Source organism: Heterodontus francisci, chromosome 40, assembly GCF_036365525.1.
Source record: "Heterodontus francisci isolate sHetFra1 chromosome 40, sHetFra1.hap1, whole genome shotgun sequence".
Taxonomy (NCBI): domain Eukaryota; kingdom Metazoa; phylum Chordata; class Chondrichthyes; order Heterodontiformes; family Heterodontidae; genus Heterodontus; species Heterodontus francisci.
This window is the reverse complement of record NC_090410.1, coordinates 35,376,082-35,448,170: the sequence shown is the minus strand read 5'-3', so window position 1 is coordinate 35,448,170 and position 72,089 is coordinate 35,376,082. Positions and strand designations below refer to the sequence as shown.

The 72,089-nt window shown below is 45.3% G+C and overlaps 1 protein-coding gene across 1 annotated transcript; it reads right to left on the bottom strand.

Annotated features, from left to right (window-relative positions):
• Positions 1–13,816: 13,816 nt before the first annotated feature.
• LOC137353189 (probable G-protein coupled receptor 139) lies at positions 13,817–45,276 on the bottom strand. Its single transcript, XM_068019237.1, has 4 exons — positions 45,202–45,276; positions 27,493–27,941; positions 27,111–27,210; positions 13,817–13,845 (listed from the first exon to the last, which is right to left on the bottom strand). Exons 1-4 carry the CDS (start codon positions 45,221–45,223, stop codon positions 13,817–13,819), a joined length of 600 nt encoding a protein of 199 aa, XP_067875338.1. The 5' UTR covers positions 45,224–45,276.
• Between the last annotated feature and the right edge of the window lie 26,813 nt (positions 45,277–72,089).

The following is a 72,089-nucleotide window of genomic DNA, read 5'->3' as shown; positions in this document are numbered from 1 at the left end:
GTGAGGGTGGAGGAGACAGGGGTGGAAGATAAGATAAGATTTTAGGGGTTTAATGCCCCCTTCTAAGGCAGGAACAGACTTGGCAGCAAAGCTTTTGTTGTGATTTGTCTTTCGTGAGCTAAAGGTAAGCACTGCAGCTTCACAGCTCCAGTAACATGGGTTCAATTCTGGGTGCTACCTGTGCGGAGTTTGCAGGTTCTCCCTGTGATTGTGCGGGTTTTTGCTGGGTGCTCCCGTTTCCTCCCACAGCCAAAGACTTGACAGGTTGATAGGTAAATTAGCCGTTATAAATTGACCCGAGTATAGGTAGGTGGTCGGGGACTATAGGGGCAGGTAGGAATGTAGGATTAGTATAAATAGGTGGTCGATGTTGGCCACAGAGTCAGTGGGCCGAAGGGCCTGTTTCAGTGCTGTATCTCTAAATAAATAAATAAGGACAAGTTTATTCAATTTTCAGATTAACTAATAGTCACAAAGTCAGGCAGTGATTAACAGTTTAATGCAGATACCACCCCTATTAGAGACTGGATGGTGGTACAACTGGTTGGTCTTGCAGCTTCTAGTCTTCAAGTTACTTTGGTTTCTCTCTCTCTCTTTTCTCTTGCAGTTCAAAAATTGCCTGCTGCACAGGGACAGAGACAAGACATCTTTTATCCTGGCTGCTCTCCAATCAACCATCCCGACACCCAATCATCCTTAGCTTTGTGTTTCAGGATGCCTTCTTAACCAATCAAGGATCATTCTTTGCCTGTTGATAACCTTTCGGATTTACATAGGTCATACCTCTTTGTGTTGACTATCGTATTTCATGCTTTTACAGTCTGAGGTTCCTTATCTCATTCCGAGCCAGATCCACATTTGTTCTCAGAGGAGCTGTTTCACTGTCTGCTCTCTGAGCCTCATCATTTTACTGCAAGTCAGCATTTTAAAACATGACATAATCTCCCAGAATCCCACTACTATGACATCTACTCCATAATGTGTCCTTATTTCCTCAGTATCCCTAACTTATCATCCTAAACGAAGGGTTCTAATAAAGCAAAATGTTAGTTTATAATAAATCAGTTGTTAGTTTATAATAGCAAGATGACAACAATTGGTATTCTGGTTAGTAAACTTTTAGTAATCTAATAATCTTACAGTGGAGAGGGGTTGAAGAGGACAGTGTGTGGCAGAGAAAAGAAGCCGGTGTTATCTTTGCATTCCAGGCTGATCCTGCAACAAGGAGCAGTTTATGCAGATGGGAGCAGGACCCGATAGTATTTTACATGGTCCAGATCTGATGGTGACAATTGTCTGTCATATCCTCTCAAATCTGCGTCCCTTGGACTTAAGGGAGCAGAGATGAGGATTGTACTGGGGGAATGGCCAGAGTAAGAGACAGTAATGTAATTATTGGGGACTGGGGCATCAAAGGTGGAGGTGAGGGTGTGGGTGAGCAATCAGTAGCTGCAGAAATGTTGTGGCGAATGGAAGGCCAGAGGCAGAGAGTTGGTATTTTGAAAGTGCAGTTGTAAGTGAACTGGAGGATAGTTTTTCCCAGGGACAGTTACAGAAGGAGGTAGGGTTGGGGAGTGGAAGGGGGATGTGGATGGAGGGTGAGATAGGGAATTGATCAGAGCTGGCCTTATCTGTGATTGATCGGAAGGGATTAGCAAGATGACAAAATCAAGATGGTGGCTGTGAATATGGGTTGCGGAATTTACAAGGAGGGAAAGATTTAGGGAGGATAAGAAGGCAGTGAACTCAGAGGAGAGAGAGAATGACGAGTTGAGGTGGAGGTTGAAATGACCGAGGATGAGAAATCGTTCAGTGCAGAGGCTGAGGGAGAAAAGCCATGAAGATATCTCAGTGAGAAAATGTTCATTATATTTGGGAGGGCGGGAGAGAAGGAGGATTTTGAATGAGAGGTGAGAGGGGTGGAACAAGGAGAGATGCTCAAAGGAGGAGTAAGTGCCAGAGGAGTAGGGGGTCAGGCCATAATGTGATCTGGCGATAAGTGCCACATTGTCACCACGATAGTCTCAGTGGGACAGGTGGTAGAAGGTATAGCCAGGTGGGGAAGCCTCAGTTAGGGGGAAGGTGTCATCACCCCTCAGCCAGGTTTCTGTTCAGACCATTATGTTGATGCAATCATACACAATAAGTTTGTGGATGGAAAGGGTCTTGTTCACAACTGAATGGACGTTCTGGAGGGAGATGCGTACAGGGGCTGTGAGAACTGATCCCCTGGCAGAATCCACAGGGTGAGCAGTGGGAGGGGTGAGATGGTCAGGAAGAAGATTTGTCAGGATAAGCCCCCAGCGGGCACATTGGGTGGGAATTGGGGTGAAGGAATAAGATGGGGTAATTGGGGTTCATGCTCATAATGAGCCAGCACTGAGTGTCTTGATGATGTCTTCGGAGGAAGCCAAGAGAGGCACAGAGGGATGCTGCAGACTCATCCCAGAGGGAGCTCAGCCTGGGACAGTGACAGGAGAGCAGGATTATTGAGGAGTGCGGAAAGGTTTGAGTGGGAAATTGGGAGGGTAGAGTATCTGCGAGGGGAATAAGTGAAAGGAGGCTAGGAGGAGTAAAAAGAAAAGAAGTTAAAAAGAAAGAGCAGGGAGTGACGGGCTCGGGTCCAGAGCGGCAACTAAAATGCACCCACGAATGGACTCAGGGAAACCTCAAGTTACATAGATCTGGTTACATAACAATAGGGAACATAAAATCTGACAGTAGACGGGAAACAGGAGATAACAGGAAAGAGTCCAGAGTTAAAGACAGAGGTCCCGTGGTGGGATAACGATGATGGAGACAGGATGGAGTCAGCATGGAGCATCATGAACTGTTGTTCGAGTTCGGAGGCAGGTATAGCGAGTGAAATCCGGAAGTTATATGAAGGTCAGATTATTGCCTATATATGGATTACAGTCTAAATATGGACTGTATGGTCAGACTTCCAAATAACATTCGAGATATTGAATCAATATTGGAGCTTGTGATATTAAGTCAATTCTCAAGATTATTTTGAATACTGAAGCACTCCCCCAGACCTCGTAAAAGTCAGGACAATCACACTCTAAGAATTCCAGTTAATGTACACTCATTCATAAGAAATACAGAATAAATTTTGCTTTCCAAGAAAACTTTTTTTTTTGTTCATGGGATCATCAATGGAAAGGCCAGCAGTTATTGCCCATCTCTAATTGCCATTGGGAAGGCGGTGGTGAGCTGCTCTCTTGAACCGCTGCAGTCCATGGAGGGTTGGTGCACCCACAGTGCTGTTCGGAAGGGAGTTCCAGGATTTTGAACAGTGACAATGAATGAATTGCAATATAGTTCCAAGTCAGGATGGTGTGAGACTTGGAGGGGAACTTACAGGTGATGGTATTCCATGTGCCTGCTGCCCTTGTTCTTCAAGGTGGTAGAGGCTGTGTATTTGGAAAGTGCTGTCAAAGGAGTCTTGGCAAGTTGCTGCAGTGCATCTTTTAGAGGGTACACAATACTATTACTGTCTAATAGTGGTGGAGGGAATGAATGTTTAATGTGGTGGATGGGGTGTTGATCAACCTGATTGTTTTGTCTTGGATGGTATCAAACATCTTGAGTGTTGTTGCAGCTGTGCTCATGCAGGCAACACACTCCAGACATGTGCCTTGTCAATGGTGGACAGGCTTTGGGGAGTAAGGAGGTGAGTTACTCACCACAGAATTCCAGCCTCTGACTTGCTCTTGTAGCCACAGTATTCAGTTAAGTTTCTGATCAATGGTGACTGCTCCCCTCCCCCACCCCCAGGATGTTGATGGTGGGAAATTCAGCAATGGTAATGATATTAAATCTCAAGCTGAGATGATTTGATTCTCTTTTGTTGGAAATGGTCATTGCCTGGCATTTGTGTGACATGTATAAGCCAATGCATTATTTACCTAAATTGTATTAATCACTCTTTATCATGTAAACCGTGATTTTATTTCTTTCATTGTAATGAAAGCTGGCTGTGGTGAAGTCCTATGGGCAGAGTTTATCTCATGGTGGTTGGAAGATGGAGCTTCGAAGGGAGAATTCTGACTGAAGACATTATTACTGGGACAGTTTTAACTAAAACAGACATCTTGCACAACGTTCAGCACCATTCACAACTCCTCAGATACTGAAGCAGTCCGTGTAGAAATGCAACAAGACCTGGACAATATCCAGGCTTGGGCTGATAAGTGACAAGTAACATTCACGCCATACAAGTGCCAGACAATGATCATCTCCAAAAAGATAGAATCTAACCTGTGCCCCTTGTCATTCAATGGCATTATGATCACTGAATCCCCCACTATCAACATCCTGGGGGTTACCATTGACCAAAAACTTAAATGGAGTAGCAATATAAATATCATGGCTACAAAAGCAGGTCAGAAGCTAGGAATCCTGTGACGAGTAACTCACCTCCTGACTCCCCAAAGCCTGTCCACCATCTACAAGGCACAAGTCAGGAATATGATGGAATACTCTCCACTTGCCTGGATGGGTGCAGCTTCAATAATACTCAAGAAGCTTGACGCTATCCAGAACAAAGCAGCCCATTTGATTGGCACCCCATCCACAAACATTCAGTCCCTCCACCACCGACACACAGTGGCAACAGTGTGTACACCATCTACAAGATGCACTGCAGCAATGCACCAAGGATCCTCAGACAGCACCTTCCAAACCTGCAACCTCTACCACCTAGAAGGACAAGAATAGCAGATACATGGGAACATCACCATCTGAATGTTTCCCTCCAAGCCACACACCATCCTGACTTGGAATTATATTGCTGTTCCTTCACTGTCGCTGGAACTCCAAATCCTGGAACTCACCACCACCTTCTCAAGGGCAATTAGAGATGGACAATAATTGCGGCCTGGCCAGTGAATCCTACATCCCAGCAACAAATAAAAAAACACACACAGGCATATCAGGACATGTCCCTGAGGTGGTGAATTGCCACAGACACCTTGCCTACAGACAATGGCCACTCGGGAATGTGTGAATGGCCTTCTTCCTGCCCCAGGATACAGAAATCACACCCATTATTGGCATACAACCGGAGACACCCCCTTCCCCCCGCCCCTGCTGAGGTCAGGATATGACCACGTGGGGGTGGTCCTGGATGGCCAGGGTGGGATTATTAACCCAACTGGATGATCCGATTTCACGGATTACCTGATATACTAAGGGCTGGAGTCAGGAAGTTGTATAAAGTCACAGCCCTCAAAGACACTGTTACTGCAGTCGGTAGAGTGGCCTGGTCAGCCATTCTGAAGTCATGCCTGGAGATCTGTTGAAGGACTGACCTGAGACTGACCCGAGTTCGCGGGACTCGGAAGCAACCAGTGTCATTGTGAGTATGTACCATTGCTTTGAGTTTTAATAAAGGTGAATCACATTTACTGAAACAGTATCCAAGTCATTGCGTGACATTGATATGAGGAGTAAAGACAAGAACCATTAGACCAGAGGTGTTACAAGTGGCGAGCCAGCCAGGAGTCTTGAAGATAAAGAAATGGCAGAAAATAATATGGATGGGTTTGTCACAAAGTACTTGGCAGGGAAATTACCTCTTAAGCACTCGGTGTGTTCAGGTTATCCTGGAGGGTGATGATCCGGTAGATGAGGCAGAACAGTGGACACAGGGGTCCACTTGTAAGCGGATCTTGATGAAGGCCCACTTTGGCTGATGGCAGATCAGTGGCAGCACAGGAAAGATGAGGCTGCGAAAACAAAATTCAAGCAGGAGCTGGAGGAGAGAGATAAAGAAGCTCAGTGAATGGGATGTGGTTATTCATGGGTTAATGAAATAGCGAGAGGAAGAGAGAGAGATGAGGAAAAAGAACAGTGAACAATTTGAGCTGGAAAGGGAGCAGTGGTTAAACAGAACTCAATTTTTGGAAAGCCAGTGTGTTAACAATCAGCACCAGTGTGATGAATGGGCTGCACGGGAAGCAGAGCAGTGCCAGAGGGCAGACAGAGCAGAACAAGAGGCTGAGGACATGAAGGCTGCACCGTGTTATACACCAACAGCATAAAGAGAAAGGCATGAAAGCAGATCACACTGAGTGTCAGAGTGAGATAGAGAGACTGAGAGAGAAGTTGCAGGTGTACAGGGGTGTTGTGTGAGTGATGGGTGTTGGTGAGGTAAAGATTACAGAAGTAGAGGAGGAGGAGGATTCTGGTACCGATGAGGATGACCCGCCGGTACCGGACGGGCAGGACAACGCCCGACCGGAAAGTCTCCGGCCGCCCACGGCCCCTGTGAGATAACAGAGGTCTCTTCCTCTAGCCAACGACCATAATTGAACGCAACAAATAGTCACTCTTTAAAACGTGAAGATGTATTTCTTCTGGATGGAGAAAACCTATTGACTCCCTTTACATCCTCGCACTTTCACAAGCCTGTGCTTCAGGCTCCAACATTCAAACCCACCCCTTCTCTCAGCTTATTCCTTCCACCATTAATACTGACAAACTTCCATTTCATTTCTCTTCAGCTAAGCCTCCTGTAACATTCACTTTCATGTTTTTAGGCCTTTAACATTGCTCAGTCAGCACCGCTGTTCCTCAGGTGTTCATGTTCCATTCCATCATCCAAAAGCAGTGTCACTAATGACACCCAGCTCTCCCTCACCATCACCTCTCTCGACTCTTCCACCCTTGTTAAATTGTCAGACTCCTTTTCAGACAACCAGTACTGGATCAGCAGAAATTGGTCTTGCTGACATACATTGGCTCTCGGTCAAGCAGCGTCTTGATTTAAAATTTTCCTCCTTGTTTTCAGATCTCTCCATGGCCTCGACCCTCCCTATCTCTGTAATCTCCTCCAGTCCCACAAACCTCCGAGATATCTGCACTCCTCTAATTCTGGCCTCTTGAGCATCGTCGATTTTAATCGCTCCACCATCGGTGGCCGTGTCTTCAACTGCCTGGGCTCTAAGCTGTGGAATTCCCTCCCTAAACCTCTCCGCCTCTCGACCTCACTTTCATCCTTTTAAACATTCCTCAAAACCTGTCTCTTTGTTCAAGATTTTGGTCTTCTGCCCTAAAATCTCCTTATGTGGCTCAGTGTCAAATTTTGCTTCTTAACCCTCCTGTCAAGCTACTTGGGATATTTTATGTTAAAGGTGCTATATAAATATAAGTTGTTGTTGTTTGTGCTTTCACTATAACAGTTTCCTGACAACACACAGCTTGCCTCAAGGACAAAGCTTCAGACACAACTTTCCTGTTTTCTTCTCATATCCAAGATCACTCTTTACTTTCCTTCACACGTGTTTTAAATTCTGCTGTTTCTGATCACAGCACAAGGACATTTTAAAGACCTTTGACTCATGACCAATCTCCTGTAATTGCTCCTTTTCTGTCACTAGCATTCTGTTCATTTATTCTCCATTTTTTTCAATCACACCTTTCAACAGATCGATTAAGATGAAGACAGGATGTTTTGCATCTTGCTGCACTGACCGATCTTGACAAAATGGCACATTTGAGCCCTCATTGGCAGCTGTGTGGCACTGCCCGTCAATCATCTACCTCAACTGTTCAGAGAAAAGCACCAACTACCAGGGAAACAGAAGCCAGTTTTCAGTTAGTATCCCCCGTATCACAATATTCCCCAAGAAAGTATCATGAGCTGCCGGGCCGCTGTCCCTCTAAAGGCCGGCTCTGCTTTCACAGCTTGTTCAACAAGTGGTCCCATGGATAGAAATGTATCTGGATTCAAGACACAAATGAACATTGGTGTGAATGGGATCTGTGTCCCCAGGAACTGCAGTGGGAGCAGAGCAAAGCTAACGGCGTAATATTGAGAATGGATGTTCGATGAGGCAATGCTGCAGGAAAATGACAATGGAATGGAAGGAGGAAAGTAAAGGAGGGATATTGACTGTGAAAGGAGGAGAAGCTGGGAGAAGAGACGAGTTTGAATTATGGAGCATCAAGCACAGACATGTGAGAGCGCGAGGATTTGAAGGAGCAAATTGTTTTCCATGAACAACAATTTGTTTCCAGTTGGAATAGATTGATTTTTCACTGTGTTCTGTTAACATGTGCAGCAGAGAACAGACGTTGATGCAGCCACAACTCAGTGTACTGACCACTGTGTGATCACGGTGCTACACATCAGCTGTGGGAGTTGTGCACAAACCAAAGCAATATCGCAAATGGCATTACTGAGAAACACACATCTTTAAAGGCAACATAATGAAAGCCAAGAGCTGTTCAGGTGATGAATACTCAGTGAATATTCAGTGACTGATTAATACCATCCCACGGATCTGTCCAGATTTTTTTTTTATTCTTTCAGAATTTGTTGCTCATCTCTAATTTCCCTTGACAACTGAGTGTCTTACTAAACTATTTCAGAGCACAATGAAGAATCAACCCTATTGCTGTGGGTCTGGAGTTACATATCGGCCAGACCAGGTATGGATGGCAGATTTCCTTCCCTGAAGGATATTAGCGAATCAGATGGGTTTTACAAAAATCAATGATAACTTCATGGTATCATTCCTGAAACCAGCATTTACATTGTTTTTATTAATTTAATCAAATTCAATCAGCTGCAGCAGTGGGTTTTGAACCCATTTCCCCCGGTTATCATCCTGGAACACCAGGTTACTATCTACGTGACATTAAGACTCTGCCACTGTACATTACCACAACCAGATAAATGGCTGCAGCAAGCACAACATTTATTCTGAATTTCAATGAAGAGCTGGTTGACACTCTCTAACTTTTTTGAAATGTCTGTCCAATGATTTCAGTGACCTTTTTTCTGAAGGCTCTGATAGCAGCACTGTGCTAAAACAAAAATTAATGTTAAACTAACAGTACGTACCGACAGCCGAGACTTCACAAACTGAATAGCCACTTCATGCTTTTCCAAATTATTCAGCTATAATCTTGTTCAAAACTATATTTTTTTGATTTTATCAATGATAAGCTATTGTGCTGAGTCTGATAACCATGCTATTGATATCATATTGTTTTGCACTGTCTAGTGTTTAACTTTAGTCTGTTTACTTTCCAACTCCCTAAATAAAATCCAAAAACCTTAGAATTGCAGACAGTGCTGAGTTGTCATAGAAGCTTCTCAATAGAATCAACCCTTCATCTGAGTTGAGCAAGTTTGAATTATCTATTAATTCAAATTAAAATAATTTGAAAACCCATCCAATGCTGTTTCTTGAACATTTTTATGGAAGTAAACCAGCCCCCAGCTTAGTGTTGAAGTTGAAGATACTGAGACTCAGTGCCTTGATTCTAGTGTAATTTGTCCTCAATTGATTTTCTTCAGCAAGGGAAGTTGGGCAGCCTGTCTGTATTCCCCCCAGTTCCAGACAAAAAAAGTAGGAATGCCAGGCTCTGGTGGAGAAAAACAGACAGCTATCCCATAAATTAAACTACAGAGAATCATCCAACTCCTTGAGAAAAAATTATGACAGACAGGTATGAGCAAAAAAGCTCTTGCTTCAGTGTGTGAAGCAACGTCTACTCCGACTATGCTGGGCAAACAAATAAGGATAATTTTATGTCAGTGTAATTATATTGACCCATTACACAGGTTCCTTTGCAGTTGATTAATATTTAACTTTGTGCCAAACAGATTAAATAACAAGTTTCAAAAGGGAATTGGATAAATGCTTGAAAAAGAGAAATGTGCAGACTGATGGGGAAGGAGCTGCGGAGTGGGACTTATTGCATAGTTCTTTAAAAGAGCCAGCACAGACATGATGGGCAGAATGACCTCCTTCTGTGCTGTAAGACTCTATGGCACACTCAATCCCCTGTTGGGCTTCAAAATTTTGCCATCGGCACTTAAAATTCCCAACTGTCCTGCTCTGCATCCTTCCCCGACTCCAACACATTTATTGACCTATCAGATCCTGGTTTTCTGTGGTGACCCACCATTGGGACTCTTGTCTGTGAGAAATGATTTACGCAGCAAAATTCCAGGGGCTGTAATGAAAAGCTTTTGTTGCAATTGAAATTTAATTTCACATAAACTGACTGTTGTATAATCTTTTGGAGTTAGCATATTCTGTCTCCTTGTAAGATTTTTAACTGTCTTTGTCCTTTCAGGAGTTTCAGGAGTAGTGAGTGATGCAGACACAGTACCAACAAATCAGCTCGAAGCCTTGAAAGCTGTTATGGACAAGCTGATGGGTAGTGAATGTAGATTTTATTTCCCTTTTGGTCCAAACCTTTTCATTAAAAGGTCTGACGGTAGACAGGCAATGGCTAGCATTTAAATAATTAATATATGCTTTACAACAACTATACATTCCTTTGAACACAAAAACCCGACAGGAAAAATGATCCAAACCGTGGCTAACAAGTAAATTAAATATTGCATGAGGCCAAAGGAAGAGGCTTATAACATTGCCAAAAAAGTAGTAAGCGTGAGAATTGGAGGCATTTTAGAATTCATCAAAGGAGGACCAAGAAACTGATAAAGAAAGGGAAAATAGAATATGCAAGTAAACTAATGAGGAACATAAAAATGGACTGTAAAAGTTTTTATCGGTATGTAAAAAGGATAAGATGAACAAAGAAAAATGGGGGCCCATTACAGGGAGAGACAGGGAAATTTATAATGGGCAATAAGGAAATGGCAAAGAAACTAAACAAATACTTTGTGTCTGTCTTCATGGAGGAAAATATAAAAAGCCTCCCAGAAATTCTGCAGAGCCAAGGTACGAGTGAGAACAGGGAACTGAAAAAAAGCATATTCATAAAAAAAAGTACTGGAGAAACTAATGGGACCGAAAGTTGGTAAATCCTCTGGACTTGATGATCGACATCCCAGAGTGTTGAAAGAGGTGGCTGAATAGATAGTGGATGTGTTGGTGATCATCTTCCAAAATTCTGTAGATTTTGGAACAGTTCTTTCAGATTGGAAGGTAGCAAATGCAACGCCACTACTTAAGAAAGGAGGGAGAGAGAAAACCAGGAACTACAGACCTGTGAGCCTGACGTCAGTAGTAGGGAAAATGCTTGAATCTATTGTAAAGGATGTGGTAACAGGACACTTGGAAGATAATGGTCGGATTGAGCAGGGTCAACACGGATTTATAGATCAGGCAACCTGACATCTGTAGTGGGAAAATTCTAGAGTCCATTATCAAAGATTTTACAGCAGAGCACTTGGAGAACAGTGGCAGAATCGGGCAGAGTCAGCATGGATTTACGAAAGGGAAATCATGCTTGACAAATCTACTAGAATTCTTCGAGGATGTAACTAGTAGAGTTGATGAGGGGGAGCCAGTGGATGTGGTTTATTTGGATTTTCAAAAGGCATTCGACAAAGTCCCATATAAGAGATTAGCGTGTAATAGTAAAGCGCTTGGGATTGGGGGTAATGTATTGTGATGGATAGAAAATTGGTTGGCGGACAGGAAACAAAGAGTAGGGATAAATGGGTCTTTTTCCGAATGGCAGGCAGTGACTAGTGGGGTACCGCAGGGACCCCAGCTATTCACAATATACATTAATGATTTAGATGAGGGAACTAAATGTAATATCTCCACATTTGCATATGGCACAAAACTGGGTGGGAGGGTGAGTTGTGAGGATGATGCAGAGAGGCTTCAGGGTTATTTGGACAAGTTGAGTGAGTGGGCTAATGCATGGCAGATGCAGTATATTGTGGATAAATGTGAGGTTACCCACTTTAGTAGCAAAAACTGGAAGGCAGTAAGGGGTAATGGAGGAGTGGACCAGGGTGTCGCGGAGCGAATGATCCCTTCGGAATGCTGACAGGGGAAGGTGGCTGGAGGTGGTGGAAATTGTGGATGATGATCCTTTGGATATGGAGGCTGATGGGGTGGAAAGTGAGGACAAGGGGAACCCTGTCGCTGTTCTAGGAGGGAGGGGAAGGGGTGAGTGTAGAGGTGCGGGAAATGGTCTGGACACAGTTGATGGCACTGTCATACACAATGGGGGGAATCCTCGGTTGAGGAAAAAGAAAGACGTGTCAGAAGTGCTGTTGTGGAAGGTCGCATCATCAGAGCAGATGCGTCGGAGACGGAGAAAATGGAAGAATGGATTGGAGTGTTTACAGAAGGCAGGGTGTGAAGAAGTGTAGTCGAGGTAGCTGTGGGAGTCGGTGGGCTTATAATGGATATTAGTAGACAGCCTGTCCCCAGAGATGGAGACAGAGAAGTCGAGGAAGGGAGAGGAAGTGTCAGAGATGGACCAGGTAAAGGTGAGAGAATGGTGGAAATTAGAAGCAAAGTTTTCCAGTTTCAGACGGGAGCAGGAAACGGCACCGATACAGTCATCAATGTCCCGGAAGATGAGTTGGGGGAGGGGCCTGAGCAGGACTAGAACCAGGAATGTTCGACATATCCCACAAAACGACAGGCATAACTAGGACCCATGTGGGTACCTACAGCAACACCTTTCACTTGAAGGAAGGGAGCGGAGTTGAAGGAGAAGTTGTTCAATGAGAGAAAACGTTCAGCCAGGCGGAGGAGGTTGGTGGTGGATGGGGACTGGTTGGGCCACTGTTCAGGGAAGAATTGGAGAGCCCTCAAACCATCCTGGTCGGGGATGGAGGTGTAGAGAGATTGGACGTCTATGGTGAAGTAGAGGCGGTTGGAGCCAGGAAACTGGAAATTGTCAGAATGGCGTAGGGTGTCAGAAGAGTCATGGATGTTGGTGGGAGGAGACTGGACCAGTGGAGAAAAGATAGAATCAAGATAGGAAAAAATAAGCCCAGTGGGGCAGGAGCAGGCTGACACAATGGGTCTGCTGGGACAGTACTGTTTGTGGATTATTGGGAAGGAGGTAGAAGCAGTCTGACCGGGGTTGCAGGACTATGAGGTTGGAAGCTGCAGAGGGAAGATCACCAGAAGATATGAGGTCAGTGACAGTCCTGTGGACAGTCGCTTGATGTTTGGTGTTGGGGTCATGGTCCAGGGGGAGGTGGGAAGAAGGGTCTGAAAGTTGGCGTTGAGCCTCGACAAGGTAGAGGTCGGAACACCATACAATAACAACACAACCCTTGACTCTCAAAAATACTCCCTTTCAGGATCAATCTCATGAAGTGATCATTGTTGATGAATATACAGCAAGGAAACATGAATCTGGAGCCCCCTGAATGAAAATGACAATGATCTGAACAAGGTCAAAGTACCATCATGGAAGGGCAGTTTGTTAATGACGGACCAATTAGATGAACAGAAATGGGGTTTTACCTAATATGGCACAGAACCAAGCTGGGAAAGGTGTAGAAAGTAAGAACTTGGAAGTCCCCAAAAGCACGCATCATCATCCAAACGAAGACAGAAGACAGACTTCAATCAAGAGACAAGGCATCGCAGTTAACTGGAGGTTGAGGACCGGTGTTCAATCGTGAACACAACTGCTCACCACTGCCCTTTGCTCAGTATCATGATTTTGTGTTTATTGTAGAAAACGCAATAAAGTCTGTAAAGCTTGTGAAAAACTACTCGTACCCGTGTGGTTTTGTAGCTAGTCTGAGCGATAAGTCCCTTTTAGATCTTCTCTCCCAACTTAGACTGTAGTTGTAATTGACCAAGTCTTCCAATTAAATTAAAGCAAACTCCAGATCTTACAAGTGATGCTGAAACCCTGGACTTTGACGAGTCCATAAACCGAGGGAGTTAAAGCAAGTTTCACAAATGTAGGAACATTGTTTGGCCAGTGATAAATCTTACGGGGATAATCTCTTTGGAAGGGTGGTAGATTAAACTGACCCAGTGAGTACAAGCTATGTAGTGAAAGGCCAGTGTAAAGAAGGGTTTCTGGGAAACATATGAGGAAAAGTTGGTCATTAAATGTAATCCAGACAGTATCCAATCCCTGTGAGAAGAGTACACACAAAAACATGAGCGCATTCCGTTCAGAAGGCTTTTGTTAAAGTCCCCCACAGGAGGTTGGTTCGTAAAATTTAAGCACATGGGATAGGAGGTAATATACTGGCATGGATTAAGGATTGATTAACAGGCAGAAAGCAGAGTTTAGGAATAAACGGGTCATTCTCGCATTGGCAGTCTGTGACTAGTGGATACTGCAAGGATCAATACTTGGGCACCAGCTGTTCACAATATATATCAATGATTTGGATGTGGGCACCAAATGTAATATTTCTAAGTTCGCAGATGACACAAAACTAGATGGGAATGTGTGTTCTGAGGAAGATGCAAAGTGGCTTCAAGGGGATTTGAACAGACTCAGTGAGTGGCAAGAATGTGGCAGATGGAATATAATGTGGAAAAATGTGAGGTTATCCATTTTGGCAGGAAGAATAGAGGTGCAGAGTATTTCTTAAATAGGAAGAAATTAGAAAGTGTAGATGTACAAAGTGACTTGGGTGTCTTTGTCAATAAGTTACCGAAAGCCAGCATGCAGGTGCAGCGAGCAATGAAGAAGGCTAATGGGATGTTAGAACAAAGAACAGCACAGCAGTCTTGCTTCAATTGTATAAAACCTTGGTTAGACCGCACCTGTGTGCATTTTTGATCCCCTTACCTCAGGAAGGATATTATTGCCACAAAGCAAGTGCAACAAAGATTCATCAGATTTGTTACTGAGATAATGGGACTGTCCTATGAAAAGAGATTGGGGAAACTGGGCTTGTATTCTACAGAGTTTGCAAAAATGAGAGGTGATCTTATTGAAACCTTCAAAATACTTCTAAGGATAGACAGGGTAGATACAGCAAAGATGTTTCCCCTGGTTGGGGAGTCTAGAACCAGGGGACACAAATTTCAAAATAAGGGGGAAGCCACTTAGGACAGAGATGAGGAGTTGTAGTCCAGGGACCAGTGGGTCCACTCAGAAAGACAAAGAGTGTAGTGAGGTATTGGGGAAGGTAGCACTGTCGCAGAGGACAGATGGGCACGGAGAAGGGTTAAAGTGCGTATACTTCAACGCAAGAAGCATCAGGAATAAGGTGAGTGAATTGAAGGCGTGGATGGGCACTTGGGACTACGATGTTGTGGCCATCACTGAAACGTGGATAGGTGAGGGGGAGGAATGGTTCTTGGAGGTACCTGGTTATAGATGTTTTCATAAGATTAGGAATGGTGGTAAAAGAGGTGGGGGGGTGGCATTGTTAGTTAGAAATAGTGTAACAACTGCTGAAAGAATTTTCGAGGAGGATCTGCCGACTGAGGCACTGTGGGTTGAGGTCAGGAACAGGAAAGGAGCAGTCACCTTGATGGGAGTTTTCTATCGGCCCCCCAATAGCAGCAGGGAGGTGGAAGAGCAGATTGGGAAACAGATTTTGGAAAGGAGCAGAAGTCACAGGGTAGTAATTATGGGGGATTTCAACTTCCCAAATATTGATTGGCAACTCTTTAGATCGAATAGTTTGGATGGGGTAGTGTTTGTGCAGTATGTCCAGGAAGCTTTTCTGACTCAGTATGTAGACTGCCCGACCAGAGGGGAGGCAATATTGGATTTGGTACTAGGTAATGAACCAGGGCAAGTGATAGAGCTGTTGGTGGGCGAGCACTTTGGAGATAGTGATCACAATTCTGTAGCATTCACTGTGGTAATGGAGAGGGATAGGTATGTGCAACAGGGCAAGGTTTACAATTGGGGGAAGGGTAGATATGATGCTGTCAGGCAGGAACTGAGGAGCATAAGTTGGGAGCATATGCTGGCAGGGAAGGGCACGGTCGAAATGTGGAACTTTTTCAAGGAGCAGATAGTAGGGGCCATTGATAAGCATGTCCCTGTCAGACAGGGAAGGGATGGTCATGTGAGGGAACCGTGGTTGACAAGAGAGGTTGAGAGTCTTGTTAGGAAGAAGAAGGATGCGTATATAAGGTTGAGGAAAAAGGGCACAGGCATAGCTCTGGAGGGATACAAGATGGCCAGGAAGGATCTGAAGAAAGGGATTAGGAGAGCTAAGAGAGGGCATGAAAAATGCTTGGCGGGTAGGATAAAAGAAAACCCCAAGGCCTTTTACGCGTATGTCAGAAATATGAGGATGACTAGGGGGACCGTAGGTCCGGTCAAGGACAATAGCGGGAGACTGTGTGTTGAGCCGGAAGAGATAAGTGAGGTTTTGAATGAGTACTTCTCTTCGGTATTTACGAATGAGAAGGGGTGTATTACTGAAGAGGACGGTGTGAAACAGACTGGTAAGCTCGAGGAAGTGCTCGTTAGGAGGGAAGATGTGTTGGGGTTTTTGAATAACTTGAAGATAGACAAGTCTCCCGGGCCTGACGGGGTATATCCAAGGATGTTATGGGAAGCAAGGGATGAAATTGCAGAGCCGCTGGCAATGATCTTTTCATCTTCTCTGTTGACGGGGGTGGTACCAGGTGATTGGAGGGTGGCAAATGTTGTGCCCCTGTTCAAGAAAGGAAATAGGAACAACCCTGGGAATTACAGGCCAGTTAGTCTTACTTCGGTGGTAGGCAAGTTGATGGAAAAGGTGCTGAGGGATAGGATTTCTGAGCATCTGGAAAGACACTGCTTGATTCGGGACAGTCAGCACGGTTTTGTGAGGGGTAGGTCTTGCCTCACAAGCCTGATTGAATTCTTTGAGCAGGTGACCAAGCAAGTGGATGAGGGTAAACCAGTGGATGTGGTGTACATGGATTTTAGTAAGGCATTTGATAAGGTCCCCCATGGTAGACTTATGGAGAAAGTCAGGAGGCATGGGATAGTGGGGAATGTGGCCAGTTGGATTAAGAATTGGCTAACTGATAGAAGGCAGAGAGTGGTCTTAGATGGTAAATACTCAGCCTGGAGCCCAGTTACCAGTGGCGTGCCACAGGGATCAGTTCTGGGTCCTCTCCTGTTTGTGATTTTTATTAACGACTTGGATGAGGAAGTCGAAGGGTGGGTCAGTAAATTTGCAGATGATACAAAGGTTGGTGGAGTTGTGGATACCGAGGAGGGCTATTGTCGTCTGCAAAGGGACTTGGATAGGTTGCAGTGCTGGGCTGAAAAGTGGCAGATGGAGTTTAACCCTGAAAAGTGTGAGGTCGTCCATTTTGGAAGGACAAACACGAATGCAAAATACTGGGTTAACGGTAGGGTTCTTGGGCATGTGGAGGAGCAGAGAGACCTTGGGGTCTATGTGCATAGATCGTTGAAAGTTGCAACTCAAGTGGATAGGGCTGTGAAGAAGGCATATGGGGTGTTAGCGTTCATTAGCAGAGGGATTGAATTTAAGAGCCGTGAGGTGATGATGCAGCTGTACAGGACCTTGGTAAGGCCTCATTTGGAGTACTGTGTGCAGTTCTGGTCGCCTCATTTTAGGAAGGATGTGGAAGCCTTGGAGAGGGTGCAGAGGAGATTTACCAGGATGTTGCCTGGAATGGAGAATAAGTCTTACGAGGAAAGGCTGAACATTCTAGGCCTCTTCTCATTAGAACGGAGAAGGATGAGGGGTGACATGATAGAGGTTTATAAGATGATCAGGGGAATAGATAGGGTAGACAGTCAGAAACTTTTTCCCCGGGTGGAGCAAAGCGTTACAAGGGGTCATAAATTTAAGGTGAAGGGTGGGAGATATAAGGGGGATGTCAGGGGAAGGTTCTTTACCCAGAGAGTGGTCGGGGCATGGAATGCCTTGCCTGGGGAAGTTGTTGAGTCAGAAACTTTAGGGACTTTCAAACGGCTTTTAGATAGGTATATGGATAAAGGAGAATGATGGGGTATAGATTAAATTGTCCTTGACAGAGGACAAAGGATCGGCACAACATCGTGGGCCGAAGGGCCTGTTCTGTGCTGTATTTTTCTATGTTCTATGTTCTATAAATCTCTTCACTTAGAGGGTTGTGAATTTTTGGAATTCTCCACCCCAGAGGGCTGTGGAAGCTCAGTCATTGAGTATGTTTAAAGCAGAGATTGACAGATTTCTAAATACTAATGATATAAAGGGATATGGGTATCGTGTGGGAAAAAGGCATTGAAGTGGATGATCAGCCTTGATCATGTTGAATTGCGGAGCAGGCTCATTGGGCTGAATGGACTACTCCTGCTCCTACGTTCCTATATAAAGAAAGAGTAGCATTTATCCAGGTTCAGGTCTTGGCTAAATGTTGGAAGAGTGACAGGGTTTTAAATCTAATCACACTCGTACTGTGTGCAGTGCAATGAGGAAGTGGTTCAGTCACAGGTGAAACAGATGGTAGCTCAAAGTGAACCGATCCAGCAGCAGCAGAAACTGCTGGAAATGTTACAAAATCAGCTGGCATCCTCTACTGCCACTCTGAGGAACAGGGGCTTAATGCCGTACAGGCTGGGGCAGCTCAGCAGTGGTTAGGGTTGGCGGAGAGGCATATTGTCACTCTCATCAGGAAAACACCCAGTTAACCCAGAAGTTAGAGGAATCATGGGGAGTCTTTAGAGAGCTACAGGAGTGACCCCACTGAGAGACAGACCAATGCACAGTGCAGGTCCACCATTCAGTGACTGCGGAACCAGATGGGGAAGCAGCAGGCGGTTGTAGCAGCCGTCACGAAAGCAGAGTATCACATGGGATATACTGAGACAGGACAGGACTCCTCAGAGGAGGATGATGATGGGGAAGGAGAGCCTTTGCCTGTCTGTCCTGCTATGCTAACGACAACACGGAGGAGACGGGGTAGACCCGAGAGAAGGGGAGAAGGGGAACCAGGATCACCCGTCCCTCCTGAGGAGGAGGTTACTGAGGCCACTTCCATGTTATGGAGATTTCAAAGCATTAACTGGTCAATTGGCCCCAATCACAATTACAACTTTCCCCTTAGAATTAGCACAGCGTTTAATGTCCTTTAAAATTTATAATCCCTAGTTGACTGAAAATACCATGCTATTGACTGGAAAAGATTAGATCGATAAGAATGGAACCAGGTGAGTTCAGTCCCAACCAGCTGGACAACAGTGGAGAGACATTGGAGGAGTCCGGTGTGTTCAAAAGTGTCAAAGGGTGCAAGCAGATCGAGAAGGACGAGGAGGGATAGTTTACCATTGTCACAGTCACATGGGATGTTTTTGTGATGTTGATAAGTTCCATTTTGTTACTGTGCAAGAGGAGGAATCCTGATTGGTTGGATTCAAACATGGCGTTCCGAGAAAGACAGGCACGGATTTGGGAGGTGACAAAACTTTCAAAGACTTTGGAGAGGAAAGGGAGTTTGGAAATGGGGTGGCAGTTTGCAAAGAAGGAGGGGGCAAGACTTGTGTTTTTGAGGAGAGGGTTGACGATGGCAGATTTAGAGGAGAGACAGAGATAGAACCTGAAGAGAAGGAACTGTTAACAATGTCAGCTAACATGGGGAGTAGGAGGGGAAGTTGGGTGATCAGCAGCTTAGTGGGAATAGATTTGAAGGAAAACAGGTGGGCCCCATCTTCAAGATGAGCTCAGTGAGGGCATGACGGGAGCTAGGATAGACATGAGAGAAAGATGTGAGATCAGAGTTATGAGGGGGGAAGCTGCAGACCAAGTTTGGGCCAGTGGAATTGGTAGAGGCATCTGATCGGATCGTTTCATCTTAGTGACAAAGAAATCCATGAGCTCCTCACACTTTGTTCCAGTCCTACTCAGGCCCCCACCCCCAACTCTTTTTCCGGTACATTGATGACTGTATCGGTGCCGTTTCCTGCTCCCGCCCCGAACTAGAAAACTTTATCAACTTTGCTTCCAATTTCCACCCTTCTCTCACCTTTACATGGTCCATCTCTGACACTTCCCTTCCCTCCCTCGACTTCTCTGTCTCCATCTCTGGGGATAGGTTGTCTACCAATATCCATTATAATCCCACTGACTCCCACAGCTACCTCGACTACACTTCTTCACACCCTACCTCCTGTAAGGACTCCATTCCATTCTCCCAGTTTCTCCGTCTCCGACGCATCTGCTCTGATGATGCTACCTTCCATGACGGTGCTTCTGATATGACCTCCTTTTTCCTCAACCGTGGATTTCCCCCCACTGTGGTTGACAGGGCCCTCAACCGTGTCCGACCCATTCCCCGCACCTCTACCCTCACCCCTTCCCCTCCCTCCCAGAACCGTGACAGGGTTCCCCTTGTCCTCACTTTTCATCCCACCAGTCTCCATATCCAAAGGATCATCCTCCGCCATTTTCGCCACCTCCATCGTCTTCCCCTCCCTTCCCCTGTCAGCATTCCGAAGAGATCGTTCCCTCCGCGACACCCTGGTCCACTCCTCCATTACCCCCACCACCTCGTCCCCGTCCCAGGGCCCCTTCCCTTGCAATCGCAGGAGGTGTAATACCTGCCCATTTACCTCCTCTCTCCTCACTATCCCAGGCCCCAAACACTCCTTTCAGGTGAAGCAGCGATTTACTTGTACTTCTTTCAATGTAGTATACTGTATTCGCTGCTCACAGTGTGGTCTCCTCTACATTGGGGAGACCAAGCGCAGACTGGGTGACCGCTTTGCGGAACATCTCCGCTCAGTCCGCAAGCAGGACCCTGAGCTTCCGGTTGCTTGCCATTTCAACACTCCCCCCTGCTCTCATGCTCACATCTCTGTCCTGGGATTGCTGCAGTGTTCCAGTGAACATCAACGCAAGCTCGAGGAACAGCATCTCATCTACCGATTAGGCACACTACAGCCTGCCGGACTGAACATTGAGTTCAATAATTTCAGAGCATGACAGCCCCCCACTTTACTTTCATTTTTAGTCATTTTTTGTTATTTTTTTTTTCCTTTTTTTTGCATTCCTTTTTACATTTTTTACAATCTTTTTTTGCATTTATTTCATTTCATCTTAGTTTGTTCAGTTTGCTTACCCACTGTTTTTTTCAGGTTGTTTTTCTTCAGGTTTGCACTTGCTGATGTTCAATATTCAGTATATTCACACCTAATCTGTACTAATGCTTTGTCTTTCAACACACCATTAACATATTGTTTGCCTTTGCTCCGTGACCTTTTGGTCAGCTATGTGGCCTGGTCCAATCTGCACCTTCTCCTTTGTTATCTCTTGCCCAACCCCCACCTCACTTGTTTATAATCTGTGACTTTTCTAATATTTGTCAGTTCCGAAGAAGAGTCACTGACCCGAAACGTTAACTCTGCTTCTCTTTCCACAGATGCTGCCAGACCTGCTGAGTGAATCCAGCATTTCTTGTTTTAGCTCCTCACACTTACTGTTGGAGATGAGGGTGGAGAGACAGTGGTGTGAAGTTTAAGAAGCCGGTGTGCGGTAGAGAAAAGAAGACAGAGGTTATCTTCTCATTGCAGGATGATCCAGGAATAGTGAGCAGTTTCAGCAAATGAGAACAGTACCCAATAGAGCTTTATGTGACCTGGCCGTGTTGCTAAACAAGTTGTCTGTCATATCCTATCAATTCTGCATCCCTCGGAATTATGGGAGCTGAGATAAGGGCTATACCAGGGGAAATGACCAGAGTGAGTGAGAGCAATGGATTTATTTGGAGCGAGGTTTTCAAAGATTGATGTGAGGGTGCAGTTGAGCAAATCGGTAGCTGTGGAAATGTTATGGAAAATGAAGTGAATTTGGGATGGTCCTTTTTCCGGGGCAGATACAGAAGGAGGTAGGGTTGGGGTGTAGGAGGGGGATGTGGGTGGAGAATGATACAAGGAGGTGATCAGAGATGGCCTTATCTGTGATTGAATTGAGACCATGGAAGATGGTATGGTCAAGGTTGCAGCCATGAAGATGATTTGGGAAGTTTTTGGAGAGAGAGATTTAAGGAAGATTGGAGGGCAATGAACTCAGTGGAGGGAGAGAATGATGAGTTGAGATGGAGATTGAAATCACCGAGAATGAGATGTCATTCAATGCAGAGGCTGAGGGAGTAAAGCAATGAAGATATCTCAGTGAGAATGAGGATTTTGATTGAGAGGTGAGAGGGGTGGAGCAACGGGAGTTGGTGAAAGGAGAAGAAAGTGCAAGAGGAGGAGGGGGTCAGGCCAAGGTGTGATCTGGTGAAAAGTGCCACACTGCCACCACGTCAATCTCTATGGGGATTGTGGTGGAAGGTATAGCTAGGTGGGGAGGCTTCATTTAGAGTCATTGAGTTATACAGCACAGAAACAGGCCCATCGGCCCATTTTGTCTGTGCCAGCCATTAAGCACCTATCTATTCTAATCCCATTTTCCATCACGTGGCCCATAGACTGATATGCTTTTGCATTTCAAGTGATCTTTGTAAATATTTTAGTTTAGTTTTGTTTAGTTTAGGGATACAGCACTGAAACAGGCCCTTTGGCCCACCGAGTCTGTGCTGATCATCAACCACCCATTCATACTAATCCTACACTAATTCCATATTCCTACCACATCCCCACCTGTCCCTATATTTCCCTACCACCTACCTACACCAGGGGCAATTTATAATGGCCAATTAACCTATCAACCAGCAAGTCTTCTGGCCCGGAGGAAACCCACGCAGACGCAGGGAGAACTTGCAAACTCCACACAGGCAGTACCCAGTATTGAACCTGGGTCACTGGAGCTGTGAGGCTGCGGTGCTAACCACTGCGCCACTGTGAGGGTTCCTGCCTCTACCACCTCTTCAGGCAGTGTGTTCCAGATTCCAACCACCCTCTGGGTGAGAAAAGTTTTCCCCTCTAAACCTCCTGCTCCTAACTTAAATCTTTGCCTCTTGGTTATTGATCCCTCCGCTAAGGGAAGAAGTTTCTTTCCATCTATCCTTTCAATGCCCCTCATAATTTTGTATACCTCAATCAGGTCGCCCCTCAGCTTTCCCTGTTCTAAGGGAAACAACCCTAGCCTATCCAGTCACTCTTCATAGCTGAAATGCTCCAGCCCAAGCAACATCCTGCTCAATCTCCTCTGCAACCTCTCCAGTGCAACCACATCCTTCCTATAGTGTGGCAACCAGAAGTGTACCCAGTACTGCAGCTGTGGCCTAACTAACGCTTTATACAGCTCCATCATAACCTCCCTGCTCTGAACCTCTCTGCCTCAGCTAATAAAGAGAAGTATCCCATATGCCTTCCTCACCACCTTATCTACCTGTGCTGCTGCCTTCAGTGATCTATAGACAAGTGCACCAAGGTCCCTCTGACCCCTCTGTACTTCCTGGGGTCCTACCATCCGTTGTATGTTCCCTTGCCTTGTTAGTTCCCCAAAAATGCATCACCTCACACTTCTCAGGATTAAATTCCATTTGCCACTGTTCCAGCCATCTTACCAGCCCATCTATATCGTCCTGTAACCTAAGGCTTTCCTCCTTACTATTTACGACACCACCAATTTTCGTGTCATCTGCAAACTTACTGAACATACTTCCTATATTCATGGCTAAATCATTAATGTACACTGCAAACAGCAAGGGTCCCAGCACCGATTCCTGTGGTACACCACTGGTCACAGGCTTCCATTGCAAAAACAATCCTGGAACATTACCCTCTGCCTCCTGCCACGAAGCCAATTTTGGATCCAATTTGCCAAATTACCCTGGATCCCATGGGTTCTTACCTTCTTAACTAATCTCCCATGCGGAACTTATCAAATGCCTTACTGAAGTGCATGTAGACTACGGCCTTACCCTCATCTACACATCAAGTCACATCCTCAAAAAATGCAATTAAGTTTGTTAGACACAATTTCCCCTGACAAAGCCATGCTGACTAGCCCTGATTAATCCGTGCCTTTCCAAGTGGAGATTAATCCTGTCCCTCAGAATTTTTCCAATAGTTTCCCTACCACTGATGTTAGACTCACTGCCCTTTAATTACCTGGTTTGGCCCTGCTTCCCTCCTTGAATAATGGTACCACATTCGCTGTCCTCCAATCCTCTGGTACGTCTCTTATGGCCAGAGAGGATTTGAAAATTTGTGTCAGAGCCCCTGCTATCTCCTCCCTAGCTTCACATAACAGCCTGGGATACATCTTATCTGGGCCTGGGGATTTATCCAGTTTTAAGCCTGCTAAAACATCTCATACTTCCTCTCTTTCAATGCTGATTTGTTTAAGTATATCACAATCCCCCTCCCTGCTCTCTACACCTACATCATTCTTCTCCATAGTGAACACCAGGGGGTGTGTTTGGCCAGGATGTCAATGAAATCATCCACAATAACGTCATGGATGGAAAGGGCCTTGATATTTTGGTGGGAGATGTGTAGCGGGATGGTGAGAGCTTATCCACTGGCTGAGTCTATAGTGGGAGGGTTGAGTTGGATGATAAAGATATTGAATGATTAGCCCTCAGCGGGTGCACTGGGTGGGAAATTCAGTGAATGATTCGAATGGGTCAATTGGGATTGTTGCTAGACAGGGGCGAGAGTAACAGGGTAGTTGTTATGGGGGAATTTAACTTTCCAAATATCGACTGGAAATACTATAGTTCGAGTACTTTAGATGGGTCAGTTTTTGTCCAGTGTGTGCAGGAGGGTTATCTGACACAGTATGTGGACAGGCCAACCAGGGGCGATGCCACATTGGATTTGGTAATAGGTAATGAACCCGGCCAGGTGTTAGATTTAGATGTGGGTGAGCACTTTGGTGATAGTGATCACAATTCGGTTAGGTTTACCTTAGCGATGGGCAGGGACAGGTATATACCGCAGGGCAAAAATTATAGATGGGGGAAAGGAAATTATGATGCGATTAGGCAAGATTTAGGATGCGTAGGATGGGGAAGGAAACTGCAGGGGATGGGAACAATCGAAATGTGGAGCTTATTCAAGGAGCAGCTACTGCGTGTCCTTGATAAGTATGTACCTGTCAGGCAGGGAGGAAGTTGTCGAGCGAGGGAGCCGTGGTTTACTAAAGAAGTTGAAGCGCTTGTCAAGAGGAAGAAGAAGGCTTATGTTAGGATGAGACGTGAAGGCTCAGTTAGGGCGCTTGAGAGTTACAAGCTAGCCAGGAAGGATCTAAAGGGAGAGCTAAGACGAGCAAGGAGAGGACACGAGAAGTCATTGGCGGATAGAATCAGGGAAAACCCTAAGGCTTTCTATAGGTATATCAGGAATAAAAGAATGACTAGAGTTAGATTAGGGCCAATCAAGGATAGTAGTGGGAAGTTGTGTGTGGAATCAGAGGAGGTAGGGGAAGCGTTAAATGAATATTTTGCATCAGTATTTACAGTAGTGAAAGAAAATGTTGTCGAGGAGAATACTGAGATTCAGGCGACTGGGCTAGATGGGATTGAGGTTCACAAGGCGGAGGTGTTATCTATTTTGGAAAGTGTGAAAATAGATAAGTCCCCTGGGCCAGATGGGATTTATCCTAGGATTCTCTGGGAAGCTAGGGAGGAGATTGCAGAGCCTTTGTCCTTGATCTTTATGTTGTCATTGTTGACAGGACTAGTGCCGGAAGACTGGAGGATAGCAAATGTTGTCCTCTTGTTCAAGAAGGGGAGTAGAGACAGCCCTGGTAATTATAGACCTGTGAGCCTTACTTCGGTTGTGGGTAAAATGTTGGAAAAGGTTATAAGAGACAGGATTTATAATCATCTTGAAAAGAATAAGTTCATTAGCGATAGTCAGCACGGTTTTGTGAAGGGTAGGTCGTGCCTCACAAACCTTATTGAGTTTTTCGAGAAGGTGACCAAACAGGTGGATGAAGGTAAAGCAGTGGATGTGGTGTATATGGATTTCAGTAAGGCGCTTGATAAGGTTCCCCATGGGAGGCAATTGCAGAAAATACGGAAGTATGGGGTTGAAGGTGATTTAGAGCTTTGGATCAGAAATTGGCTAGCTGAAAGAAGACAGAGGGTGGTGGTTGATGGCAAATGTTCATCCTGGAGTTTAGTTACTAGTGGTGTACCGCAAGGATCTGTTTTGGGGCCACTGCTGTTTGTCATTTTTATAAATGACCTGGAAGAGGGTGTCGAAGGGTGGGTTAGTAAATTTGCGGATGACACTAAGGTCGGTGGAGTTGTGGATAGTGCCGAAGGATGTTGTAGGGGTACAGAGGGACATAGATAGGCTGCAGAGCTGGGCTGAGAGATGGCAAATGGAATTTAATGCGGAAAAGTGTGAGGTGATTCACTTTGGAAGGAGTAACAGGAATGCAGAGTACTGGGCTAATGGGAAGATTCTTGGTCGTGTAAATGAACAGAGAGATCTTGGTGTCCAGGTGCATAAATCCCTGAAGGTTGCTACCCAGGTTAATAGGGCTGTTAAGAAGGCATATGGTGTGTTAGCTTTTATCAGTAGGGGGATCGAGTTTCGGAGCCACGAGGTCATGCTGCAGCTGTACAAAACTCTGGTGAGACCGCACCTGGAGTATTGCGTGCAGTTCTGGTCACTGCATTATAAGAAGGATGTGGAAGCTATGGAAAGGGTGCAGAGGAGATTTACTAGGATGTTGCCTGGTATGCAGGGAAGGTCTTACGAGGAAAGGCTGAGGGACTTGAGGTTGTTTTCGTTGGAGAGAAGGAGGAGGAGAGGTGACTTAATAGAGACATATAAGATAATCAGAGGGTTAGATAGGGTGGATAGTGAAAGTCTTTTTCCTCGGATGGTGATGGCAAAAACAAGGGGACATCGCTTTAAGTTGAGGGGTGATAGATATAGGACAGATGTCAGCGGCAGTTTCTTTACTCAGAGAGTAGTAGGGGCGTGGAACGCCCTGCCTGCAACAGTAGTAGACTCGCCAACTTTAAGGGCATTTAAGTGGTCATTGGATAGACATATGGATGAAAATGGAATAGTGTAGGTCAGATGGTTTCACAGGTCGGCGCAACATCGAGGGCCGAAGGGCCTGTACTGCGCTGTAAGGTTCCAATTCTAATTCTAATTCTAATTCTAATGAGCGATCGCCGAGTACCTCGATGTCCACTGTGGAGGATGCTGAGAGAGATAAAGTGGGAAGCTGTAGGTTTATCCAATAAAACAGAGACATGGGGAGTGATCAGGGGACATGTTGCATATTAGTTTAATTTTATTCCATATGTATGATTAGCGTAAAGGAATTTCTGCATCTGGCAGTTGTTCTACTTTTACAAAAGGTACCTTAAATTAAATGCAAGCTCAATCAAATCATCTCAGTTTGTCTTTAAAACAATTTGATTACAGAGACTGAGTGGAGAGAGGCTGGGTTCACATGTGTTCTATATGCAAAAATGTTCCATTTTCCTCATTATTTGAAATCTTAGAAAGTACAGTGAAGGGATATTTCACCCCATTCTTCAGTTCCTCTCTAAACTTACTCGGGGTCACAGCGTAAATAAAAGTGTTTGTGCAGCAACTCAGGAGCTGAAGCATAACCGCAAGGTGATTGACAATGGGTGACATGTCTTTTGAAGCATTCTGGTACAGCAGATTAATTCTAACAGACATCATATTCACCAGTAGCAGAACCCATAGAAGGATAAAATTCCCCGATATCATAAAAAGTGAAGTGATTGATTTTCTTCTGTTAACTGTTTCTGGATCACTGTGACTCTCCTCACTGACCCGGTCCCGAAGTCTCTTGCGAATTCTGATGGTCACTAGAATGTGTCTGACAGTTAAAATATTGAGCATCAGAATCAGAATAAATGGTACACACGGGGTGAAAATATAATGTCGAAATTCAATTGCTGCCCATACTGGTGAAAGCAGAACACTCCAGGGAAGAATGCAGAACCAGGGGGCTCGAAAACGGGTATCGCTGCTTGAAAGCATAAAGTACCAGAAAATATTCTTTAAATAGAACAACACAGACATTGTTCCAATAATCACAGCTGCCGATTTCTCGGTACAATATTTAGTTTTCAGTTTCTGGCAGCAAATGGCCACAAATCGATCAAAGGTGAAAGCGACAGTGAACCAGACAGAACAGTCCATTGCTGCATAAAGTAGGACAGCGTGGATATTACACAATGGAATATCAAACAGAAATCGAAACATTCTACGATAACTAATGGGAATCTGCCTCAGTATCAGATCGAAGATAATGACCAGTAGATCTGCCGCTGCCATGGCCACCAAGTAACGAGTGACACATTTGGAGAGACCACACTTTCCCCGAGATAGGCTCACAATCATCACTAAGTTAACTGTAAGGAAGAGGAAAAACAGGAACATTATACATCAGGATGGGAGCAGGAATATCAATATGGTGGATCCACGGGTATAATAAATTGAAAGCTCACTATTTAACACGATGGAATACCATGTATTTGAAATTTATGATAAAAATAAGGCTTCGCACCAACTATCAGTAATGATTTGAGAAGTTCATATCTGAAGAGTTCAATAAATAAACACAAAAACAAAATGCTTATGTTCATTTATAAATGTGCATTGTTAAAATATGGTCTCCCTTGGTGCGCAGAGAGTAAACACACTGGTGCCTTGCAAAACCAAAGAGATCAATTCTCAGCCTGATCAGTCACAATAGGAATCAGTTCGCAGGGGATATGATGGGGCAATTACCAGGGTCCCTCTCCTGATCAGTGACCCTTGGACATGCTGAGGTTTTAATTCCCCCGGCATCTGCTGCTGATCCATGTCCGAGGGATATGATGCAGTTTGGGTTCCTGTTTCAGATCCTTCACATTTAATCTCTGGCACGACCCCAATCGACCTGATTTTGTGAATTAAGATTCAGCCTTTTGATGATTTGGTAAATTTGGATCTCAAATTCATTATTGTCTTAAGTTTTTAATATATATTGTGAATAGTTGAGGCCTCAGAACAGGTCATCTCGGCACATTGCTGGTCACTTCCTTCCAATACAAGTACATTCTGATTATCCAAACTCTCTATGTTCTACTGCAGAACCAATCTTCTAACCAGGTCAATCATTTGCCTTCAATTCCAGGAGCTTTATTTTTAACTGATAATCTCTGCCGTGGAATCATTTCGACTGCCTTCATTCATAGCTATTCCAAAAAAAAACTCAAGTGATAAGTTTAGCACTTCTAAAGTGTGCTTTTTGTAAAATTAGTGTAATTTATTAAGGGCTTTAGATTGGAGTGGGTCATTTTTGGAGTAGAACAAGGCCCCGAGTGTAATTAGTATTTTTTAAAGGGAGTAACTGATTAATCTAAAGTAAGTCATGGCAGGAGAGCTCACACCGGTGATATGTGGGAAATCAGGGACGATTCCAGTGTCCCTGACGACCATGTGTGCAGGAAGTGTATCCAGCTGCAGCTCCTGGCTACATGCATTACGGAGCTGGAGCTGCGAGTGGATTCACTGTGGAGCATCCGCAATGCCGAGGGCATCGTGGATTGCATGTTTAACGAGGTGGTCACACTGCAGGTAATGGCCGTACAAGCAGTAAAGGGATGGGTGATCACCAGATGGAGTAGTAGGTGCAGGCAGGTAGTGCAGGGGTCCCCTGTGGCCATCCCCCTCTCAAACAGATATATCACTTTGGATACTGCTCTGGTGGGGGTGGGTGCATGGCATCCCTGGGAAGGCAGCAACAGCCAAGCTCGTGGCACCATGGATGGCTGCTGCACAGGCGAGGTGGAAGAAGAGGGGCAGGGCTGTCGTGATAGGGGATTCAATCGTAAGGGGAACAGACAGGCATTTATGTGGCCGCAAATGAGACTCCAGGATGGCATGTTGCCTCCCTGGTGCTAGGGTCAAGGATGTCTCGGAGTGGCTGCAGGATATTCTGAAGGGGGAGGGTGAACAGCCAGTGGTGGTGGTACATATTGGCATCAACAACACAGGTAGTAACAGGGATGAGGTCTTGCAAGATGAATTTAGGGAGTTAGGAGCTAAATTAAAAAGCAGGACCTCAAAGGTAGTAATCTCAGAATTACTTCCTGTACCACATGCAGGTGAGTATAGGAACAGGAGAATAGACCAGATGAATGCATGGCTGGAGAAATGGTGCAGGAGGGAGGGATTTAGATTCCTGGGACATCGGGACCAGTTCTGGGGAAGGTGGGACTTGCACAAGTGGGATGTGTTACACCCAGGCAGGACCAGAACCAATGTCCTCGCGGTGGCGTTTGCTCGTGCTGTTGGGGAGGATTTAAACTAGAATGGCAGGGGGATGGAAACCTGAGTGCGGAGGCTGAGGAGGAAACAAGGATGGAAAGGAAAGACAGAAAACTAAAAAGCAGAAGTGGAAAACATAGAAATCAAGGGCAAGACACAAATAGGGCCACAGTGCAAAAAAATGCTCAGGTGACTAAGAATGTTAAAAGACAAGCCTAAAGGTATTGTGTCTCAATGCGCTGAGTATTTGCAATAATGTAGGTGAATTAAGTGCGCAAATAGATGTAAATGGATACAATATAGTTGCGAATACGGAGACATGGTTGCAGGGTGACCAAGGATAGGAACTGAACATCGAGGGATATTCAATATTTGGGAAGGTCAGGCAAAAAAGGAAAGGAGGTGGTGTAGCATAATTAGTAAAAGAGAAGATCAATACAATAGTGAGGAAGGATATTAGCTCAGAGAATCCTGATGTGGAATCTGGATGGGTGGAGCTAAGAAACACCAAGGGGCAGAAAACGTTGGTGGGGGTTGTTTTCAGACCACCAAACAGCAATGGTGATGTAGAGGATGGCATGAAACAGGAAATTAGAGGAGCATGCAACAAGGGTGCAACTGTATTTATGGATGACTTTCATTTCCAGACAGATTGGGCAAACCAAATGAACAATAATGCTGTAGAGGAGGAATTCCTGGAGTGTGTACGTGATGGTCACTTGGACCAAAGGTTGAGCAACCTACGAGAGAACAGGCCATCCTAGAGTGATATTGTGTATTGAGAAAGGATTAGTTAACAATCTTGTTGTGCGGGGTCCCTGGGGGAAGAGCGACTATAACATGAGAGAATTCTTCATTTAGATGGAGAGTGACAGAGTTGATTCTGAGACTAAGGTCCTGAATCTAAATAAAGGAAATTATGATGGTATGAGACACGACACGAGTTGGGTCTGATAGTTTGGGGAACGCTACTTAAAGGGTTGACAGTGGACAGGCAATGGCTAGCATTTAAAGAGCGCATGGATGAATTACAACAATTGTTCATTCCTGTTTGGCGCAAAAATAAAACAGGAAGGCACAGTGGCGCAGTGGTTAGCACCGCAGCCTCACAGCTCCAGGGACCCGGGTTCGATTCCGGGTACTGCCTGTGTGGAGTTTGCAAGTTCTCCCTGTGTCTACGTGGGTTTCCTCTGGGTGCTCTGGTTTCCTCCCACAAGCCAAAAGACTTGCAGGTTGATAGGTAAATTGGCCGTTATAAATTGTCACTAATATAGGTAGGTGGTAGGGAAATATAGGGACAGGTGGGGATGTTTGGTAGGAATATGGGATTAGTGTAGGATTAGTATAAATGGGTGGTTGATGTTCGGCATAGACTCGGTGGGCCGCAGGGCCTGTTTCAGTGCTGTATCTCTAAAAAAAAAAGAAGGGTGGCTCATCCGTGGCTTACAAAAGAAATTCGGGATAGTATTAGATCCAAGGAGGAGAAATATAAAATGGCCAGAACAAGCAGCAAACCTGAAGATTGGGAGCAGTTTCGAATTCAGCAAAGGCGACAAAGGGATTGATTAAAAAGGGGAAAATAGCATCAGAGAATAAGCTTGCAGAGAACATAAAAACTGACTGTAAAAGCTTCTATATGTGAAGAGAAAAATAGTGAAGACAAATGTGGGTCCCTGACAGTCAGAAACGGGGGAATTTATGACGGGCAACAAATAAACGGCAGAACAATTAAATACATTCTTTGGGTCTGTTTTCAAAAAGGACACAAATTACTTCCCAGAATTGTTGGGGAACATAGGGTCCAGTGAGAAGGAGGAACTATATGAAATCAGTATTAGTAGGGAAATGGTGTTAGGGAAATGAATGGGATTGAAGGCCGAAAAATCCCCAGGGCCTGATAATCTGCATTCCAGAGTACTTAGGGAAGTGACCCTTGAAATAGTAGAAGCATTGCTGGTCATTTTTCAAAATTCTGTAGACTCTGAAACAGTTCCAATGGATTGGACGGTACCTAATGTAACCTCACTATTTAAAAAAGGAGGCAGAGAGAAAACAGGGAATCATAGACCAGTTAGCCTGACATCAGTAGTGGGGGAAATGCCAAAGTCCATTATATAAGATGTAATAGCAGAGCACTTGGAAAGCAATGAAAGGATCGGACAAAGTCAACATGGATTTACGAAAGGGAAATCATGCTTCACAAATCTACTGGAATTTTTTAAGGATGTAACTAATAGAATAGATAAGGGAGAACCAGTGGATGTAGTGTATTTGGACTTTCAGAAGGCTTTCGATAAGGTCCCACATAGGAGATTAACATGCAAAATTAAATCACATGGGATTGGGGGTCGGGTACTGAAATGGAGAGAGAACTGTTTGGAAGACAGGAAACAAACGGTAGGAATAAATGGGTCTTTTTCCGAGTGGGAGGCAGTGACTAGTGGGGTAGCGCAGGGATCGGTGCTAGGCCCCCAGCTATTCACAATATATATTAATGAAATGGATGAGGGAATTAAATGTAATATATCCAAGTTTGCAGATGACACAAAGCTGGATGGGAGTGTGAGCTGTGAGGAGGATGCAGAGAAGCTCCAGTGTGATTTGGACAGGTTGAGTGAATGGGCAAATACATGGAAGATGCAGTATGATGTGGATAAATGTGAGGTTATCCACTTTGGTGGCAAAAGCAGAAAGGCAGATTATTATCTGGATGGCAATAGATTGGGAAAGCGGAAGGTGCAGCGAGACCTGGGTGTCCTTGTGCACCAGTCGCTGAAAGTAAGCATGCAGGTGCAGCAGGCAGTTAAGAAGGCAAATGATATGTTGGCCTTCACAGCGAAAGGATTCGAGTACAGGAGCAAGGATGTCTTGCTGCAATGATACAAGGTGTTGGTGACACCACATCTGGAGCATTGTGTGCAGTTTTGGTCTCCTTATCTGCGGAAGGACGTTCTTGCTATGGAGGGAGTGCAGCGAAGGTTCACCAGACTGATTCCTGGGATTGACGTATGAAGAGAGATTGGGTTGATTAGGCTTGTATCCGCTGGCGTTTAGAAGAATGAGGGAGGATCTCATAGAAACCTGCAAAATTTTAACAGGACTGGACAGACTAGATGCAGGAAGGATGTTCCCGATAGTGGGGGAGTTCAGGATGAGGGGTCACAATCTAAGGATAAGGGATAAGCCATTTCGGACTGGGATGACGGGGGATTTCTTCACCCAGAGAGTGGTGAACCTGTGGAATTCTCTACCACAGAAAGCAGAGGCCAAATCATGAAATATATTCAAGAAAGAGTTCGATATAGTTCTTCAGGCTAAAGGAATCAAGGGATAAGGGGAGAAAGCGGGAACAGAGTACTGAGTTTTGACAATCAGCCATCATTGCATTGAATGGCGCTGCAGGCTCGAAGGGCCCGAATGGCCTACTCCTGCTCGTAGTTTCTATGTTGTCACCATTTGAATTATCTCCTCAAAAAAATCAGTTAGATTTGTTAGATTTTACCTATTCGTTAAAAATTCCATGCCGTTTCTTCCCAATTTTCTCAAATTGCTCTTAATGCTCAGTTACTCTGTCCTTCATTTCTGTAGTGGCAAACGAGACTCCAGGATGGCATGTTGTCTCCCTGGTGCTCGGGTCAAGGATGTCTCAGAGCGGCTGCAGGGCATTCTGAAAGGGGAGGGTGAGCAGCCAGAGGTCGTGGTTCAGATTGGTACTAATGACATAGGCATGAAAAGAGATGAGGTCCTGCAAAGTGAATATAGGGAGTTAGGCAGAAGGTTAAAAAGCAGGAGATCTGGGGTTGTAATCTCGGGATTACTCACTGTGTCACGTGCTAATGAGGGTAGGAATAGGAGGATTAGGCAAATGAATGCATGCTGAAGAGCTGGTGTAGGCAGGAGAGCTTCAGCTACTTGGATCATTGGGATCACTTCTGGTGCCGTGTGACATGTACAAGAAGGACGAGTTGCATCTAAACTGGAGGGGGACCAATATCCTTGCGGGGAGGTTTGCGAGCACTACTCGGGAGGGTTTAAACTGGTCTTGCAGTGGGGTGGGACCCAAAGGAGTAGTCTCTCAGATGAGATAGTTGAGGCAAATGTAGAGGTTGAAGCAAGCAAGTCCAGTAGGCAGGCCGGGAAGAGGCAGGACAGGGAGCGTGGAAGGTCTGGTAGGCTGAACAGCATTTACTTTAATGCAAGAAGAATTCCAGGTAAGGCAGATGAACTCAGAGCATGGATTGATACATGGGATTGTGATATTATAGCTATTACAGAAACGTGGTTGAGGGATGGGCAGCTCAATGTTCCGGGGAACCGATCTTTCCGGTGTGACAGAGGTGGAGGTAAGAGAGGAGGGGGAGTTGCACTATTGATTAGGGAGGACATCACGGCAGTACGTAGAGAGGATATTCCGGGGGGAATGTCCAGCGAGGCCATATGGGTAGAACTTAGTAATAAGAAAGGGTTGATCACTTTGATGGGATTATACTATAGGCCCCCCAATAGTCAGAGGGAAGTGGAGGAGCATATATGGAGTGAAATCACAGGTAGGTGTAGGAATTATAGGGTTGTAATAGTAGGTGATTTTAACTTCCCTAATATTGACGGGGACTGCCTTAGTGCTAAGGGATCAGATGGGGAAGAATTTGTTAAGTGTGTCCAGGATAGTTTTCTGAAGCAGCGGCTAAAGAAGGGGCTATACTCGACCGCCTCTCAGGAAATGAGGATGGGCAGGTGGTTGATGTGTCAGTGGGGGAGCATTTTGAACCAGTGACCATAACTCTATTAGCTTCAAGATAGTTATGGAAAAGGATAGGACTGGTCCTCAGGTTGAAGTCCTAAATTGGGGGAAGGCTAATTTCGATGGCATCAGACAGGAACTCTCAAAAGTTGAATGGGAGAGGCTGTTTGCAGGTAAAGGGATGTCTGGCAAGTGGGAGGCTTTTAATCGTGAGATAGGAGGAGTTCAGGGCCGGCATATTCATGTTAGATAGAAGGGCAAGACTGGCAAGTTTAGGGAACCTTGTTTGACGAGAGATATTGAGGGTCTGGTCAGGGCAAAGAAGGAGGCATATGTCAGGTATAGGCAGCTGGGATCGAGCGAGTCCCTCGAGGAGTATCGGGGATGTAGGACTAAACTTAAGAAGGAAATTAGGAGGGCAAAAAGGGGCCATGAGGTTTTCCTGGCTGCAGAGATAAAGGAGAATCCTAAAAGATTCTGTAAGTATATTAAGAGTAAAAGGGTAGCTCGGGAGAGAGTAGGTCCCCTGAAGGACCAGTGTGGCAATTTATATGTGGAGCCACGGGAAATGGGCGAGTTCTCAAATGAATATTTCTCATGCGTATTTACCGTGGAGAAGGTCATGGAAGCTGATGCGTTCAAGGGAGGGAACACCAACATCCTGGAGCATATCAACATTACAAAGGAGGAGGTGTTGGAGGTTTTGAAGTGCATTAAGGTGGATAAATCCACAGGGCCTGACCAGGTGTATCCTAGGATGCCATGGGAAGCAAGTGAGGAGATTGCTGGGGTCCTGGCAGAGATTTTTGTATCATCGTTAGCTACGAGTGAGGTACCGGAAGACTGGAGGATAGCTAATGTTGTGCCTTTATTTAATAAGGGCAGCAGGGATAAGCCAGGGAACTGCAGGCCGGTGAGCCTTATATCAATGGTGAGAAAGTTATTGGAAGGGATTCTGAGAGACAGGATTTATATGCATCTGGAAAGGCATGGTCTGATTAGGGATAGTCAGCATGGCTTTGGTGCGTGGGAAATCATGTCTCATGAATTTGATTGAGTTTTTCGAGGAGGTGACCAAGAGGGTTGATGAGGGCAGGGCGATAGACGTTGTCTACATGGACATTAGCAAGGCCTTTGACAAGGTCCCGCATGGTAGGCTGGTCCAGAAGGTTCGAACACATGGGATCCAGGGTGAGCTGGCAAATTGGATAGAAAATTGGCTTGGTGATAGGAGGCAGAGGGTGGTAGTGGAGGGTTGTTTTTCAGATTGGAGGCGGGTGACCAGTGCTGTGCCGCAGGGACCGGTGCTGGGCCCTCTGTTGTTTGTCATATATATTAATGACTTGGATGTGAATGTAAGGGGCATGATTTGTAAGTTTGCAGATGACACCAAAATTGGTGGCATAGTAGACAGTGAAGAAGGTTGTCTCAGGTTACAACAGGATATTGATCGACTGGGAAAGTGGGCAAGGGAGTGGCAAATGGAATTTAATGCAGGCAAGTGTGAAGTGATGTATTTTGGGAAGTTAAACCAGGGCAGGATATATACAGTGAATGGCAGGTCCCGGGGGAGTGCTCTTGAGCAGAGAGACCTTGGGGTGCAAGTACATAGTTCCCTGAAAGTGGCAACAAGGGGAGACAGGGTGGTGAAGAAGGCATATGGCATGCTTGCCTTCATCGGCCGAGGCACTGAGTACAAGAGTTGGGATGTCATGTTACAGTTGTACATAACGCTGTTTCGGCTGCATTTGGAGTCCTGTGTGCAGTTCTGGTCGCCACAGTACAGGAAAGCTGTGATTAAGCGAGAGAGGGTGCAGAAAAGATTCACAAGGATGTTGCCTGGTTTGGAGGGCTTGAGTTATAAATTTAGATTGGATAGGCTGGGTTTGTTTTCCCAGGAGTGAAGGAGGCTCAGAGGGGACATGATGGAGGTATATAAAATTCTGAGAGGCATAGATAGGGCAGATAGCCAGAGTCTGTTTCTCATGGTAGGGGTGACTGAAACTAGAGGGCATAGATTTTAGGTGAGAGGGAGGAGCTTTAAAGGGGATCAAAGGGGTAAATGTTTGACACAAAGAATAGTGGGTATCTGGAATGAGCTGCCTGAGGAGGTGGTGAAGGCAGGAACAATAGCGACATTTAAGAGACATCTGGACAGGTACTTGAATGAGAAAGGCATAGAGGGATATGGAATTAATGCAGGCAGGTGGGATTAGTATAGATAGGTATTCTGGTCGGCATCGACGCGGTGGGCCGAAGGGCCTGTTTCTATGCTTTACGACTCTATGACTATTATTGTTTTCTATTATACTTCTCTTGCTTCTGTTAATGTTAGTGACTTCCAGTCCTTGATTCATTGTGGAATGTGAGCTCTTTTATCCATTTGCTCTACTGTGAAGACTGACACAAAGCAATTATGAAACAAGCCTGGAATTTCCTTCCTTTCATTGTCTTTCACATCAGCTTTTTTCAGCTTTTACTTATCTTTTTTTTTACCGTTTTTGTTGTTCTTCATCTTTCTGACTGTTTCCTCGACCTACTCTATTCTTTAAATTTTTGTGTGTTCTTTCCTTTAGCTTTATGTTGTCTGTGACCTCTTTTGTCGACCATTGTGACCCTGGCTCCTGCTCCTGATCAGTGACACTGGGATACAGGGCAAAATTTAGTGCAGCCATTTGGAGCGGGCATGGAGGTGGTGGTGGGGGAGTGGGGGGGTAGAATAGTATTGGACAAGTCTCCCCTGAAATCTGACATTGTGACATTGGTTCTGGATCTAGTCAGTGTGGGGAAAGCATCAAGGCAGCATCACCGCCCCGATGCAACAGGAATGTACAACATGTTGTTTCAATGCATTTGCCTGTAATTTTTATGATTCAATGTGTGGCTTGGGATTAAATGGACCATGGATGGCCCTGACTGGCCTTCAGGACACAGGCCAAGACGGGGACTCTGTGCCGCAATGGATAGGCAGCCATGATCAGCACTGCACAGGGGATGAAGGGGGAGTGGAGCCCATTGCTAACCTACAGTGCTGTGCACTCTGCATGGTGGGGCAGAGTCTCGGGTGTTGAGCATGGGTTGGCACGGTGTCAGGTGATCTGCAAGAGGGTGCTGGGTATTGGATGTTCAGCAAGTGGATGGTGGGTGTTGGTGGCCTGCAAGTGGGGCTTGGTTTTGGGTGGCAGTATAGGGTGCCCAAACTACTGGGTGAGAGGGTCGGCTACCATCAAGGGTGGGCACTGAGGCCCATTAGGCAGTCTGCCAGGAGAAGTAGCAAAGGGAAAACTGCCAAAGCAGCGGCGTCTCTGCAAGGACAGCGCTCTGGAGGTCTACATATCACCTGGCCTGGGTCTCATACACCCTGTCTTTTTGGACCCCTGTGTTATGATGAAGTGCCTCCGATGGAAGGAGGGCCAAGAAGCAGCTTCACCTGCCTGTGAAGCTCCACGAAGAGAGCAGGAGCAGCCGACGATGCCAAGAAGGACTAACCTGCGCTAGAGAGTGTACTGCAATCGAGTCAGCAACCTCCCAATGACCAAGCGGCATTGTCAGTGACGACTACGACTCTCCAGGGAGGCAGGCACCACCTTATGCACACTCTTGTCAGACGAGTTACGACCTGTGGGATTTGGTGGGCAGCTTTTGCATCTCGGATTGAAAATCACCGCCACACTTAACTTTTACTCATCTGGATCATTCTCCAAGGCTCCACTGGGGACATCTCCCAGGCAATATCCCACCACTACATCAAGGAGGGGACCAATGTCCTGTTCAAGAGAGCCAGTGACTGTGCGGGTTACTGAACCACCCTGACAGTCAGGCAGAGAGATCTATTGGATTCAAAGACATTGCTGGATTCCCTCAGGTACAAAGTGTGATCGACTGCACACATGTGGTCATTAAGGCTCCAACTGACCAGCCAGCCTCCTCCTTCAACAGGAAAAGCTTCCATTTGATCAACATTCAACTGGTCTGTGACCACCGAAAACAGATCTTTCAGGTGTGTGCCCACTTCCCGAAAAGCACCCACGATGCCTACATATTTCAACAGTCACAGGTACCACAGCTTTTCAGGCCCTTGCTCACCTTCAGGGATGGATTCTAGGGGACAAGAGCGACCCATTCAAGATATAGATTTTCAGCGCCTGTGAGGAAACCTCACACTGCAGCAGAGGAGAGGTACAACAGTTACCACCGCTCCACCCGAGTGACCACCGAGCAGCTCCTTGGGCTGCTGAAGATGAGATTCCTTTGCCTGGATCGATCTGGTGGAGCCCTGCAGTATGTCCCAGTGAGGGTCTCGTGTATCGTGGTGGTCTGCTGTGCTCTGCACATTCCAGCAGTGAGGAGGAGGGAGGCCTTGCATGACGAGGCCACGTGAACGCAATTCCTCCACTGACGAAGAGGAGGGTGATGGACAGGCAGCACTGGATGTTGAACCCCTTGCACTGGAGGCCAGGAACATTGAGCAACGCATCAAGGAGGCAAGAGACAATCTCATACTTACCCAGTTCCAGCCACCATGATGGTCACTCACAGAGAAAACAATAAAGACTGACCTCAATGCATGTAGTCTGTCACCTCCTTTCCATTGGTGTTCCGTGCCTTGTGCCCAGCTGAAACACACACTAGAGCCCATGGGAGATCATATTTAAATGAGGCTGTGCTTACATTGGCATTTCACTGAGGGGGAAGGGGGAAGTCAGCAGCTCACAATTAGGGAATGATAGAATAATCACTTTTACACAATGAATGTTCATGACTTGAACAAAAGAACTTTATCTGAAGCATCACATGTCAGATATCAAACACCCGTGAACTCCCATGTGAGTCGAGGTGCTTTGCTTGTTACGATTGCGAGTGCTTCGACGAGGCGGGAACCATCGCCAGCAGCTGGGCTGGAGACAGGCTGCTGATCAGGCTGCCCCTTGGCCTGTGATGACTTTAGTAGCCGTCCTCTGGTTACCTGAGGCCTGGAAGGTCCCGGCTGCTCCAATCCCGAGCTGACCTGAGCCCACCCCGACTCGACCCGACCCGAGCCTGACCCAACTTCTGTTTACTTACCTCCCAACATGGAACCACCACGAAGCTGCCGCGCATGCGTGATGATGTCTTGGTGACGTCACTCACTCACTGCGCAGACTCAGGTTCGTCCCAGATTTCCAGCTCAGGTAAGTTTTTTATTTTTAATACTTACCGGCACAGCACTGACCCTCCGTGTCTGGCCCGACCTGACTCGCCTTGGTCTCGGCCCAACCCGACCCGACCCGAACCCAAAAGCCAGAGCCTGAAGATGAGCCCTACCCGACCAGAACCCGACACATGTTGTCGGGTCCCGTCAGGTTCTGGTCGGGTCGCAGGCCTCTAACCCACAATACTCCGACTGTCAGAGATCACGACTGTCCCAGCCTCAGCCAGCTGCTCAGGCACCAGATTGTGACCCTGATTCTAAAATCGAGCAGAAACCCAATGAGGTGAAATTATCTGCACTGGTGGAAGGTGCCGGAGATTCATCGGACAGTGCATCCTGTGACTGTGGATCCTCCTCTGAAGTGGAATGATGTCCTCCTCCTAGTAGAATCTCCTGTGAACACCGACCTGCAAAACATGTGCGGTTCAGCATGAGCAGATCGTGTCATAGCAACCATGTGTGATGGGGTCTCTAGAAGTGATCTGTATGTTGATGGAAGACAATCCTCACTCTTTAGTGAGGAGACTCCAATCTAACCATCCGTTATTGAACGGCCGCCCTGGGACCCATTAGTTCAAGTGCCTCCTCCTCAGCCTTGGAGAGAGGTCTAATGTCTGGGATGCCTCCGCCAGTCAGTGATGTCTCCCTCCTATTATGGGCCCTCTTGTCCTGTAAGTGGAAAGAGGGAGGTAGTCATACTTCACAGAGAGATCGACATGACAGTTCTGCTCATGGCATCACCTCGCCCCCTCCTGGAGTATCCTGTATAGCTCACCCTCCCATCAGCTCTCGGGGGAGTTAATGGGGGTGAGCTGTGAAAGAGGGTGGTCTGTGGCCGACATTCAGCCATGCATCTGTCAGGATGAGGTGATGCTTAACCCCACTTGCCAGCGCTTCTGTGGTGCCTCCCTCCCTATGTCCCACTTTATAAGAACATAAGAGATGGGAGCAGGAGGAGGCCATTCGTCCCCTAAAACCTGCTCCGACATTTAACAAGATCTGATGGTCACATTCACTCCACTTTCCTGCTGCCCCCCCATAACTCCTGACTCCCTTGGAGATCAAAGATCTGTCTAACGCAGCCGTGAATATATTCAATGACCCAGCATCCACTGCTCTCTTGGGAAGAGAATTCCAAAAGATTAGTGACCCTCTGACAAATGAAATTCCTTCACATCTCTGTCTTATGAGAGAAACCCCTTATTTTTAAACTGTGCCTCCTAGTTCTAGATTTTCCCACAAGGGGAAATTTCCTTTCAGCATCTGACCTGACAAGCCTCCTCTGAATCTTGTATGTTTTAATAAGGTCAACTGTCAGTTGTCTAAACTCCAATGAGTATTTGCCCAACCTGCTCAACCTTTCCTCATAAGACAAGTCCTTCATCCCAGAAATCAGTGAGGTGAACCTTCTCTGAACTGCCTCCAGTGCAAGTATATCCCTCCTTATCTCGGGAGACCAATATTGTATGCAGTACTCTACCTGCTGTCTCATCAATGCCCTGTACAGTTGTAGTAAGAGTTTCATACTTTTATACTCAGCCCCCCTTGCAATAAATCCAACATACCATTTGCCTTCCTCATTACTTGCTGTACCTGCTTGTTACGTTCTTGTGATTCATGTACAAGGAACCCCATTTCCCTCTGCACTGCAGCATTCTGCAGTCTCTCTTCCGTTCAATAATATTCTGCTTTTCTATTCTTCCTGCCAAAGTGGACAACCTCACGATTTTCCACATTTCGTCAGTGGGTTCATAGATTCCAGCCCAAATACTTCACAATGATGACACTACAGTTATTGATTCTGTGTGTAATATTTGGACTAATATGAGTTCAGGCAAGGTATCACATCTCTGCTTATGGAGTCATAAATCAATTTGTGATTGTATAAAATACTTCACCATTGGTCCAAGAATGCAGAATACAATTGCCAGTCAGTTATACATGGTTGACAAATAATATGCCAAGTCCTGGTTTGGCCTGAGCTCTTTAGTGGAATATGGGAGTACTAACAAGGCAAGGGAATATACAATGGATGGTAGGACCCTAGGAAGTACAAAGGGTCAGAGAGACCTTGGTGTACTTGTCCATAGATCACTGAAGGCAGCAGCAAAGATAGATAAGGTGGTTAGGAAGGCATACGGGGTACTTGCCTTTATTAGCTGAAGCATAGAATATAAGAGAAAGGAAGTTATGATGGAGCCGTATAAAACACTAGTTAGGCCACAGCTGGAGTACTGTGTACAGTTCTGGGCTCCACACTATAGGAAGGATATGATTGCACTGGAGAGGGTGCAGTGGAGATTCACCAGGATGCTGCCTGGGCTGGAGCATTTCAGCTATGAAGAGAGACTGGGTAGGCCAGGGCCTATCTGCCCTTAGAGCAGAGAAGGCTGAGGGGGGAACCTGATTGAAGTATACAACATTATGAGGGGCATTGATAGGATAGATAAGAAGAAACCTTTCCCTTAGCGGAGGGGTCAATAACCAAGGGGCATAGATTTAAGGTAAGGGGCAGGTGGTTCAGAGGGGATTTGACAAAAAATGTTTTCATCCAGATGGTGGTTGGAATCTTGAACACACTGCCTGAAGTGTGACCAAGGCAGGAACCCTCACAACATTTAAGAAGTATGTAGATGAGCACTTGAAATGCCATAGTGTACAAGGCTAAGGGCCAAGTGCTGGAAAATGGGATTCGAATAGATAGGTGCTTGATGGCTAGCACAGACACAATGAGCCGAAGGGCCTGTTACTGTGCTGTATAACTCTATGACTCTATGGCTAAAGATGATAGCTACTTTACATTAGACGTTTCAATAAATACCAGTGGTATGGGGGTTAAGAAAGATGAACAAATCAGTTACAGTACATATGTTACTGTACTAAACGTTATCCAAAACCATTTCCTTATGTTCTCAAACAACATGATGGGAAGCTTGAGTGTGCGGCAACAAAACGTCTGCAATCAGGCTCCGTAAACTCAGGATGCTTTTTCACCCAGGATGGGCCCGTGTGTCAATAACAAGGTTGTCAAACACAAGACACTCAAACCCAGGACATCAAGTGGTGCACACGAATATACGTTATGAAACTGTACCGGTTCCACTGATTTCACAAGTATGGCATTTCCTCAGGGGCGATGTGATAATGATTAAGTTGACTGGGTTTAAGTAGTGCTTGAATAAGGACAGGATTGTTTCTATAAATATACCGCTGGGATGTATTGGGAGGCAGAGAGAGAGAGTATAATATTCTCTCACACTTTTGCCAGAAAGGGCCCATTATGGATTGGAGGCAGGAGGAGCTGATGATGGGGCTACGTGAAACATATTAGATATAGAAAATCAATATTATGATCAAGGCAAATTAAAGGATTATTTTAAAGTGTTAGTGAGAAGTTTAAAAGTCTCAGCTGAATAGTTAAACGTTTGGGTTGTTGAATCATAAATAAGAAATCACTCAGTGATTTCTTCATCCTCAGGGTGGGACTGTAAGATCACCTAGTTTTATATAAATACATACATGGGATTTGGATTTGTTTTAATCTGATATGATTAAACGTGTTGGTTTCTTTTCACTTATAGACAGCTTGTAGATTTGTACTGCAACTAGAAATAATGAAAAGGTTAATGTTGTTCATTGTCAGGATGCTTTACAGTTTAATGTGTGAGGGCACAATTTAGCTGATGCTGTTGGATATTTTTGACAAAACTGTAAAATGTGTGTTTCGTGTTTCTTTACTTCTTTATGTAGCCACATTGTGGAACGAGATGACCAGGGCAGTCTTGAGACAAGATGTGAAACAACAGGAGAGGATGAGAAACAAGTTTCCATCTGTTGTTTAGTAGGAAATACCTCATTTCTGGGTGTCTTTTTCACAATAAGATTTGTCATGCCATAATGAATCAGCAATAAATAGTTTTGTGAGCAGCAGCCTATCAGAATCTTCAGCTTTTACTGTCATGTCCAGAATTTAAGCATAAGGGACCATTCTTACAAATAAAATAGGAAATGCAGGAGGATTTGTTGCAACAAAAGTTTATTAAGTATGTGAAACTGATTGCAGACATAACTGGTATAACAAGAAAAATCAATATGTTTCAATAAGGAACTAAACAATTGCTTGTGAGCAAATGGGATTTGAGGCGATTGGAAATGTAGCAACAGAATTCTGTGGATGTGTGGACTAGATATATTGAAGGTTGTCTCCTTCCATAACTAGTTACTGTGTGACTATGTTGTTGTGTTACATAACTGCCATATTGAAGACAATCATTAAGTTTGATTTGGTCCCTGATGCCAGGGACTGGAACTTTGCCCTTTCCAGACTGGAGGATGGAATTCATACCTTGGTTACTGTAACTATTAACTCCACCTGTTACCTACTGGTGAAAAATAGCTGACAGTCTGTCTCTGGCTCAAAAATGTCCATAAACTTGTCCAGAGCCAGTGTCACCAGTAATGTAACTTTATGCTATTGTTATGTGAGTAATGAAATAGGCAGCATCGTTTTGGATGAGCTAAATTTTATGGAGCTAGAATGTGGGAGACCAATGCGAGTGCATTGGAATAGTCAAGCCTCGAGTTACTAAAGACATGAATGAGGATTTCAGCAGTAGATGAGCTGAGTCAGTGGCAAAGTCAGGTGATGTGATGGAGGTGGAAATAGGCGGTGTTAGTGATGTTGAAGATATGAGGTCAGAAACTTACTTTGGGGTCAAATATGGCACCGAGGTTGTGAACAGTCTGGATCAGTCTCAGAAGGATACAGGGAGAGTAACTAGGGAATGGATTCTGTACCAGTGAACTGAGGACAATCTTCCCAGTATTTAATTGGAGGAAATGTCTGCTCATCCAACACTGGATGTCGGTCAAGCAGTCTGACAATATAGAGACAGTGGAGGAGTTGCGAGAGGTGGTGGTCAGGTAGAGCTGGGTATCGTCAGTGTACATGTGAAAATTAATGATGTGCTTTCAGATGATGCCACTAAGGGGCAGCATGCAGTTGAGAAATAATAGGGGACAAGGATAGATCCTCGGAGGATACAATAGGTAACGATGTGGGCGTGGGAAAAGAAACCATTGCAAGTGATTCTCTGGCAACGATGAGATAGATAAGAATGGAACCAGGCGAGTGCAGTCCCAACCAGCTGGACAACAGTGGAGAGGCAGCAGATCAGATGGTTTCATCTTAGTGACAAAGAATTCTCTCAACTCCTCACACTTACGGCTCAATTTTACCAGCCCCTTGACATCGTGGTTCGTGGGTGGAGGTGGGCCCATAAAATACTTGTGGGAGAGGCCTGCCATGACCCGTGATGGTGAGAAGGCCCTGTTGTATTTTACCGGTGGCAGAGAGGTCTCCGTGCACCCACCCCTCCCCCCGCCGCGTTGCAAAATGTATTCAAATAAATGTAAATAAACCTACCTAGACCAGGTGGCTCTCCCATGCCAATATTCCCGCCAGTGGCCGGATATCCTGTGCCTTCGGATCCCCATTTGGAGAACCGAGGCGAGACACTGGTGGGGAGGGGGGAGGAGTGTAATTCTCAGGGCGGGAGGGGGAGAAGCTGTGGGAACAGTCTTTTGATTGGTCGGGTGATGGTGAGAAGGGATTAAGGTTTAAAATTAATAAAGGTCGGGGGGAAAGGTCAGAGTCTGCATCAAAGCTTTTTTTCGGAGACAATGGACATTTAATAAATTGATTCTTCCATGGGGATGCAGGTGAGGGGAGTGAAAATGTGATTAAATGTGTAAGTTTAATTTTGAACTTTTGTTCCTTTTAAAAATGCAAATGTTAGTGAAGGGCTCGAAGCCCTTTAAAAATGGCACCAGCACTTGTGCGGTGCAGCCGGACGCCGTCACTGGGGACAGAGTGGTCGCCCCCAGTACGTCATTGGGGACGGCCGTTCCACCTCCTCCATTTAAATGAGCCCCTTGGCGTTATATTGTGGGGGCTGAGCAGCAGAGAGGTCACACGTGATGTGCACCTTTGTTCAACGTCGCTGCCGAGAATGGCGGAGAGCAGGTAAAATTTAGCCCTTATTGTTCGAGGTGAGGATGGAGGAGACAGGGGAGTGAAGTTTAAATGAAGTAAAGAAAAGAAGACGGGGGTTATCTTCTCGTTGCAGGATGATCCCGGAAAAGTGAGCAGTTTCAGCAGATGAGAACAGGACCCAATAGAGCTTTATGTGACCTGGTGGTGTTGCTAAACAAGTTGTCTGTCATATCCTTTCAAGTCGGCATTCCTTGGAATTATGGGAGCTGAGATGAGGGTCGTACCAGGGGAAATGATCAGAGTGAGAGAGAGAAATGGATTTATTTGGAGCGAGGGCTTCAAAGATTGATGTGAGGGTGCAGTGGTGCAAATCGGTAACTGCGGAAATGTTGTGGAAAATGGAGGGTCAAAGGCTGGACAGTTGGGATTTTGAAAGTACAGTTGTAAGTGAATTCGGGGATGGTCTTTTTTCCAGGGGTGGATACAGAAGGAGGTAGGGTTGGGGCGTGGAAGGGGGATGTGGGTGGAGAGTGTGAGAAACGTAGCCCACTTGATAATAATTTACACCAAGTCAAACTCTGATGAAGTAAGTTTATTTAACGTTCTTGCAAGATCGGGTGTCCTACAAGCAGGCACACCGATCAACATATTCAGTTCATGTTTATACAATACAAATCCATTTGTCCACGCCTTTATTTTACATTATTGGTTATAACATATTATGACACTAACCTATCCTATGGTTGCTACAGTCTCCTCCTCTGTTTACTTCTCCCCCTACTCTAACTTTCTAGCCCCTAACTCTTGTTTTTGTTTTACCTTATTTGGCTCTCCATTATGTGTTTTAACTTGCAGCTGTCAGCCTTTATCTTAGTGGGGCAGTTTCTTATTCACTACATCCTTTGTTCTAACTCTTGCTGTTTCTCTGTTATCTGCTTAAGCACAATTTTTAAGTGATGTACTGTCCCAAGGTCTGTACTTACATACCCTTATCAATTCTCTTTGTCAGTGATGTACTGTCTTAAGGTCTCCACTTACAGACCCTTATCAGTTCTCTTTTTCAGTGATTTCATTATGTTGTGCACAAATGACTTCTTGGTAACTTTCCACAAGCTGCAGAAACAACATTTCAGTATTTCTTATTCTCACAATTCCCCCTTTTCTTTTACTTAATCCTTGTTGTTTTCTACATACTGCGGAGGGTTCTCATATGTCCTCTCAAATCCTCTGAGCATTATTTCAGCCGCCTTTTCAATGTCTGTATTTCCGTTGATACTATCCACTTTGTCATTACCTAACAGGTACATACTTTCTTCCTGGCCTCTTTGTATTGACATCTGCTTCGTCAAAGCTGTCTCAATCAATCGCTGTGTCAGCCCTCTTACACAAGGAATAATACAACACCCGATGGCTATTAGTATTCCGACAACCATGATCAGGGAGGTAAAAACCGAGATTATCATGCCTTTCCATTTTCCAAACCAGGATTCAAGCCACCCCGTCAGGGAAGTGTCTGCTCCTGAATTTTCGACCATCTCCTCTGCTAAAGTTGTTAACCCTTGCAGTGCTCGGGTGATTGAACCATCGGGTGCTGTGTTATTTGGGATAAATGTGCAACATTTCCCTCCTAACATTATACACACACCTCCTTTTTCTGCTAAGATCATATCTAGAGCCAGTCGATTTTCCCAAGCCCTTCTACTAGTGGCATCTAATTGTTCAGCTATACCTTTTACCGCATCTCTAGTATAATTTATAAATCTTTGTTGGTTGTAATAAATATAATTTATCCAATCTACATTTTTGTTAATAGTGACCCACCAAAACAAAGACTCGAAACCGGCGGTTATTTGGTTTCGGGCCTTGAATTCATCAGGTACCCCTCTTGGGACCCCTATGGAATTCAAGTACACCTGGTCGTCAAAAGAGTTCGCTATCGCTTCCCTTTTACCCCTTTCCCTCGTTATTATCTTTTGTTTCTCAAATGCCAAGGTGAATGGTATTGCCAATTGAACAATTGCGCACGTCCCCTTCCACTGGGAGGGTAGGGTCTGTCTCAGGATTTTTCCTCCGCAATACCACCATAAATCCGCTCTGGGGACATTCAATGATGATTAGTTCCCTCCCCTGACTCTTCCAGTTACATCCTCAGTCTCTATGCATGACTTCAACTCTCCCATATTTCTGGTTAGCTCCGCACCGTGTCGATGTACGCATGATGTGTGATTCACACTGGCGGCTAAAAATGAAGGGGGAGTCCTTGAATCTTCTTTCTCTAGGGGAGGGAACATTATTGACAAGGATATGCAAGTTTGAATACCCCAAGCCGTCTTATCCTGATATAGGGCTAACATGCATTCCATGCCCTTTCGGTCACGCTCCCACCCCAGAGGGAAAGGTACTACTTGAGCTATCGGTCTACCAGATGCACAAGCATAGCAATTGTTTTTGTTCAAACTTTTTACAGTATATTTTATCCATTCTACCCAGTTACCAGTGGCGTGCCGCAGGGATCAGTTCTGGGTCCTCTCCTGTTTGTGATTTTTATTAACGACTTGGATGAGGAAGTCGAAGGGTGGGTCAGTAAATTTGCAGATGATACAAAGGTTGGTGGAGTTGTGGATACCGAGGAGGGCTATTGTCGTCTGCAAAGGGACTTGGATAGGTTGCAGTGTTGGGCTGAAAAGTGGCAGATGGAGTTTAACCCTGAAAAGTGTGAGGTCGTCCATTTTGGAAGGACAAACATGAATGCAAAATACTGGGTTAACGGTAGGGTTCTTGGGCATGTGGAGGAGCAGAGAGACCTTGGGGTCTATGTGCATAGATCATTGAAAGTTGCAACTCAAGTGGATAGGGCTGTGAAGAAGGCATATGGGGTGTTAGCGTTCATTAGCAGAGGGATTGAATTTAAGAGCCGTGAGGTGATGATGCAGCTGTACAGGACCTTGGTAAGGCCTCATTTGGAGTACTGTGTGCAGTTCTGGTCGCCTCATTTTAGGAAGGATGTGGAAGCCTTGGAGAGGGTGCAGAGGAGATTTACCAGGATGTTGCCTGGAATGGAGAATAAGTCTTACGAGGAAAGGCTGAACATTCTAGGCCTCTTCTCATTAGAAAGGAGAAGGATGAGGGGTGACATGATAGAGGTTTATAAGATGATCAGGGGAATAGATAGGGTAGACAGTCAGAAACTTTTTCCCCGGGTGGAGCAAAGCGTTACAAGGGGTCATAAATTTAAGGTGAAGGGTGGGAGATATAAGGGGGATGTCAGGGGAAGGTTCTTTACCCAGAGAGTGGTCGAGGCATGGAATGCCTTGCCCGGGGAAGTTGTTGAGTCAGAAACTTTAGGGACTTTCAAAAGGCTTTTGGATAGGTATATGGATAAAGGAGAATGATGGGGTATAGATTAAATTGTCCTTGACAGAGGACAAAGGATCGGCACAACATTGTGGGCCGAAGGGCCTGTTCTGTGCTGTATGTTCTATGTTCTATGTTCTATGTACCCAGGCATTTGTGTCCCCGTAACCGGTTTCTATCTCAATTGTCTTTCTCAAGTCTTTTACCTCTATTATTTTTACTATGTTAGGATCGTTATGAGAGGTCCCTTTTAGTTTGTTAGATGGTTTACCAATCTTATCTATTGTTACCTGAAAACAACATTTTAATTCACCTTTCTTTTTCCCTTCTCTAACTGTTACTCCAAACACCTTGTTGTCTAATTGGAAGTGGGTAATACAAAAACATCCAACCCATTTTATTTCCTGGCTACTTTTGAAAAGAAAGAGAGAAGGAGAGAAGGCACACAATATTACAGACAGTATTTCCGCGCTCGCGCCGTTATATTAAAAAAAGTTCGCTACTCAAAGTCTTTTTAGCTTTATTTTCAATGGTTCTTCTGTTAATTCGGTTGTCCAAGTTCCTTCCTCGGCCGGGGGTTTTACCGGCCCCTTGATTCTTGTGTAGTGGGTCCAACCTCTTTCTGCCGTTCTTATGGCTGTTTCAGTAGTTAGGAGAGTCTGGTATGGTCTTTCCCAGTTCAGTTGTTGTTTAGTCTCTTTCCACGATTTCACCAGAACCCAATCTCCTGGTTGGATCTTGTGTACTGCAAATTCGAGAGGTGGTGTCTGTGCTAACAAGCCTTGCTTCCTGAGGAATGACAATGAGGAAGACAACGCCAGTATATAGTTCTTTAGAAACGAATCTTTAGTTTCTAAGATTGGCAACTTGCCCCTCGTTCCCATATCAGGTAATCCGAATAGCATTTCATAGGGGGACAGTCCCACATCTTTTCTAGGGGCTGTCCGAATTCTGAGTATCGCTATAGGTAAACATTTTGTCCAGGGTAACCTTGTTTCAAGTATCAGTTTGGACAGGTGTTTCTTTAAGGTCTGATTCATTCTTTCCACCCGCCCTGAAGAGGGAGGGTGCCAAGGGGTATGGAAGTCCCATTGGATTCCCAATCCCCTAACTATTTCTTGTAATAGCTTCGAGGTAAAATGACTTCCTTGGTCTGAAGTGCTGTGGCTGCCACAGCTTGCACACACTCTGGCCATCCCTTTTAGCTATTTCATTGTGGTTTCTGCCACTTAACATCAAAGCTCAGCAAAGCTACTATTCCTAACTTGGCTATATTTCCCATTAAGCATTGTGCCATGCCTAAAAGCAAATATAAAAAAACTCAGCAACTGCTGAATCAGAAGGGTAGGCTGAGCCACCCTCTAACAAGGGGGCGTGTATTAGCCTGGTCGGTATGTTTTTCATTCTAACTTTTCCCTAGGATTGTCATGTCTGGGTGATAAGAAGAGTGCTGTTGAAGTACAATGTCTCTCTCTCTCTCTCTCTCTCTCTCTGTACCAGCTGCAAGGCCAAGTTGCCTCTGCAGCCCTAAAGTTATGAAGTCATTTCTGATAAGCTGTCCCTCCCTACAGCACTGAAGCTAGCTTGTTAGCAATACATGACTGATTAATTGTTTCATCTTAAATGTTCCCATGTAATTCTGTTCTTAAAAATTCTAAAATCTAAATTCTGTTCTCACAGTCCCCCCCTTTGATTCTTCAAAACATTTTAAAAAATCAATCCTTTGATCCCACCTAGGTGCCTTTAATGGTCTCTATTTGTCTAGAAACAGCCTTCAACACCCAGAGGGGTCGCACTCAATACGTCGCCTGCTTGTGCCATAAGAGGGGCCTGCGGTAACTCTGTAAAGGCATAAGTTTTGCAGGGGCTTCAACTACTTGTTTACAACAATGCCTTTTACTATCAGATTTCTAAGGTCTTTCATCTGGCCCCTGTGGCCGATATTATTGTTCTGCCGCTGCGGGTCTTGATTAGGGTATTTTTGTTCAGCTGGTTCGTTTCCCCCTACCCCGGGAGGGTTTTCTCTTTCCCAAATTTTCAGGGGTCTTCTACGAGGACTTTCATTTCCTTTTTAAACACTCTTGCCTCTCCTGACGTTAATGGTGCACTAACAAATCCAATTTCATTATTTCCTATTGATACCTCTCTCAAGGGCATCATTGTCTTAGGAGGCTCTCTGTCTCTATCGTCGTCGTTATCGTCGGGTTTAGGGGTGGTCCTTCTTGCTGTCCTTAGATCATATTTGGGTCTTTTTCTCCTTGGTTTTTGACTCTAAATCCCAATACTCCAACATCCGTCCCAATGGACTTTCTGGAGGGATGTTGCCGGCAGACTTTCCTTGTCTCCCATCGTCTTCCTTTGTAGACGATTTATTTCCCATGGTTAACTGAAGGGTCTTGTACCCTACGGTATTCACCTCCTAGCTGAAGGGTCTTATACCCAGCAGTATTCACCTCCTAACTGAAGGGTCTTGTACCCTACGGTATTCACCTCCTAGCTGAAGGGTCTTATACCCGGCAGTATTCACCTCCTAACTGAAGGGTCTTGTACCCTACGGTATTCACCTCCTAGCTGAAGGGTCTTATACCATACAGTACTCACCTCCTAGCTGAGGGGTCTTATACTGCCCCACAGTATTCACCTCCTAGCTGAAGGGTCTTATACTGCAGTACTTAGAATGTCTTATCCTACAGTTAACCATAAGTCACCAAGATAATACTTAAAAGTCGTTTTTCTTACCTTGGTCCGTGCACGGAGTTGCCTGACTTCACATGTGTACCTGCCGCACTAAATACTCGTTCAGAGTGACTTCCCTAGGATCGTTTTCAGTCAATTACTCGGGTCCGCTACCAACGAGAGAAACGAGACCGTTTTTAAATTAACGGGACGCGTCTTCTCGTCTGTCGTCGGCCACGGTCCCGGCAATGATGAAGAGATCCCGGACGAGCCCCCAATTGTGAGAAACGTAGCCCACTTGATAATAATTTACACCAAGTCAAACTCTGAAGAAGTAAGTTTATTTAACGTTCTTGCAAGATCGGGTGTCCTACAAGCAGGCACACCGATCAACATATTCAGTTCATGTTTATACAATACAAATCCATTTGTCCACGCCTTTATTTTACATTATTGGTTATAACATATTATGACACTAACCTATCCTATGGTTGCTACAGTCTCCTCCTCTGTTTACTTCTCCCCCTACTCTAACTTTCTAGCCCCTAACTCTTGTTTTTGTTTTACCTTATTTGGCTCTCCATTGTGTGTTTTAACTTGCAGCTGTCAGCCTTTATCTTAGTGGGGCAGTTTCTTATTCACTACATCCTTTGTTCTAACTCTTGCTGTTTCTCTGTTATCTGCCTAAGCACAATTTTTAAGTGATGTACTGTCCCAAGGTCTGTACTTACATACCCTTATCAATTCTCTTTGTCAGTGATGTACTGTCTTAAGGTCTTCACTGACATATCCTTATCAGTTCTCTTTTTCAGTGATTTCATTATGTTGTGCACAAATGACTTCTTGGTAACTTTCCATAAGCTGCAGAAACAACATTTCAGTATTTCTTATTCTCACAAGAGTGAGACAAGGAAGTGATCAGAGATTGCCTTCTCTGTGATTGAAGCGCGACTATGTGAGATGGCATGGTCAAGGTTGTAAACGTGAAGATGAGTTGGGAAGTTTACAGGGAGGGAGAGATTTAGGGAAGATTGGAGGGTAATGAACTCAGAGGAGAGAGTGAATGATGATTTGAGATGGAGATTGAAATCACCGAGGATGAGCTGCCATTCAGTGCAGAGGCTGAGGGAGCAAAGCAATGAAGATATGTCAGTATGAATACTTTAATTGTACTTGGGAGAATGGTAATGAACAAGGATTTTGATTGAGAGGTGAGAGAGGTGGAGCAACGGGAGCTGCTGAAAAGGGAAGAAAGTGCCAGGGGAGTAGGGGGTCAGGCCAAGGTGTGATCTGGTGATAAGTGCCACATTGCCACTGCGTCAATCTTCATACTGATTGTGGTGGAAGGTATAGCCAGGTGGGGAGGCTTCATTTAGGGGAAAGTATAATCAGCCCTCAGTCAGGTTTCCATTGAGGCCATGATGTCACTGCAATCATCCACAATAACTTCATGGATGGAACGGGCATTGTTCGGACATTCTGGTGGGAGATGTGTAGAGGGGTGGTGAGAGCTAATCCAATGGCTGAGTCCATAGGGTCAGCAGTGGGAGGGGTGAGATTGATGAGAAAGATGTTGGCAGTTTAGCCCTCAGCGGGTGCACTGGGTGGAAGATTCAGGGAAAGAGTAGGATGGGGCAAATGGGATTGATGCTCGTAATGAGTGAGTAACGAGTGCCTCGATGACCACTGTGGAGGATGCTGGGAGAGATAAAGTGGGAAGCTGTAGACTTATCCAATAAAACAGAGACAGGGGAAGTGGTCACAGGAGATGTTCCATATTAGTTTAATTTTATTCTAAATGTATCTGTTTTAGAGAGTAAAACAAGCATGAGGTCTTCACTGGGAGCAGCCATGTTGAACACACTTTATTGACACCTTTCAACAGAGGGGGCAGCAGAGAGGCAGTATACAAATGTTCTACTATTACATACAATCAGCCAGTTTAATTCCGTTTACACTGTCTCCCCACGTAATCATTTGTTTTAAATTAACACCAGTATGTCTTTAACACAAATATCCTCATTTGCCAACATCTCAGACTGTGTCGACTCTGAACCTTGACTTTGACAACCAACTCCACTTAATGGTTTGAACTGTGAAATTGATTATTAGTCTTAATCAAAGACCTTGACTCACTTTGTTCTAGTGGTGGGCTCTGTGATACCGGCAAGCTTTCAGTTTTGGTGTGACATTCACTTTCCTCCTGATTTTCACTTGGGACTGGAGGAATTTGGACTTTAGGAGGATTCTCATGCTCCCCCTTTGTCACATTCCTCTTTCAAGCAAATGATCGACATGACACTGACACAGTCTCTCTCCGATCTCCACGAGATACTTGAATGCTCCTAGTGTTTTTACAGCAAATTCAAATACATACTTCTCCTTATCACCTCTGTCTTGCTTTTCTCTTACATTGCTATTGACATCTGGCTTAAGCAAACTAAATCATGTCTTGAGAGCATTTTAACCTCAAACTTGAAAGGTGAGCACCTGTTGTAGACTGTAGGGTCATTCTGTAAGAGAACAGAAAATTGCCTAGCCTGTGTCGAAGACTAACATGGAAATTACAGCCTCGCTTGTCACCTGGCAAATACTTCTGCAAAGAACTCTTCACCATTTGTACACTTCTTTCTGCAGCACCATTCAATGCTGGGTGATATGGTGGTATTAGAGTGTGTTTGACTCCATTATTACTCAGAAATATTTCAAACTGTTCTGACATAAACTGTGGACCATTATCTAATAACAGCATCTCTGCCAATCCATAAATTGCAAAACAACTTCTCAAAACCTCAATAGTTTTGGCACTTGTGGTATTGGGCATAAACTCAACATTTGTCGCCTTGCTACAGTTAGCGACAGAAACAAAATACTCTTTACCTTCCACTTCAAATAAATCAACATGTACTCGTTCTCACATTTTTCTTGTCTTTGACCATGGAATAAAAGGAACTTTGATTGGATCATTTCTCATTCTGAGACACATTTCACAACTTTTCACTAACTCTTCAATATCTCTATCTACTTTTGGATTCCAAAAATAGCTTCTTGTTACTGCTTTCATAAGGACTATCCCTGTGTGCTCATGATGAAGTTCCTCGAACAATCTCTCTCTAAACCTTGGCAGAATAATGACTCTTAAACTCCATAGGAGACAACCTTTATCAGGGTGGCACAGTGGCGCAGTGGTTAGCACCGCAGCCTCATAGCTCCAGGGACCCGGGTTCAATTCCGGGTATTGCCTGTGTGGAGTTTACAAGTTCTCCCTGTGTCTGCGTGGGTTTTCTCCGGGTGCTCCGGTTTCCTCCCTCATGCCAAAGACTTGCAGGTTGATAGGTTAATTGGCCATTATAAATTGCCCCTAGTGTAGGTAGGTGGTGGGGAAATATAGGGACAGGTGGGGATGTGATAGGAATATGGGATGAGCATAGGATTAGTATAAGTGGGTGGTTGATGGTCAGGACAGATTCGGTGGGCCGAAGGGCTTGTTTCAGTGCTGTATCTCTTAAAAAAAAATACACTTAGTTCATATCTGTGTGTGAAATAATCCTGCAATTTCCCATCATCACACTCTTTACACCAACCATTCATAACATAATTGAATACTTTACTGAGCACCACATCCTTGTGAGTTTCTTCAGAAATTTCTCTGGCAGACACTGCCATGTCATTTGTCTCTGTAAAGTAATTTATAGGTAACTGCTAAAAATGAATCAGTCTTCATGGGAAATCTCGAAAGACGCCCATATTTGCATGATCTGCTGACTTACGATATTTAACATCGTACTGATGGGCCATCAAAATCAATGCCCATCTCTGAAGCTGTGCTACCGCTAGAGATGGTGCTCCCTTCTTTGAACCAAATATGATCATAAGGACTTGGTGGTCAGTTGAGAAAGTGAACTTCCTGCCATAACAGTATTTATGGAACTTTGTAACACCATTTCTGATCGCGAATGCCTCCTGAGTAATTTTGCTCTGACTTTGTTCAAGGATGTGAAGCATATGCTACAGACTTCTCCACATCATCTTCTTTTATGTGAGGTAAAACCACATCTAACCCCTGTGCTGAGGCATCACACGTTAAAACCAATGGCTTCTTGGGATCACAGTCGGTCAAGACAGCATCACTAGTCAGTACTTTCTTCACTTCTTCAAATGCTTTCTGACACTCCACAGACCACTCCCAGTCTATTCCATCTTTGAGCAGTCGATTCCAAAGAACGAATGTATTAGCTAAGTCAGGACGAACTTGGAATAATATACAATAATTCCTATGAATGTTCTAAGTTCCTCTTTGTTCTCTGGTCTTTTTGCTTTTAAAATCCCCTCGACATTTTCCTGCCTTGGGTGGATACCTTCACCATCGATCTGGTCACCCTGTAATCTTACACTCGAGACCATGAAGCAACACCTGTGCTTTTTAGCTTTGATGCCATTCTGTTGAAGTTGATTTCGGGCTTTATTCAATCTTACAATGTGCTCTTTCTCTGCCTTAGTGCTCATTAAAATGTCATCCAAGAAGCAGCACACTCCATTCATCCCACTTAGTACCTGATCCATGACGCTCTGGAAGACTGAAGGAGCAGTGGACATGCCAAATGGTAACCTTTCATACTGGTACAACCCTTTGTGTGTATGAATGGTCAGCAATTCCTTGCTCTTGTCAGTTTATTCTAATTGCAAATATGTATTTGACACTTTTATTATACAGAAGATCTTTCCATTCACTAAAATAACAAACAAATCATCACTAGTGGGAAGTGGGTAAGTATCATTTTCAATCACATTATTTACCATTTGTTTATAAATCCTCAAATTCAAACAGACCCATCTACTTTGTGAACTATCATAATGGGTGCAGCCTATTCACTTCTCTTCACCGTTTTAATTGCCCCTGTTCTTTGTAATCTCTCCAGCTCTTTACTTATTACTTCTAACGGTGCATAAGGCACGAGCTTAGCTTTGCCAAATGCCGGCTGTACATTGTTCTTTTTCTTGACTTCAGCCTTGTGATGCCTAATTTTACCATTTGGTCCTCCTTGCACAAAGACCACTTTGTGCTCTCTTAGCACTTCCTCAATGTCAGACGTACTCTTACTGATCCCCACTGTAAATAACTCAGCTAGATTTAAATGTATGTTTTTAAGCCAATTCCTTCCTATCACGGGGACTTTGTTCATTCCTACCATTACCAATGGCAGATAATAGCTTGCATCACAGTATTCCACCTTAACATTCACTTCACCTAATATTGGAATACTGTTGTTGGAACCACTAGTCAGTTTCACACCAGTTTTTCAGAAGGGAATATAACTCAGGGACCTCTTGTACTCTCCTTCCGAGATAACAGATACTGCTGTGGCAATATCAATGACGAAAGTAAGTTGCAACACTCCAAATTTCATTTTTACTGTGGGTGCTGGAATTATATCTGCAGCACTTTTTCTCTCAACGTCCATATGTTGTTTATCTTGCTCTCTCACTGAGTACAACTCTTGATCTTCCTGTTCAATAACATGAAACTATGTTTCCATATCTATCATATGCACATTCGAAAACGTCCAGGCTCCTGGACTAGCTTTAAGTCTGCCATGACCTCGAGCTGATGCATTGCTGTGACCTGGAGCATTACTGTTTCCTCTACTCATGCTTGTAGTCTGGATATGACTGACTTTTCCACAGGCATAGCATTTTGAGTGGAAATAGGAACATTTGGATGGTTGGTGGCAATGATAGCATCTAAATTTCTGTCTCTGAGTCTGCGAACATGGCTGCCTGGTTCCGACTGAAATCTGGTGGACTTCCTCTGCCAGCTCAAGAAAAGAACTTCCTTGCAATCTGCAACTATCTCCTCCTGCCATTTCCATGGCTGTGGCCTCATTGCAGGCCTCCTTCCCTGTCAGCTTATTGCCTTTACTCAAAACTTTAGAGTGGATTTTGTTTTTCTTTAGACCTCCAATGAACGTGTCTCTAAGGTTGACTTCTAAGTTGGCACCATAACCACAGTGATGTAATTATTTCTTTCATTCAAGAATATAATCTGCAATAGACTCATTTGGCAACTACTTCCTTTCACAAAATACAACTCAGGGTGCAATTTTGTTCTCAATATGTAATGTGAGTCCAGAATCTCACTTATTTCAGATTAGTCCAAAGTACTGGGTTCTCGTGAGCAGCATTGGTTAAATACCACCTCGAAAAGATCTGGCACTATCATGGTGAGGAAAAGATACACTTCATCCTAATCTCCAGTTTTGTTCCAAATGTGCAATCTTCGTTCATAATTCCACCAGTCCTCATTGTCAGTGTTGAATTCTCCCATTGTCCCAAAATACGTCTTCAGTGCCATATTTTTAAAATTATGCACTCAATGAGTTGTAGCCGAACATGAATTGCAGGCCAATTAAGCAATCTTTCAAATCGCTCAAATTTCCTCAAATTTGACAGTGGAATTTCCAACACATGTTTCAGAATGTTCTCAGACTGCAATCACTCAAATGAGATGTAAAAAAAAAATCAATCTTCTCCCTTCATCATCATCTTTCTGTGTTGTAGATACAGAATAAAACTAACACGAGGTCTTAACTGGGAGCAACCATATTGAACACACTTTATTTGCACTTTTCAGCAGACAGGGCAGCAAAGAGACACGACACAAATGCTCTTCTATTACATGCAATCAGCCAGTTTAAGTCACAATACTACAGTATGATTAGTGTGAAGGATTTTCTGCTCTATAGACACAAAAGCTGCCTTACATTAAATGCAAACTCAATCAAATCAATCTGTTTGGCTTCAAAACAACATGATTACAGAGACTGAGTGGGGAGAGGCTGGGTTCACGTGTGGTTTATATGTGAGAATCTTTCATTTTCTTTGTTGTTTTATAATCTTAGAAAGTACAGTGAAGGGATATTTCACCCCATTCTTCAGTTCCTCTCTAAACTTATTCTGAGTCACAGCGTAAATAAAAGTGTTTGTGCAGCAACTCAGGAGCTGAAGCATAAAACCAAGACATTCTACAATGGGTGACAGACCATCAGAATCAGTCAGGCCCAGCAGAGCAAATCTAGAATGAATCGTAGTCACCAGGAACAGAACCCACAGCAGGATAAAATTCCCCGATATCATAAAAAGTGAAGTGATTGATTTTCTTCTGTTAATTGTTTCTGGATCACTGTGACTCTCCCCACTGACCCGGTCCCGCAGTCTCTTGCGAATTCTGATGGTCACTAGAATGTGCCTGACAGTTAAAACATTGAGCATCAGAATCAGAATAAATGGTACACACGGGGTGAAAATATAATGTAGAAATTCAATTGCTGTCCATACTGGTGAAAACAGAACACTCCAGGAAAGAATGCAGAACCAGGGGGCTCGCATACCCATATAGCTGCTTGAAAGCATAAAGTACCAGAAAATATTCTTTACACAGAACAACACAGACATTGTTCCAATAATCACAGCCGCCGATTTCTCAGTGCAATATTTAGTTTTCAGTTTCTGGCAGCAAATGGCCACAAATCGATCAAAGGTGAAAGCGACAGTGAACCAGACAGAACAGTCCGTTGATGCGTAAATTAGGACAGCGTGGATATTACACACTGGAATATCAAACAGAAATTGGAACTTTCTATAATAACTAATGGGAATGTGCCTCAATATCAGATCGAAGACAATGACCAGTAGATCCGCCGCTGCCATGGCCACCAAGTAACGAGTGACACATTTGGAGAGACCACACTTTCCCCGAGACAGGATCACAATCGTCACTAAGTTAACTGTAAGGAAGGGGAAAAACAGGGACATTATACATCAGAATGGGAGCAGGAATATCAATATGGTGGATCCCTGGGTAGAATAATCATCTCCCCTGGTACACTGTAAGTAAACACACTGACTGGTGCCATGCAAACCAAAGAGATCAATTCTCAGCTGGTTCAGTTACAATAGGAATCAGTTGCACTGGGATATGGTGGGACAATTACCAAGGTCACGCTCCTGATCAGTGACCCTTGGACATGCTGAGCTTTTAATCCCCCGGCTTCTGCTGCTGTTCTCTGTCCATGGGATATGATGCATGTTGGGTTCCTGTTTCAGATTCTTTGCATTTAAACTTTGGCACAACCCCAACCCATCAGTTTTTGTGAATTAAGATGCAGCCCTTTGTGTCTTCTGCAAACTTGGATAGATGGTTCTCAAGTTCATTATTATCTCATCTAAGTCATCAATAAATATTATGAATACTTGAGGCTCCACCACAGATCATCTCAGCAGATTGATCGTCACTTCATTCCAATACAAGTTGTTCTGACATCACTGAGATCGCTAACATAAAAAGTACGAGATATGAACCCCAAGAACAATTTCAAGAATGACACAAGATTTCACGTTTTGAGACCCTTGTTATAACAACTAAACTAAAAGAAATCCCCAATTAACTAGACAGCACATTGTAAGTAGCTGTTACCCCAAATTAACAAGAAATATAGTTTTGCTATTTATGACAATACTTGAAAACCTCACACCACACTTATATGTTACCTGCTTCTTTTTGATGGAGAAATCCTTTGTGGTTAAAGGTCCAAAACTCTTCCCATTTGCAATGAATTGGATCTCCCAGACTATTTCAAAAATCAGTGTCCTCTTCATTCACTTATCTGAGCATTTCTGACCTGGACGCCCATGGATAAGGTGTTTCCTGGTGATTCCACTGGTCCTCTATTCCCCACAAGCTTCAACTGTCAAAACAGGTTCAGGTCTTCAAAGCCTTTTACTGCAACAGGCGTCGGAGAGCAGGTGTCTGCTCTCTCTCTCTTTCTTGATCTGCTGCTGCTGGTTGTCTTTCTTACAGCCTGTGTGAGGCTGCAACTGCTGAGTTCCATTCTTCCAGCCTGCCTTGAGGCCAAAAGCCGCTGGTTTCTTCACTTACAGCCTGTGTCATAGAGTCAGAGAGTCGTAGTGTTTTACAGCACAGAAACAGGCCCTTCGGCGCAATGCGCCTGCGCCGACCATCAAGCACCCGTCCTAACTAATCCCATTTCCCCGCACTTGGACCGTAGCATTGTATACTATGGCATTTCAAATGCTCATCTAAATATTTCTTGAATGTCGTGAGTTTTCCTGCCTCTACCACCCCTTCAGGCAGTGTGTTCCAGCCACCCTCTGGCTGAAAAAATTCCTCCTCAATTCCCCTCTAAATCTCCTACCCCTGCCCTTAAGTCTATGCCCCCAAGTTATTGACCCCTCCGCTAAGGGAAAAAGTTTCTTCCTTTCTATCCTATCAATGCCCCTCATAATTTTGTATACCTCAGTCAGGTCCCCCATCAGCCTTCTCCGCTCCAAGGAAAACAACCCCAACCTATCTAGTCTATCTTCATAACTGAAGTGCTCCAGCCCAGGCAACATCCTCGTGAATCTCCTCTGCACCCTCTCCATTGCAATCACATCCTTACTATAGTGTGCCGACCAGAACTGTACACAGTACTCCAAATGTGGCCTAACCAACGTTTTATACAGCTCCATCATAACCTCCCTGCTCTTATATTCTATGCCTCGACTAATAAAGGCAAGTATCCCGTATGCCTTCCTAACTACCTTATCTACCTTATGTGATCTATTCATTCAGTGATCTATGGAAAAGCAACCCAACGTCCCTCTGACCCTCAGTACTCCCTAGGGTCCAACCATCCGTCGTAGATTCCCTTGCCTTGTTAGTACTCCCAAAGTGCATCACCTCACACTTCTCAGGATTAAACTCCATTTGCCACTGCTCCGCCCATCTTACTAGCCCATCTATATCGTCCTGTAATCGAAGTCGTTCCTCCTCACTATTTAGGACACCACCAATTTTCGTGTCATCTGCAAACTTACTGATCATACCTCCTATGTTCATGTCTAAATCATTAATGTACACTACAAACAGTAAGGGTCCCAGCCCTGATCCCTGTGGTACACCACTGGTCACAGGCTTCCACTCGCAGAAACAATCCTCGACCATCACACTCTGCCTCCTGCCACTAAGCCAATTTTGAATCCAATTTGCCAAATTACCCTGGATCCCATGGGCCTTTACTTTCTTAACCAATCTTCCATGTGGGACCTTATCAAAAGCCTTACTGAAGTCCATGTAGACTACATCAAATGCTTTACCCTCACACCTTGTCACCTCCTCAAAAAATTCAATAAAATTTGTTGGACACGATCTCCCCCTGACAAAGCTATGCTGACTATCCCTGATTAATCTCTGTCTCACCAAGTGGTGATTATTCCTGTCTCTCAGAAATTTTTCCAATACTTTCCCTACCACTGATGTTAGACTCACCGGCCTCTAATTACTTGGTTTATCCCTGCTCCCCTTCTTAAATATTGGTACCACATTCGCTGTCCTCCAATCCTCTGGTACCTCTCATGCGGTCAGAGGGGATTTGAAAATTTGTGTCAGAGCCCCCGTTATCTCCTCCCTTGCCTCACATAGCAGACTGGGATACATCTCATCTGGGCCTGGGGATTTATCCACCTTCAAGCCTGCTAAAACAGCTAATACTTACTCCTTTTCCATGCTAATTTGATCAACTATATCACAATCCCCTTCCCTGATCACTACACCTACATCGTCCCTCTCCATCGTGAACACAGATGAAAAGTAATCGTTCAAAACCTCATCTATGTCCTCCGGCTCCACACACAGGTTGCCTCGTTGATCCCTAATGGGCCCACATTTTCCCTGGTTATCCTCTTACCCCTAACATACCAATAAAACGCCTTGGGATTTTCCTTTATCTTGTCTGCCAGTGATTTTTCATGCCCCCTCTTCGCTCTCCTCATTAATTTTTTAAGTACTCCCCTCACTTTCTATACTCCTCTAGGGCCTCCGCTGCTCTCAGCACTCTGAATCTGCCATACGCCACCTTTTTTTTCCTTATCCAATCCTCTATATCCTTTGACATCCAGGGTTCCCTTGACCTGTTGCTCCTACTCTTCACCTTTACAGGAACATGCTGCACCTGAACCCTCACAATTTCCCTTCTAATGACTCCCACTGATCTGATGTAAACTTTCCTATAAGAGGCTGCTCCCAGTTCACTTTGGCCAGATCCTGTTTTATCATATTGAAATCTGCCTGCCCCCAACTCTTATTTCCAGACCCTCTATGTCCTTTTCCATAACAACCTTCAATCTTACAGAGCTATGGTCACTATCCCCGAAATTCTCCCCCACTGACACTTCTACCACTGGTCCGGCCTCATTCCCTCGGATTATGTCCAGTCCTGCTCCTCCTCCTGGAGGAGTGTCTACGTGCTGCCTCAAAAAGCTCTCCTGAATGCACTTGAAGAATTCTGCCGCCTTTAAGCTTTTTGCACTAATACTATCCCCTCTAATATAGGGGAAGTTGACATCCCCTACTATTGTTACCCTATTATTATTGCACCTCTCTGAGATTTGCCTACATATCTGCTCCTCTACCACTGCCTGACCATTTGGAGGCCTGGAGTACACTCCCAGCCAAGTGATAGCCCCTTTTTTTGTTTTTAGGTTCTACCCATATGGCCTCATTAGAGGAACCTTCTAAGATATCATTAGAGGAACCTTCTAAGATATCATCCCTCCTTCCTGCAGTAATTGTCTCTTTAATCAACAGTGAAATGTCACCTCCTCTTTTACCCTTCCCCTGTCATGTCTGAAGATTCCATACCCTGGGATATTAAGCTGCCAGTCCTGCCCTTCCGTCAACCATGTCTCAGTAATAACAATAATATCATATTCCCATGTGTTAATCAACACCCTCAATTCATCTTTCTTACTAGTAAGACTCCTTGTATTAAAATAGATACAATCCAGCCTTGCATTATTTGCCTGAGCGTTAACAGATCTATATTTACTCTGACCTCCGGACTGACTTAGCTTCTCATTTATATTTGATTGTACATCACCCCCTACTGTGCTTCCACTCTGTATCCCATCCCCCTGCCAAATTAGTTTAACCACCCCACCCCCCTCTCCCCACCAACAGCACTAGAAAATCTCCCAGCAAGGATGCTGGTCCCGTTCTGGTTCAGGTGCAACCCGTCCATCTTATACAGATCCCACCGTCACCAGAAAGAGGCCCAGTGATCCAAGAATCTAAAGCCCTCCCTCCTGCACCATCTCCCCAACCATGCATTCATCTACTCTAACCTCCTATTCATATACTCACTAGCCCGTGGCACTGGAAGAACCCCAGAGATTACAACCTTTGAGGTCCTACTTTTTAATCTACTGCCTAGCTCCCTAAATTATTTTTGCAGGACCTCATCTCTCTTTCTACCAATGTCATTGGTACAAACGTGGATCACAGCCTCCGGCTGTGCACCCTCACCCTCCAGAATACTTTGTAGTTGCTCAGTGATCCAAGATCCTTGCACCAGGGAGGTAACATACCATCCTGGAATCACATCTGCGACCACAGAAATGCCTATCTGTTCCTCTAACCATAGAATCCCCTACCACTATTGCCCTCTTGTCCCTTTTTCTCCATCCCAGAGGAACCCTCTCCCTCATCGGTACTCAGAACTGAATACTGGTTAGAAAGTAGGATGTCCGCTGGGGACTCCTGCACTACCTGCCCTGACTTCTTGTCCGTCCGGCATCCGCCAAGTCACCCCCGACTGTGCTCGCCTCGGCACTGGCTTGACAAGTTAGGGTTAGGGTTTAAGGTAGTCCTCCACCTCATGGATGCACCATAGTGACTCCAGCCGCCGCTCGAGCTCTGAAACCTGAAGCTCAAGCTTCTTCAACCGGAGACACTTTCTGCAGACATGTTCACCAAGGTCACATGGCATTTCCATGACTTCCCACATTGCACAGGAGGTACATTCCGCTTGGTCAAGCTGCCCCGCCATTACTTACTTTTACAATGAGAAAAAAAAATTTGCTAGTGTAATAACTTACCAGCTATTTACAATCGACTTTTATCCCCTGTACCTTTGAGGCTGAGGCAGAAAAAGAGCAAAGAGCAACTTCCACCGCCCCCAGCCAATTAAAATACCCACATTTGACTTTCAGCCTCACTCCATGCAATCTGCACTAGTAGAGCCAGTAAAAACTAAAAAATTTCAGGTAGATATCCTCGGGTTTTAATTTAAAAGGAACCTTTTTTTAACTCCAATCAATCACAGTTATCCCCAGACAATAACAGCTGCTGCCCACCGACCAATCAGCGCCCAGGATTTCAGTGATGTCACTATTCTTATTTTTTTAACTAAATGCAAATAAGGCGGGCGCAAGAACAGTCAGAGAGTCCACCACCGCCCCAGGACGTCAGGTAGGTGAAGGGCCTCGAGTCCCGCTCTTTATTTATAGGTTTTCAACCCTGTTCCTTTCAGGTCTGCCACCGCCCGGATGTCAGGCAGGTGAAGGGCCTCGAGCCCCACTCTTTATTTATAGGTTTTCAGCCCTGTTCCATTCAGGTCCGCCACCACCCCAGACGTCAGGTAGGTGAAGGGCCTCGAGCCCCACTCTTTATTTATCGGTTTTCAGCCCTGTTCCATTCATGTCTGCCACTGCCAAGGATGTCAGGTACGTGAAGAGCCTCGAGCCCTGCTCTTTATTTATAGGTTTTCAGCCCTGTTCCATTCATGTCTGCCACTGCCAAGGACGTCAGGTAGGTGAAGGGCCTTGAGCCCCGCTCTTTATTTATAGGTTTTCAGCCCTATTCCATTCAGGTCCGCCGTTGTCCCCGGACGTCAGGTAGGTGAAGGGCCTCGAGTCCCACTCTTTATTTATAGGTTTTCAGCCCTATTTCATTCAGGTCCGCCACTATCCCCGGACGTCAGGTAGGTGTGCCTTTGGAAAGTCTGTTAAATTTATATGGATGCAGCAGTCGCAGGTTATTGTGTTGTTCTAAAATGCAGACATTAGATGTCTAGTTTCACAAAAGACACTTGTGCCTTTTCATTGCTCCCAGCTGCCTGGCACATTAATATCTTTTGATTTACTGACTCTTGTTTTACAACCCAAATGTCTGGGAGGGCCAAATCCGTTGTTCTTCAGGGATTCGCCCTGCAATCTCTGTTTTTTGAAGAAAGTCTTTGATCTGTGTTCTCTGTTGCCCTGGTAACCTTTCGCAGAGTGGAGGTGAGGTCACCTGATCTTCAGAACTCCAACTTGAACATTTAAAAGTCACGATTGTTTTAAATATTATAATGTTACAAGGTTCAGTGTTCATAACAAAGTATGAATTTTACTGGCTGCTCAATGCCAAGGGTCGTGGCATGGGGGCTGGTAAAATTCAGTGGGGAGAGGCCCGCCTCAACCCGCAATGTCGAGAAGGGCCTGCCGCATATTACCAACGGTGGCGGGGAGACTTCGGTGTGGCCACCGCCCCAACCACCCCTTCCTCGTCGCTCAGCGGCGGCCCCCCAATTATAATATGTAAAACGCTGCTTACCTCTGCAGATTATGCATCCCGCTGCCGCTCGCTCCACACTTGCGCATATTATGTAGAACGGGCGGCCGTCACGTGCCGTCCCATTCACAATTAGAGAAGCCGGCGGGTTATCAGAAGCAGAAGGTTCACTACGGAAGGTAAGTTCAGTTTTCAGGGTTCTCACTCTGCATTCTGGAAGAGAGGATGAGGGGGGATTACAGGGGTCTCACTCTGCATTCTGGAAGAGTGGGGGAGAGGGATTACAGGGGTCTCACTCTGCATTCTGGAAGAGTGGGGGGAATACAGGGGTCTCAGTCTGCATTCTGGAAGGGAGGAGGTAGGGGGATTACAGGGGTCACTCTGCATTCTGGAAGTGAGGAGGTAGGGGGATTACAGGGGTCTCACTCTGCATTCTGGAAGAGAGGAGGTAGGGTGATTACAGGGGGTCACTCTGCATTCTGGAAGGGAGGAGGGAGAGGGATTACAGGGGTCTCACTCTGGATTCTGGAAGGGAGGAGGGAGAGGGATTACAGGGGTCACTCTGCATTCTGGAAGAGAGGAGGTAGGGTGATTACAGGGGTCACTCTGCATTCTGGAAGGGAGGAGGGAGGGGGATTACAGGGGTCTCACTCTGCATTCTGGAAGGGAGGAGGAGAGGGGGATTACAGGGGTCTCACTCTGCATTCTGGAAGGGAGGAGGAGAGGGGAATTACAGGGGTCTCACTCTGCATGCTGGAAGAGAGGAGGGAGGGGGGGGGATTACAGGGGTCTCACTCTGCATTCTGGAAGGGAAAAGAGGTGGCATGTCATTTGGGGCCTGCAGATGCACAGTGACTGTAATGGCGAGCTCCCCTTGGGATTGCTGAAGGGAAAGCTCTGCAGGCATGAAGGCAGGTACATATCTCACTCTGTAAAAAGTGTCCACTTTTTGTATCCTTCATTTATTCAAAGGTTCCTAACAGGGCAGGGATTGGTGTTGACGAGTACATCAGGTATTTCATGGATCAACTATGTGGCGTGGAATGGCATTGCCCATCTTGGCCAACACTCAAAGTGGTACAGCATGAACACATCAAGATCCAACCAGCTGCATCGATTGGCGAGGGCGGCACAGTGGCGCAGTTGTTGGCACTGCAGCCTCACAGCTCCAGGGACCCGGGTTCGATTCTGGGTACTGCCTGTGTGGAGTTTGCAAGTTCTCCCTGTGCCTTCGTGGGTTTTCTCCGGGTGCTCCGGTTTCCTCCCACAAGCCAAAAGACTTGCAGGTTGATAGGTAAATTTGCCATTATAAATTGTCACTAGTATAGGTAGGTGGTAGGGAAATATAGGGACAGGTGGGGATGTTTGGTAGGAATATGGGATTAGCGTAGGATTAGTATAAATGGGTGGTTGATGGTCGGCACAGACTCGGTGGGCCGAAGGGCCTGTTTCAGTGCTGTATCTCTAATCTAATCTAATCTAACTCTGCATTTATTCGTGTATGAAGGAGCAATGGCACTCTCATCACCCTGTATGTGGGGAGAGTGCCAGAAAGGATAGGAAGGTTAAGGTTATTTGGATGGTGGGGGCAATCGATGCAGCTGGTTGGATCTTGATGTGTTCATGCTGTACCACTTTGAGTGTTGGCCAAGATGGGCAATGCCATTCCACGCCACATAGTTGATCCATGAAATACCTGATGGACTCGTCAACAACAATCCCTGCCCTGTTAGGAACCTTTGAATAAATGAAGGATACAGCTTAATTTATCACATTGGAATGGCTCATCCTAAATAGTGTGAACCTCTCATCCTGGGAGTCTGTATGCAAATCTAACAGGCACGTGCGGTCCATGTAGAGGCCCCCGGTTGTGAGCAGCAGTCCCCAAGGGGAGCTCACCATTACGGTTGCTGTGCATCTACAGGCCCCACATGACATGCCATCGGATGTCAGAGCACTGGTTTCAGAGGCGATTGTGCATTTAGAGAGGGTGGTGACATGTCTCTGTGCCCTGCTCAACGATGACCTGCAGCCCATGGGCTTCATTGGACATCCTATGCCTTTGTTCCGCAAAGCTTGACACCTTTGCAGCTTTTCAGGGGCCCACCAGAGACCTTTGTGGAGTCACAAAATCAGCAGTGCACCGTTGCATTAGGGAGGTCAGTGATACCCGGTACCAGAGGACAAGTGAGTATGTTCGCTTCAGGACGGACTCTCACAGCTGAGGCCCAGAGGGCCATCGGTTTCGGCACCATTGCCGGATAACCAAAGGTTTTAGGGTTCATAGACTGCACCAGGCCTCCCACCAGCTACCACCTGCAGACATCACCATTAAAGGAATCCTCTCAATCTCGGTGAAGCAGGGATGCTTCATGCAAGTCTGTGCCTGCTTCTCAGGCAGCTGCCATGACACCTGGGTCCTGTGCCATCCTAACTGCCACCACTCTTCATTGAACTGGCTCAGATAGAGGAGTGACTTCTTGGAAACAAGGGCTATCCCTTGCAGACATGGCTCCCGATACCAGTAACAAACCCCACCACTGCTGCAGAGGAGAGATACAATGCCAGCAACTGAGCTACAATAGCCCCCATTGAGCAGGTGATTGACATGCTGAAAGAGCGCTTCCAATGCCTGGATAGATAGGGTGATGTCCTGTAATACAGGCCGAAAAGGTCAGCTCGTTTCTTTGCTGCTCTGCACAACGACACACCCACTAGGGGGCAGGCCTGGCATGATGAGGAGAGACGTCAACATGATTCCTCCTCAAACGATGAGGACGCTCTACAACAGGAAAGGCACAGTGAAGGGCTTCTGGCACCCAGGCAGTGCATGCAGGGCCAGCAGTGAGCTAAGGATGTACGGCAGTGGTTTATCAGACAAAGGCTCTCTGCTCCATTGGAACTGACATGAGCTCTGCAAGCCACACATCATCCTCGCTCACCTGCTGTGCACCAGTCCACATCTGCAGTATCTCTGTGTAAACCATTAGAGGCAGCTGCTGACTGAGCCAATGACCATGTCACTGCATCCGTGGAGACGATCATGAGTAATGGTGGCACAGCAATGATGTTATTGCATACATTGGCTCTCCTGTCGGTCCAATGGTGCAAAGGGATGTGACATTGGCGCTACATGCTGGCACATATCATTCACACAGAGAAAAGGACACACATGTTGGTGAGGAACATTTCATAAAAAACATATTTACATTGCTGTGACACCTGTACATTCTCATTTGTGTCAGTGTGTTCTCTATAAATGCTGGCAAGTGCCCCATCTCTGTACAATCTCTGCGCTTGCAGCCTGACTGGAGGAAGGCTGCTGATCTAATTGCCCTTTGGCTGTGGATGAGCTTTGCACTCGTACACTGTGCGCAAGAGGCCCAGAGGGCCCCGGTTGGCTAGTTTAGTTTAGTTTAGAGATACAGCACTGAAACAGGCCCTTCGGCCCAGCGAGTCTGTGCCGACCATCAACCACCCATTTATACTAATCCTACGCTAATCCCATATTCCTATCACATCCCCACCTGTCCTTATATATTTCCCTACCACCTACCGATACTAGGGGCAATTTATAATGGCCAATTAACCTATCAACCTGCAAGTCTTTGGCATGTGGGAGGAAACCAGAGCACCCAGAGGAAACCCACGCAGACACAGGGAGAACTTGCAAACTCCGCACAGGCAGTACCCAGAATCGAACCCGGGTCCCTGGAGCTGTGATGCTGCGGTGCTAACCACTGCGCCACTGTGCTGTAGAAGTTCTCGTTAATCCCCTTCTGGCATTGAACTCTTTGGCACTGGATGGCTCCACGGCTACTCACCTCCTCTGCCATCTCCAGCCAAATTTCCTTGTTCAGGTGGGAGGGGCTCTTTTTACCATCACTGGTGAAAAGGACCTCTGGCCTTGCCCGCACAACCTGGAGGAGAGCGAGCAGGGAGACTTCGCTGCACTGTGGGGCCACCCTAGAGCACCCCCCCTGCCATCTTCGGCTTTTGGTGCAGTCCTTCAAATGCAAAGGTGACTCCACCGTGTAACTGCTCAAACCTCTGGCTGCAAGGTTCGTCTTGCATATGTTTGAAAACCAATGCAGGACGAGTGATGAAATCTGTGCTATTGTCATGGTATTGCAACTATTACACATCGACGCATGTTCACGAACACTCTGCTTTCACAGCAGCTGATCATAGTTATTGGTGTAATCTTTCTAGTTGGCAATGCAGCTAAAATATGATTATATTTTCCTGTATTTTAACAATGGAGCTCAAGCTTCTTCAGCCAGTGACACTTCTTGCAAATGTCTTTGTTCAGGACACGTGGTGCATCCATGACTTCTTACATACTGCAGGACGTACATTCCAGTTGGCCAAGCCAACCTGCCAACATGTAACTTTAAAAACTTTTTAATGCAATGAGAAGTAAAATAACTTACCAATTACTCACCAATCAATTTTTTCCCCTGCACTGAAGAGAGAGGCAGCTACTGGAGGCTGTAAAAGGAGGGAGAAAGAAAGACAGAATCCGGACAAATGTGAGGTAATGCATTTTGGAAGATCTAATACAGGTGGGAAGTATACAGAAAATGGCAGAACCCTTAGGAGTATTGACAGGCAGAGAGATCTGGGCATACAGGTTCACAGGTCACTGAAAGTGGCAACACGTGGATAAGGTAGTCAAGAAGGCATCGGCATGCTTGCCTTCATCGGTCGGGGCATAGAGTATAAAAATTGGCAAATCATGCTGCAGCTGTACAGAACCTTAGTTAGGCCACACTTAGAATATTGCAATTCTGGTCGCCACACTACCAGAAGGATGTGGAGGCTTTGGAGAGGGTACAGAAGAGGTTTACCAGGATGTTGCCTGGTCAGGAGGGCATTGGCTATGAGGAGAGGCTGGGTAAACTCGGATTGTTTTCACTCGAACGACGGAGGTGGAGGGGCGACATGATAGAGGTTTACAAAGTTATGAGTGGCATGAGTGGCATGGAAAGAGCGGATAGTCAGAAGCTTTTTCCCAAGGTGGAAGAGTCAGTTACTAAGGGACATAGGTTTAAGGTGTGAGGGGCAAAGTCTAGAGGGGATGTGCGAGGCAAGTTCTTTACACAGAGGCTGGTGAGTGCCTGCAACTTGCTGCCGGGGGAGGTGGTGGAAGCAGGTACGATAGCGACATTTAAGAGGCATCTTGACAAATACGTGAATAGGGTGGAAATAGAGGGATACAGTCCCTGGAAGTGCAGAAGGTTTTAGTTTAGTCAGGCATCACGATCAGCGCAGGCTTGGAGGGCAGAATAGCCCGTTCCTGTGCTGTACTATTGTTTGTTCTAAGAAAGAAAGAAAGAAAGGAAGAAAGAAAGAAAGAAAGGAGCCCCTCCCTCAAGTGCTAAACTCTATGCACTCAAATTTATTTTATTCTGAATTTATGTTCCCCTGCTTATTGAATTCCCACAATTACTAAATTCCCTTCTTTACATTCTGTGCCCTCCAGCAGCACTCAGTGCAGACAAGTAGCACTGAGAGTCCCCTGATTTTATACTCTGAAAACAATGGTGTGTCAGCTTTGCTAGAGCTCTGCTACAGCTCAGAAACCAGTTTAAGCTAGCTAACTAATTATCTAGCTACAGATACTCAGAGTGTTAGCACACCCCTGTTTAAAACTGCAAGAAACCTAACTTACCTCTTATCTGAAGCAGGAATTTCAATTAATTGCTAAATGTAAACCAAACAAAAACAAGTCTTGAGAGATTAACCCTGAAAATTCATTCACTTACGAAACTCCCTTCTTCACACTCAGTGCACTCCAATACATTTCTAACCTTTGCAAGTTCTGATGGAAGGTCACAGACCTGAAACGTGAACTCTGCTTCTCTCTCTCCACAGATGTTGAATAACCTGCCGAATA

Excerpts from the sequence above, each read along its gene's own strand:
- LOC137353189 (XM_068019237.1), bottom strand. The coding sequence starts at position 45,223 with ATGGGAGAGCCACCTGGTCTAG. Across the intron at positions 27,211-27,492 it reads GGAGTGTTCTGCTTTCACCA|AATGCTTCAAAAGACATGTC; the intron begins GTATGGGCAGCA and ends CTGCTGTACCAG. Across the intron at positions 13,846-27,110 it reads TATTTACGCTGTGACCCCGA|GGATTGGATACTGTCTGGAT; the intron begins GTAAGTTTAGAG and ends CTCTTCTCACAG.